Here is a 72,089-nt window from a genome sequence, read left to right on the forward strand (position 1 = left end):
ACTTGTTATAACTGATCATTCTGTGTTTGTATTGTGGCATCATTCTTGGTGAGGGTAGGATGCTGCAAACGGTCAGTGTCATACCGGCCTGGACTACATAATCGGAGAGCTCATCTATGTCTCTTTTTATGTAGTCTGGGGAGGTACATCTCAGGTCATTCACACCAGCATGGACTATGACTGCATCATATTTCTACTTGCTTTGGGGTGACCTGCATACTTGTGTTATGAGGCGTATTGTAGCAGCCTACAGGCAGCTTACTGTACCCTTTCCCTTGTTCAGTCTGGTGTGCGGGACAGCAGCGTGTCTCACTATGGAGTCACCTATTACAACTGTATCAGGCATGTTGTTTCTCCTTCTGGCCTGTGACTGTTTGGCACCCCTTTGTGTAATATGTGTTGCATGTGCTATGTTTGGAGGTTGTTTGATTGGGTGTCTGCTTTGGAGGCCTCTGTTGGTGTGGTGTGTTTGTAATTCAGGCCTCTGGGAATGTTTTTCTGTGTTTATGTCTTTGGTTTTCAGTTGTCATAGGTCTATGTGGGACTGGGTTTGTGGTGTGTGTGGTTACCTTCTCCTCCTGACTAGTTTTGGGAGTACTGAGTTGAGGGAGCTCAGCCTCCAGTTTGGATAAATGGTTGCATCTCTCACATATATTTGTATTTATTGGGGGGAGTTGAGGGTTGTCTGTGTACTTGGGGCAGGTGTAACATTGCCTCAAGATTCACAGATTCAACTTGTTGTAGCTGGCCTTAGTGGATTGTATGTGTGGACATATTTTATTGCCATACTACTGATCAGTGATTACTTCTTTTTTTATGTTTGCTCTATCATGTAGTAGCTTCCTCATTCTCTTGCATGGTTTGGTAATGGCTGGAGTCCACCATGCCAGATGCCTGCGTGTATGGCATTGTGTCTTGTTTTAATTTAGGATTGCATAATCCAAGCATTCCTGGCAGTGTTCATGGAATGCCTGTATAACAGGTTCTGAGGTGTGGCCCATATTTTGCACCTGCACAGGGCCTTTAATGGAGTCCACATCAGTTTGGAGGAGTGCAACTTTTGCTTTACACATGTTTTTCACTGTGGTTTTCTGGCCAGGGACTGTGGTCAGGATGTGTATATCCAGTGTGATTACTCTATGGTCTGGTCTTACCAGTGAGCAATACACTTCTCATCTTGCCATCCAGTACCCATGTTGCTGATTATCACATTCAGTATGCTTACCCCTCTTGTGGGAGTGGTACGTTGTTCCTGGGCATTTTGGTTTATGGATTCTATGAACTTTTGTCCTACAGTGTTGGAGCTAGTATAATGCTCCCAGTCTATGTCTGGGTATTTTCAGTCACCCAATATAATGTGGTTTGGAGGACTTGATATATTCATGTATTCCAACATAGGCCAGGTGCAGTTCCTGGTGTTGTGATGGTAGTCTGTAGCAGGCTATAAACTGGGAGGCAGTTTTAGCCACTGTTACTTGACCATGGCTAGTCCATGCTGCTTCTTGTTGTGGTACCAACATGGGAGTGTGGTTATCCTTGACAATTATTGCTAGTCACCCTCCTTTTGTAGCTTGTTCCATGTTTTGAGGCTGTACAGCACAGTATGAGGTGTAACCTGGTAGTGTTAGGGTGCTGTTGTGAGCCTTGACCCAGTTTTCTGTTACAGCACAGATATCAACATTCTCCATACTGGGTGAGTTTAGACTGCATGCATCTTGCTGTTTAGACTTCTGGCATTGGGTAGCATTACATCTAGGTTCTTATCCCTTCTGATACCTATGGAGGTAGGTGTGTGTTTTGAGCCTTACCTATTCAGGGCACACTGTGGGTAACAACAGCCTTTGCCAGTATCCATACGGCCTGCACTGATAGGTGCACACCAGTCCTAGCAGGTGGAGCATCATGTCATGCTCAGCATGTCATCCCAGGCTGGCACACATTGGATCACCTTTGACTAACTGCAATACTTCAGCCAATTATTGCAATTGATCATCTCATTGTCATATTGTGGCATGATGCTTGGTGAGGGTAGGATGTTAGTAACGGTCCTCAGGTGTGCATATAGTACATGGTGTTACATTACTTAACACATGGCATTCATGCCTCAGGTGGTGCTGCAGGGCTTCCTCTGTCGGATGCACATATTACACTCCCTGTACATGTTTGTGAGCAGGTCATGTCATTTTAGGCATCCCTGTTATTATTTGAGTGAGTCAGAGGGGGTATCATTCCCAGGGTTCCTACTGAGCCAGTGTATGTGCTATGCGTTGCCTCTTTGCCAAGGCCAGGGCATACTGGGCATGCCTCCTTCTGCCTACTGGGGCAGGCTCAGGTTGTTCCTCCTCCGAGTCACGCTCTGCCTGTGATGGACTTGGCAATGGTGGGGGGCTGTTTGGCCCAGCCCTATGCTGGTTCTGCTGCAGCTGTTTTCACAAGATCATATTATGTAGCATAGCACATACCATGACAATTTGTGTACATGTAGTTGGTGTGTACTGCAAGGCTCCACCAGATGTGTCCAGACACCGGAACCGTGACTTGAGCAGCCCAAACACACGCTCTATTACATTACGTGTTTGTGCGTGTGCCTCATTATGGCACTCCTGTTCAGGTGTGTGTGCGTTTCTGATGGGTGTCATCAGCCAAGGCTCCAGTGCATAACCTGCATCCCCCACTAGGTGTCCGTGTGGGATGTCCCCATTGGCAAATGTCTGGTACAGCTGCGTCAAATGCCAGATGTGGGAATCATGGTAGCTCCCAGGGCAGCCAGCACACACATTCATTATTATGCCCTGGGCATCACACACGACCTGGCAGTTGATAGAGGGGAATCCCTTGCGGTTAATGTAGGCCCTACCCCGCTCACCGGCTGGTGCTTTGATGCGTATGTGCGTGCAGTCTATTGCACCCACTACCTCAGGGTATTCTGCTATTTGCTGGAAGAGATGCATATTGCTGGCCAATACCTCACGGGCATTGGGGAAATATACATGATCACCGACATGTGCTGACATGGCATCCAGGAACTGGTGCAGTACCCTGGAGGCTGATGCCTGTGATATCCCCATCATATCACCAGTTGGTCTTTGGAAGGTACCTGTTGCTAGTATTCTTAGGCCAACACATACCTTGGTTTCCACTGGGATGGGTTCCCCTTTGTTGGTTCTGTGTGTGAGGCGTGGCCTGCACAGCTCAACTATTTGCTGCAGGAGGTCTCTGTCCACTCTATAGCGCTCTACTATCTCCAGCTCATGTAACCCGTGGTAGGTGACCCTGGGCCTGTACACTCTTCTCCGTCTCCTTACTGTGTGTGTGGGTTGTCTGGCACCATCTGCATTGTCACCACCCTCAGCAAGTCGCCTATGTCTCATTATGACAGCTATGGCAGCCCCTAACATTTCTGCTCTGAGTTCAGCTTTTTCAGTTTTCACTTCTAATAGCTTACTCCTGTCTTGCAGTGTCTCTTGAGAGAAACATCCTGCACTGCTGTTTGCAGAATTTTAAGTGCTGGGCTGGGCTACTATTCTGCCTGTGTAATTGCCTGCTTCTAATTGTTTTCACCTGCTAGCTCTAGCAGTATTCCCTGCTAGCTTCCTACGAATTCTGTTGCTTCCTTTTTCCTTTCTGTTTCCTCAGGGGGGAGCAGCGTACATACCAGCAGAAACACGCTCACAGTGGCTTACACGCGCACACACATGCTTACACGGTTCAGAATCTGCTTATTCGGGTTAAAACGCGCACATACCCGCGCAAACAGTGTTACAAGTCTGCCAACAGGCTCCCACATGCTCAGTCTGCCTTACACGCACGCATACTGTCCTACTCGTGCTTCATGGCGTGCACACGTGCGCTTGCACGCCCAGCAAGAAACTTTGGTGTAGGCAACAGTGTACACCTTCCATTTCTTGACTTTCCCATGCTTATGTTGTGGCACTCCTCTTTCCATGATATGTGTCTGACATCTGTCATGTAACACTGACCTTCAATGAACTGCATTTCTTTCTGCCATTACCCCCTATGATGTCACCTATCTCCTACTCTGTCCCCCCCCTTATGTAACTCTTACACTACTCAGAATGTGCTCATTTGCTATGTGACAGTGGAATTCAGTATCCTAACACTCATTTGCATCAGATTGCCTACTAATGCTTAGTTACATGTCTTAGACTCAGCTTCCCCCGTTAGCAACCACTAAACGGTGGCCATGTTGTTTTTGGTCTGCTGGTCCCTGCATTGTAAATCCATGTATTGCATAAAACCCACATTTGTGGGTTTATAACCTTCATTTTTATGTTTTATTCAGCGCAGCCCATTTGCGCGGGGCTGCGCTGCGTTTAAACACCGGCGATCGCCGAAAAAAAAATATTTATTTCTCAGATTTGCATCGGGGTACCTTGCCAATGGCCACATATTTGGCCATTGGCATGCTGCCTGACACATATGCACCCTTTATTTGGAGCTGATATGGCTCTATTGTGTTTTTTGCAGAAACATACTCAGTTGTCAACTGAGTACATTTCTGCAGCTAAAACGGCTCTTACACGGGCTGCTTTGGGCTTCCTGGATCACTAATCTACCTCATTTGCATGCTATTCAGCTGCAAGTGAGGTGATTAACATATCCACGCCCAATCCGTGTAAGAGACGTTTTAGCTGGTCTCTTACACGGACTTTAGGGCTGTTCCTGGATCGCGAAGGCAGCATGGAGTCTCACACTACTCTTAGACTCCGTGCAAGCCTTCGTGAATCCTGCCCTCTGTTTTTTCAGTTAGTTACCCACCCACCCTCCCTGGCTTTGTTTTGGTGTTAATGTTGGTGGCTTTGAAACTGCCCGCCCCTCTTGTAAATTTGTGTTTGGATACTCCTTCTGGGCCCATCTCATTTGCTCACTGAACTGAGTACAGTGAGATCATATTCTGATTTCAGGTACTCCTACTGTGTACAAAGGGAGCATCTGGGAAAGAAAAAAATGATTAAGCTTGTTTCCTACCTTTTCTGTAAGTGGTCTAGACTGTTTGTAGGCTTCTGAGCTCCCAAGCCTTCTGTGTTGGGGAGAAGCCTTCTAGCTTTATTTTGTTTCTTATAATTAGCCAGTTATCTAGTTTCAACACTCAGATCTGTTTCTTTGAACTCAGCACTTGTTCAGAACTTGTTGTAAGCACTAAATAAGCTGCAAATTACTACAGCACTCAATTTTCCTCACTTGTCTAGAGGAAAGCAGTTTTTAGTACTTAATAAATAAGCACTTATCCAGGCATGTCTAAGGGTCAGCTCCCGTGATTTCTCCTGTCTACCTGATGAATCTGGGCATCTTGGGGCAATGCAGCAATTCCCACATGTACACAGAAAACCCTCTCATCCTACCACCCAACACTACAACCTGTGAGAGATGCACTTATATGGCCAAACTGGAAGCAAAGCTCTCTGCACCCAAGACTGGATTAGATCATCAAGAGGAGAAGGTAAACACTTGCACTACACCACACTCATCACATAGTCCCTCAAAACCTACACCACCAAAACACACACATAGAAACAAAAAACACAAGCCTACATTCATGGAGGCTCACAATAAAAACCTGCCCAAGCATCAGGGACCTCCAAAGCAGAAACGCAAGCAAACTCTACCCCCCCCAACACAACCCAAATGACACATAGCCCACAAACTCAGTGTGCCACTCAACCACAGCCCATAAGGCATAACGTACCCAACACTCTAGTCATAGGTGACTCTATAGTCAGGCACACTGATGTTCCACTCACCAGGCTAAACAAGGAGAAAGATATGGTCAGCTGCCTGTCAGGTGCCAGGATCCGCCACATAACGCATGCACTCAGGTCACTCCACAACAAGTACAAATATGACACTGTCATTGTCCATGTTGGTGTGAATGACCTGAGATGTACCTCCCTGGACTACATGAAAAGAGATATGGAGGAGCTCTCCGATCTTGTGGCCCAGGCAGGTATGACCCTAGCCTTGAGTAGCATCCAGCCATCACCGAGAATGATACCACAGTACAAGGACAAAATTATTGACTTCAACAATCGGCTAAGCTTCTGGTGTCATTTTAAGGTGATCCAGTATTTGTCTGCCTAGGACGACATGATCGACAGACCACAATGCTTTGCCAGAGATGGCCTGCACCTGTCGCCCTTGGGTTTCCAGATACTGGCTAAGGCTCTTGCCACCCCTATAGTGCCGTTTTTAGGCAAGGTTCAAATGACAAACTCACCACCATAACAGGTACAAGCAAGCAAAATCTGAGGGTAATGCTACTCAATGCTAGAAGTCTAAACCTCAAAATGCACTCACTCAAGGCACTCCTTAAAATGGAGAACATCGACATCTGTGCAGTGACAGAGACCTGGTTCAAAGCTCCAGAGAGCACCCCTGCGTCACCAGGCTATAATTCATACCACACATTTGAGCCACCTAACCCAGAATGAAGCACTAAAGGTGGAGGCGTGTCCATATTTATTAAGGATATCCACACCTCCAGGCTAGTTGCACAGCATAATGCATCTGAGATTATTCAAGTGCAACTAACTGTGGGCAAGACCACAATCCATATTGTAGCTAGCTACAGACCCCCCACCATGCCCCAGGATTCCCACTCCTCATTTCTTGATACACTGGAAAGTGTTAGGGTACAACCCAACACCCTAATAATGGGTGATTTCAACTACCCCACCATTAACTGGGAAAACTACTCATGTACCAACTCTTTTGCTCAAGGGTTTCTGGAATTCATAAATTCCAACGCCTTGGATCAACTTATTCACACCCCCACCAGGGGCAGTAATATCCTAGATCTGGTCATTACCAACATGGGCAACCGGTGTTCCACACCAGAGATCAATTCCTCATTGGTCAGATCTGACTACAAGCTAATCACCCTAGACATCCACATCCCACCCCCACCCCCAATTAGGGAAACCACCATAAAAAACTTCTTGAAAGTCAACATCACACTTCTTAAGACAGAAGTAGAAAACTTTATGACACCTATGCAGATGGACAATAGAGGTACGACTGCTGAATCCTACACAAATGCACTTTATAAGCACTTACACGAGTGCATGGATCACGCTATCCCTAATAGAACCAAGATGCTAGTCTCCAAAAAAAAGGAAGCCAACCTGGTGGTCCTCTGCCATAAACAAACTCTACAACAGAAGAAAGAAACTGTTGCAAAAAAGAGTAAAATCCCATGACTGGAGGAACTCCCTGGTCAACCTCAGTAAGAAGCTGAGATCCCTCATAAAATCCTCTAAAGCTAGTTATGAAAACAAAACTGCCACTGACTCTAAAGACAACCACAAAGCATTCTATAGCTATGTCAAGAATTTCAATGGCAACAGTCCGATCTGCTCTGAGTTACAGCACAATGGCACTAAATATACAGAACCAACTGATATTGACAACATCCTGGCAGATAGGTTCAGTGCTAACTTTACCCCCCTCTCACCCCCTAGAGGGCCCATCTCTATACCGGAAGAATGCAAAGTTCCTGTAATCACAGCTGCACATGTAAAAAACACACTCTCCAAAGCCAAGAACAGAGCATCCATGGGACCTGACAATATCCCAGGCTGCTTTCTAAACAAACTACAGAATGAACTGGCACCCTACATAATTACCATGTTCAATCATAGCCTCACTTCAGGCTTTATGCCCACTGAATGGCACACCATGATGGTCATCCCACTCCACAAAGGGGGAGCCATGACAGCCCCCAGGAACTACCACCCCATTAGCCTGACGAGCCTGGTCTGCAAGGCCATGGAACGTATCATCATGGAACTCATAAACAAGACATTGGTAATCTCCAAACTCTGGACCCTACCCAGTTCTGGTTTGCAAAAGGCAGATCATGTCTCCTAAACCTGATTGACTTCTTTGAAGCAGTCACCAAAGCCATAGATGAGGGTAAGGTGGTTCACACAGCTTATCTAGATTTCACCAAGGTTTTCGATACCATCCCTCACTCTGGAGTTATAGATAAGCTCACTAAACTAGGTATAAATCCCTATGTCACAAGATGGGTTGCCAACTGGCAGATGGACAGAACCCACACTGTGAAAGTAGCAGACTCCAAATCTGACTTCAGACCAGTGACAAGTGGAGTACCACAGGGTTCAGTCCTGGGTCCTCTCCTGTTTGGTATCTACTTCTCTGAAGTACAGGCTAACACAGGAGGTCTTTGGTTAACAAAGTTTGCAGATGACTGCAAACTAGGAGCCATAATCAAAACTCCTAACGATGTGGACATGCTACAAAAGGGCCTCACTGAGACAGATGCCTGGTGTCAAAGCCATGACCTGAAGCTCAATGCCAAAAAGTGTATCGTCATCCCTTTTGGTAAAAACTCTGTACCCATGAACTACCCCATAAGTGGTAGTGTACTTAACGCCGAAAGTGTGATGAGACCTTGGGACACAGGTGGACAGTAGTCTCTCCTTTGATAATCACATCACCACAGTGGTCAGGAAATCCTTCTACATGGCTCAGCTCATTACAAAAGGTTTCTCATCCAGAAAAAAAAGAGGTCATTGTTCTCCTCTACTCATCACTCATTAGAGCAGTTATAGAGTACAATGCCCCTTTTGGTATGTACCTCACAAGACATCTACAACAACTGGAAATGCCACAGAAATACCTCACAAAGAGGATTACTGGCCTCAAACAGATGCCCTACGCAGACCGTCTCAAAAAACTCCAGCTTTACTCCTTTGCATATCGCCTACTCAGAGGTGATCTCTGCCTAACATACAAAGCTATGACAAACCCAGAGCTGTTGGACATGTTCCACTTAAAGAAATCCCAATCCCTCCAAGTTAATCTTGATGATTGGATAGGAAATAGGAAATTCACCCCAGGGATCACTTCTGTGGCTCTGCTCGACAGGGGCACAAGAAAATAATTTTCTTGGGTGGCGAAAGCCAGGGTACCTTTTTGGCTAGACTTATGTAGGCCCTAGGGCTAATAGCCTAGTACATACCTATGAACCTGTGAACCTATGAAAGAGATTGCACCTCTGATTTCAAAGGAGGGACCTGAACCTAAAATAGGGAGATGTGCCAGTGGTCCATCAATGGTTTTCTGAGCATTTCAACCCTGGCATTGCTTATAATTCTTTTAAAGTATTTCTGTCAACCACCTTGGCCTGCTAACCCCCTCAACCACCACCACCAGCATTCAGACCTCTCAGTTAAGTAGTTCTTAAAGGGGTATCCTGAATCTCAGGCTTCCAAGGCAGAGACCTGTGATGGAAAAGGTCATCTTTTTGGCTTTTGAGCCAGCTGTCTCTGCAGAGCTTCAAATTCCTGACTTAGAAGAAAGCATTTCTAGTGACAGTAACATAAGATGGAGATTTCTAGGACTAGAGCAGGATTTGATTTGTCAATCCAAAAGCATGTTGTCTTCCATTTTCTCCTCCTGCTAATTGGTACAACCAGCCACCTACAAGGAATGCTAACTTTGGCAGCCTTGCCTAATGTGGTGACTGCAGCAGTGAATCATATAATGACTATAACATAGTTGTGTAGTAAATTTACCATAACTGTAGATGTTCAAGCATGGGCACTGTTGCAGTCATGCTTCCTACACTCCATTCCCTCTAAATCTGAAGATCATGGAGCCCAGGTTAGGTTTACATCACTTCCCCCTTTTTTTGACCTATATCTTATTCATGATGCTTCTTGCTCTTCTCTCCATCCACTCTTTGCTCAGGTAATGCAGTGGTGGGAATTGTTCACCAAAGGCCATTGCCACTATCCTGGGTCTTTACTGCAGGCACCCTTTTCTTGATTGTGTTTTTCGTTCCCTTACACTCAGGTTATAAGAAGCAAATAAAGATGACCAGGCATATAAAACCTTTCATCTTAGAAATATGGAGACATCCGCTGTGAAGATGAATTCATCTTGGGTGAGGGGAAATGTACAAAGCTCTGAAATATGTCCAGACAATAGACCTCAGGCTGCAGCAGAGTTCCTTTAGGTGAAAGCTACACTGACCACATTTTGTACATGTACAATTAATGTAAGCTGACTACATGACAGTACTTCTTTCTTTACTGGTTAGTGCTGTTATCAATTCTTTCAGTTTTACTTGGTGATAATTTTCTCAATTCATGCAATATCTTCAGCAGTGGTTGTCTTGGTTGTAATTAATGCCATTAGACGTTCTTTACACTGATGTTCATCGTGTTACCCTGCTGCAGTCATCACACTTGGGTTATCCTGTCGTCAGACGGTCCCGCAGTAATCCGGAATTCCAAAGTCTTGGTCCGGCGTCGGTTGCTGTCACCTCTTCCCTGACGTCAGTGCACCAGGGGTATATATATATAATGCAACCGACACCATTTTCTTCAGTCTTTCTTGCCACGCGGTGCCCGAAGCAGAAGCAGTTCGCAAGTGCCGGTCAGCCGACTCCTGAGATTTTCGAATTCGAATTTCAGACCAAAGTCTTCTATAAAGCTAAGTACCCCGTTGGGGAAACTTTTCTTGCAATAGACCGATGTCAGAAAAAGTTAACAATTGTATTTCTTGTGGGAAGCAAATACCTCATAAGGATTTTCATTCTTATTGCATACCTTGCCTAGGCCCAGACCACGACGTCACTTCTTGTTGGTTTTGTGCTAGGTTTAATAAGCGTACTATTAAAAGACGCTTTGATTTCGCACTTCACTACTTGGGTAGGAAATTTAACTACACCATGCCGTCAGAGCAACCGACTACTGGCGTGCACAAAAAACGCAGGGATAAGGACAGACAGCCCAGGCCTAAGCCAGATTCCGAGGCCTCGGCTGATCCGGTCTCCGGTTCTCCGGTCCTCAGTGAGGCTCCGACGCAGCCCCTGACTACCGCAGATCTGGAACCCGAGACCGCTACGGAAATTTTGATGGAATGTACCAGGCCTATGCAGCCTTTTACTTCAGGCCCTTCCGACGACTTTGCTACAAAAGACGTCGGTGCTACAGAAACGCCATCAGTTTCTGAAGGCGTTTTCAGACCGAAGACTCTCACCATTAAAACATTTTCTAAGTCGAAGACTCCTTCTAAATCTAAAAGGACTGCACTTCAGTCTCCTGTTCAAGGCCCCATGCCTAAGAAACAGATGCTCAAAATGGCTGAAGATTTGATTTCTTTAATCAGGGGTTCCCAGCCCCCTCCTGACAAAAGGCCTAGACAAGAGGAAGATTATGCATCCTCTGAGCAAATGTCCATTTCTTCAGACTCCTCTGAGGACCAAGACTACTCCTTCTCTCCTTATGAAGATTCTGATGCTGAGGACTCTATTCCCTCAGCTTCTCCTCCTGAAGACTACTCCTTTGGGGAAACTTTACACACTATGAGGGAACATTTTCACTGGGAAGGTCAGGACTACTCTGATTCAAAGAAAAGGCTCAGAGAGTTTCTTTTACTCCCCCAACACAGACCACTTGCCACCCCACCAGTTTTGGACATTGTGGATGATGTCTATTTAGAATCCAGTTTCAACCCTGACACTCTACCTCCTGCTCCGGCTAAGCCTGACAGATACTACAGAGTGCCTGATTCCCACAAATTTCTTTACAAAAGCCCTGTAGCTGACCCAGAGACTATCTCCCAGGGTCCCAAGGGGGCTAAGGCTTCTATGGCTAAAAACCCAGTACCTGCTGAGAGGGATTCCAGAGCACTAGACAGGTGGGGGAAAAAGGTTTATACCTCAGCCATACTAGCTATGAGGGCACTGAATTGTCAATTTCACATGCTTAAGTATCAGCAATTTCTAATCTCTCAGTTAAAGCAAAGAATAACCACTCTCCCTCAACAATCTGAATTGAAAGAAGTACAGGATCTGTTGCACGCCACTGAGCAGGTGGGCAAACATACCTTACAATGTGGGTTTGATTCTTTGGAGGCCTCCCGCAGAGCAGCTGTCACTGGGTCTGTTATACATAGGCATGCTTGGTTAAAGGAACAAACTCTGCCTGATCATGTTAAAGCAAAACTACTAGATGCTCCCTTACAGCAGGATGTTCTTTTTGGAGTTAAAGCAGAAGAAGTTTTAAAGAAAATGGAAGATAAGGCAAAATCTATGCAGACAGTCAAAGATTTCCTACAAGTACAACCCCCTCGCTTCAGCAGAAACTGGCCAACAAAAAATTGGTCCTTTCCAGCCACGGACAGACCACAGAGGGGTAAATACAGATGCTCAAGGGGCAGAGGACAACCACAAGCCCAGTATAAACCTCGCCAATGGGGCACTACAACACAGAAGGGAGAAGAAGACAGGTCTCAATCCACCAGAAGGCAAACTCAATGACTTGCACCTCATCTGGCCAAGCAATACTCTCTTAGCAGCCCCCTTGGGGGGGGGGGAACTCGCACTTTTTGCAGACAACTGGCACATTGTCACAAAGGACAAATGGGTCCTAGACATAATTTTACGAGGATACAGATTCCACTTTCACACCTTGCCAATGAAAAGAGGAATGCCAAACCTGCCACAAAATCAATGGGCAGAGGCACAAAAACAAATTACAGCTCTCATGGACATGAGAGCCATTCAACTGGTACCTACTCGAGAGCAAGGCTAAGGATTTTACTCAAGACTCTTTCTAGTGCCCAGAAAGGACAATACCTGGAGACCAATTCTGGACCTTTCAGTTCTAAACACTTACTTACAAGTACCCAAATTCAAGATGCTAACACTACAGCAGCTACTTCCCATGTTGGGCAAGGAAGCATGGCTAGTAATGTTGGACCTCAAGGAGGCATACCTGCATGTCCCTATCAGACAAAGTTGCAGAAGATACCTCCATTTCATTGCAGGTTCAACCCATTACCAGTTCTCTGCACTGCCCTTTGGCTTATCTGCTGCGCCCAGAGTTTTCACAAAATGCCTGGCACCAGTAATTGCATACTGCAGACAAAGAGGAATTCAAATATATCCATACCTGGACGACTACCTCATCCAAGCAGAAAGCAAGGACATTTTCTTACATCATCTGGCCTTTGTAAAGCATCTACTAAACTGCCTGGGGTACACAGTAAACAAAAAGAAGTCAAAACTAGTACCCTCACAAAAAAATGACATTCCTGGGAGCCAGCTTGAATACAATGGCCCAGAAGGCTTATCTTACGCCAGACAAGCAACTACAACTGACTCAATATTTCAAGACAATGGCAACAAAGACCCAATTAACTGCAAGACAAATTCTGCAGGCTTTGGGCTTCATGGCATCTTGCATACTAATAATACCATTTGCAAAGCTGCATATGAGGAAATTACAGTGGTACCTAAAAAGCGTATGGTCTCAACACAGCCACAGCTTGGACACAATGATATCTCTCATTCCCTGCCTACAACAGGAATTTCTATGGTGGTCACAGGCATGTCACCTCAACAAGGGTCAGCCTTTCACCTTGCCTCCAGCCAGGCAAACTATCACAACAGATGCTTCAGACTATGCCTGGGGGGCACACATGGCAGGACACTGCATTCAAGGCCTATGGACTGCAGATCAACGAAATCTGCACATAAATCAAAAAGAGATGCTAGCTGTACAGAAAGCTCTGACAGCCTTCAAGGATCTATTACATCCAGGACAACTTGCAATGAAGACGGACAACACCATAGTAATGTGGTACATAAACAAACAAGGGGGTACACATTCCTACCCTCTATGCAGGCAAGCAATGATCTTATGGAACACAGTTCTGGCCTACCAAGTCCAGTTACAAGCTCAATTCCTGCCAGGACAGAAGAACACATTGGCAGACGACCTCAGCAGAAACATCAAAGATCCCCACGAGTGGAAACTAGATCCACAAATATTTGCAATGATAACTCAAAAATGGAGCCTTCCAGACATAGACCTGTTTGCCAGTCCTCAAAACTACCAACTGACAAAATTTTGTACATGGACATTCCACCATCAAGCTTCGAAAGTGGACGCTCTCTCTTTCAGTTGGAAAAACCTGACAGTATATGCCTTCCCTCCATTACCTCTCCTCACAAAGGTTCTTTTGAAAGTCAAAAAGGAGAGACCATGACTGATTCTCATAGCCCCAGACTGGCCACGCCAGCACTGGTATCAGCTATTGAAAAATATGGCCCACAGCCCACCATGGATATTGCCTCAAATACCCCATTTGCTCACACAACAAAACAATCAGATTATTCACAGCCAGCTCAAAACTTTAAATCTGGCTGCATGGCAAATCAACTAAACACCCAACCAGCTCCTCTTTCACAAGCAGTTCTGGATGTTATTCTGGAAGCCAAGCACCAGGAGGGCTTATTCGGACAAATGGAAAAGGTTTTGTGCTTGGAACCAAGCTAAAGGTCAAGACACAATTCAGCCTCACATACCTCACATTCTACAGTATTTAGCTGAGATGTTGCACAAAGGACTTTCCTTTTCCTCAATTAAAATCCATGCTTCAGCTATTTCAGCTCACTACAACACGGATCCACCTTTATTTTCACATCCTCTTCTAAGGCAGTTCCTCAGAGGGGCAAAAAAACATTAGACCACCCAGGAGAGCTCCTACATGGGACCTCAACTTTGTTCTGGAAAAACTAACGCTACCTCCCTTTGAACCAGCTTTCTCTGCAGATCTTCAGTTCCTATCATGGAAGACTGCCCTGCTCCTAGCAATAACTTCAGCTAGAAGAGTCTCAGAGCTACAGGCACTAATGGCAGCGGAACCTTTCCTCATTTTTCATCAAGACAGAGTTTCTCTATGAACTAATCCTTTCTTTATGCCTAAGGTGGTTTCCAGTGTAGCTTTAAATCAAACCATCCACTTACCCACCTTCTTCCCCAATCCACAGAACAAAGTTGAAAGACTCCTGCATTCCTTGGACATTCACAGACAGCTTCGTTACTACTTGGACAAAACTAAGGCTTTCAGAAAATCTGACCAGCTCTTTGTATCCTATGCTACAGCTTCTCAAGGGAAGGCTATATCAAAGCAAACCATTTCAAAATGGATAGGTCATTGCATACTTTTCTGCTATACCCATCATGGGAAACCAGTTCCTGCTACCATTAGATCCCACTCTACCAGGGCAACAGCTACCTCTACAGCCTTTCTCAGGGGGTTCCAACCAAGGAAATTTTAGAAGCTGCAACTTGGAGTTCAGTACACACCTTTACCAAACACTACCACTTACCTCTTTACTCTAAGTCCAGGGCGGGCTTCGCCACTGCAGTTCTGCAGGGCCTTATTGCCTCCACTAACCCTCTATGATACCTCCCACCTACCTTAGCTTTGGGATTCAACCCAAGTGTGATGACTGCAGCAGGGTAACACGATGAACATAGTACAGTTTTGTACCTACCATAAATGTAGATGTTCGAGTGTTTACCCTGCTGCAGTCCAGGTTACCCTCCCTCCATCCCCTCTGATATACTGGCTAAATCTCTTCTATGCCTTACTGATGTATTTGCTTATAGCTGAAGGGATTTTGTGTTTGTACAGTGGTTACTCCATTTGGTACTAATTCTGACCACCTTTTTGGGGGCACCTGACATCTGGGGCAAGAAAACTGAAGAAAATGGCGTTGGTTGCATTATATATATATATATATATATACCCCTGGCGCACTGACGTCAGGGAAGAGGCGACAGCAACTGACGCCGGACCAAGACTTTGGAATTCCGGCCGACTGCGGGACCGCCTGATGACAGGATAACCCAAGTGTGATGACTGCAGCAGGGTGAACACTCGAACATCTACATTTATGGTAGGTACAAAACTGTACTTTCTTATTTACTATGTTAGCAGTTCTTTGTACCATTCATGGTTTTGTCAGTTCTAATTAATGCCATTTGCATTTCCTTTCTAAGTTCTGTTTGTAGCTTCCTAATAAGTAGAGAGGATGAGGTCCTGAAAAAAAAAAAGAAAAGAAAAATGGTCACATGGTATATTCTGTAATTTACCCTACTTTATATATAAAATGTGTGTGTGTATAAACATATATGTGTGTATGTATATATATATATATATATATATATATATATATATATATATATATATATATATACAGAGAGAGAGAGAGAGGGGGAGAGATGGCTATCATTTTGTTTATTCCTCTTTTAGTGACTAGTCTTCCTGTATCCTTCTGTTTTGATTGGTATGCTTCCCTTCCCTCTTCATTCTGTGTTTCATTGCACTTCCTAAATGCTGTAAGGTTTTACCCTCTTTCAAAGCTACCTACTTTGAATATTAATGTAGCTTTAATGACTTTATATTTTCATAATGCTTTCATGCTGGACTTATTACTTTGGCAACAATTCAAATTCATTTTCATTGATGTCCTTACCTGTTGCATTAAGCCTTACCATAGTGATATCCTGCCAAGGGTAGCCATACTTCCAGTTTGTTTTCTGAAGCCAGTGCCCTTCCACGCACCATACATCAGACATATGTCCTACAGCTGAATCATAAGGTACATAAGTGAAGTACATGCCCAAAACTCATCGCACTTCTTTCTGAGCAGTCCAAACACAGTGTTTTGTTTTAGGTCTGTAGATAATACACCTAGGTGCAGATGACCAGGCCATGGGCAGATAAGTATCCCATTGAAGACTCTTCCTTTTTCTGTAACTGGGTTGTATTGTAGGTACATGTCATCCATCAAGGGGAAAATGTGATTGTGGGAGGCAAATTCCCCATAAGGATAGATGCAATGTGTCTTTTTTAATGTTTTGGTGTTGAACACAGTCATAAAGAGTGTCCAGGAAGGGTAAATATAATTGTCGGTGGCAGATTCTGCATAAGAACAGGCATGATAAGTGTTTTATTCGTTAAGGTCTTGAGCACAGTCATAAAGAGTGTTCTATTTGACAGGCCTTCCTTGTTAAAACCCTGCATAGCTGTCTTTGTTCTGTGTCAATGTATGTTGAAAATCAATGCTTTAAGCTTCTTGCTCAAGAAAAGATGGCTTTGGAATGTTCCTGCCTGGATGTCTAGTCTTCTTTAAAGAACAAGTGGAAGAAATTGAAACTTGAGACTCCTGCTGAACTTTTCCATTTTGTGTGATGAGAAGACCACAGACTGTCTAGTTCAGATACCCAAGTCTGATGTCATGACACTGTTTGAGGCTGATATGGAGCAGGCTTTTCACATATCTGCTAGGGGTGAACCAGCATCCATTGAGGATGAGAAGGGGGAACTTTGGCTGGTGATTCTTGAAGGGTCTGGAGAGATTCCACAGATTCTTCTAAAGGAAGAAGTCTCAGGTATTTGATAGCGATACATTAGGACTCAAGGTTTGCAAGGGTGAGCATCCCTATAAAAAGAATTAGAAAACCAGACATATTGCTTATTTTACTTAGGATCACCAGTAAGAATGGCAAGACTTTACCCAAGGTTCTTTTTAAAGCCCTGATGTCTTGCAAACCACTTCCGAAGGTGTCATTCCATTCTCCTATAGGTATTCCTTCTTCAACTCCTTTAAAAAGGATTAGGGAGCCATCTTTTTCTGATGTAGAAGATTTAGATTGTGGGGAGGAGTCTTTAGGTTATTCTTCCTAGATTCATTCAACTCTTGCAGTGGGTTCTAATGAAGAGGACTCTCTTCCCCTGTTTTCCCAATAGAGGAACTTTCCTTTGGGGATACTGTCCTTAAAATGATGTAACATTTTAACTGGGTAAGCTTTTTGATGTCTAAAGATCAGAATAGGTATTATGATTTTCTTCAGATGGATTTCCCTAGACTTGCTATAGTGCCTTCTGTTCTTGAAGCCCTATTAAACTCTTTTAGGTCTGCTCCTCAAGTCACTGAGTTTCAGCCTCCTGTTAAAAAAAAAAAGGTCCCAGAAGCTCAATTTCATTTCTTTCTAACAAGCTCACTAAATTTCTCACTTCTCCTAAAGTCTTGCCAACAGACAAAGATAGCAGAGCCATGGATAGGAAAGAAGGTGTTTACCTCTACTTCTTGGCTTCACAGTGTATGTTTTGGATTTTTCTTGGCTTTTAGTGCCATCAGCTAGCATGCGCAAATAACCAGATGTCTGCTTTCCATTCTTTCCAACTGAGGGAGGTCTTAGTGGATGTGCCTGACTCAGACAACAAGACTTCAGCTCTTTCTTTGCTCGTTTCTGTTTCCCAGGTAGCTAAATATTTGATCAAATGTAGCTATAATGTTGCTGATGCTTCTTTAATGGTGGTTGCATCACGGGGGACAAAGTCTTACTGCCTTTGCAGACTAATGCTCGTAGCATGAGACTTTGCCATTCACCACCACTTGGGTTTTCATGCAGTCTGTATTTCCTCAGAAAACAATGTAGTGGCAGACACTCTGAGCACATCCAGGACAGATCCTCCCATGTGGAGTTTGCATAGACAGGTTTTCCAGGACATTGTTTGTTTAGTGGGTTACTCCTCGGGTGGAATTGTTTGCCTCCCCTTAGAACAAACAACCCAGTAAGTTCTGCTCCAGAGTGCCAAGTTCCCTAGCTTGGAAACTGGATAACATGTCTTGCTATTGGAGAGGGCTGTTACTGTATATATTTCCCTTTCTTCCTCTGTTGCCAAAGGTCCTTCACAAGATTATATTGGACAGACTCAAAATATTGTTTATGATTCCCTTTTGGTCCAGACAGCATTGGTTTGCCCTTCTCTTTCACCTAGCCAGAGGCAGTCATCAAAAGTTACCCCACAGAACAAACTTTCTCACACAGGACAAGTGATCTCTCATTCACCTTTATCTTCTCACCCTACAACTGGCTCCCTGAAAGGGTTTTGGTATCTATCTGACACCATTTTTATGAGGATGTGCTTTTGTTCTTTAGATTTAGGAGGAGGCAAAAAAAAAAAACACTACTCGAAAATCTTATGTTGCTAAGGGGAAGAGATTTTCTTTTTGGTGTCATTACAATGAACGGTGCCCTCTTTCTGTAAGAATCCCGATTGTTCTTTCTTGTCTGTGTGAGTTGCATAGTTCTGGTCTAGCATATTATTCTGCTAAAGCTGTCTTTTAAAGCCAAAGCCAATCCTACATTTATGTCTAAGGTTGTCAGTGATATGTCTTTGAATCAGAATATCAATCCTCCCTCCCTCCTTCCTTCCTTCCCTCTTCACAAAATAAAAGTAAGAGGATTCTCCATTCTTTGAATTTGTATAGGGAGCTCAGAATCTACTTTGATAAGACTAAAGACAGAAAATCTGAACAATGTTTTGCTTCTTTTCAGGACAAGAAACTGAGTTTAGCAGTTTACAGTCAAACCATTTCTTAGGCCATTTCCTTTTGTTACTGTTTTCATGGGAAACAGCTTCCTAATTCTTTCAAGCTCATTCTACTAGGGCAGTGTCCTCATATGGAGCTTTATTTAAGGGTCTCAGTCCTAGATCCATTATGGAAGATGCTGCTTGGTCTTCTCTGCATACTTTTGCTAAGCATTGTAAGTTGGATGTGTTTTCAAGGGCCAGTGCAGGTTTTGCTTGGTCCATCCTCCATGTGTTTTGGAGAGCTTCTCATTTCCTTCTTCCACCTCCCATTCTTTACAGTAGCTTTAGTGCTCTCCCTGCAGTAAGGAATACTGTAACAGTTATTAAGGAAGGGCATAGCACAGCTGTGTAAAAACCTAGCCTAACAGTAGATGTCCTATATATGGCAAGTTATGCTAAGTTCTTACACAACTGTACTTTCCTTGGCTTGCATTTGTATCTTTTTGCTAGAGCTTTCTTGAGAAGTCTGCCCTTCTGAAATATAGATCCTTCAGTTTTTATTGATTTGAATTAAGTGCACATTGAACAATAGTAGCCACTGCTTTACTAGGTACACCACCTTCTTTATAGGACCAGAACAGGCCCTGATGTGTTCAGCTGTGTTGGTCCAGAGGAATAAAGGCTTGAGTACAAGTAAAAGCTTGTTTGTCTACTGGAGCTGGCATAGGGGAAGAGAGGAATAACCTGGCTTAGTCATCTCACCTCTTCCCTCCACTAGGGAAGGGTGTAGGAGTGCATTCTCATGCATGATGTTCTTCATGTTTCACTGTTGCAGTCATTACATTTGGGTAATCTGCTGGCAGGTTGCTCTCAGTTGGCCTGATTAACAAAGTCTTGGGTCCTGAGTCGGTTTCTGTCCCTTCTTCCATGACGTCAGGTCGTCAGGGGTATAAAATATGTAGTCAACACCATTACATCAGTCTTTCTTGCCGTGCGGTGCCCGAAGCAGAAGCAGTTCACAAGTGCCAGTTGGCCGACTCCTGAAATTTTCATTTTCGAGTTTCAGAACCAAAGTCTTCAACTAAAAGCTAAGTACCCCATTGGGGAAACTTTTTCTTGTTCCTTACCGATGTCAGTAAAAGTTAACAATTGCATTACTTGTGGGAAATAAATACCTCATAAGGATTTTCATTTGTACTGTATTCCTTGCCTAGGTCCTGACCACAACATGCCTTGCTGTTGGTTTTGTGCTAAATTTAATCAACGCACAGTTAAACATTGGTATATTTTTGCTTCTAAATATTTTGCTCAAAATTTAATTATCCAGAAATGTCGTCGGTTAGCAATCCGACTACCAGAATACCTAAAAAATGCAAAGAAAAAGACAGAGACAGACCGTCAAGGTCCAAAACCGGCGACGACATTTCTCCTAAGACAGTCACCAGTTCACCAGTACTCAGTGAGGCGCTTTTGCAGCCCCTAATACCCGCTACTTCTGATTCGCAGGCCTCTACTGGCACCCATTCGGAGTCCGGTATGCCGCGAGATACTTCAATTATGGAACCTGCAGATGTCTCTACCTTGGGTTCGGAGCCGCTGTGTAGGCACCGGCTTCTGAGGGTGTTTTCAGGCCTACAGATTTGCATATTAGACCGACGCCATCTTCAAAACTAAGGCCAAAATCTAAATCTATATCTAAAAAAAACGACGCCTGGGCCACATGTGCAGGCCCCTATGCCTAAAAAACAAATGATCAAAAATGGCTGAAGATTTAATTACTCTGATCAGGGGTAGCCAACCCCCTCCTTCTAAGAGGCCTAGGCAAGGCATTGATTTTGAATCTTCTGAACAGGATTCTGTTTCTTCTGACTCTTCTAATGAACAGGATTTGTCTATTCCTACTTATGAGGACTCTGATGCAGAGGATTCCATTCCTTCTGCCTCTCTCCCTGAGGATTTTCCTTTTGGGGAAACTTTACATGCCTTAAGGGAACATTTCCACTGGGAAAGTCAGGATTTCCCTGAATCTAAAAAGAGACTTAGGGATTTTCTTCTACTTCCTCAGCATAGGCCTTTGGCTATACCTCCTGTTCTAGACATTTTTGATGATGTTTTTTCAGAATCTAGTATGATTCCTGATTCTCTGCCTCCACTCCTTGTAAGCCAGACAGATACTACAGGGTTCCTGATTCCCACAAATTCCTTTTCAAAAACCCTATTACTGATCCTGAAACCATTTCTCAGGGTCCCAAGGGCATTAAGGCCTCTACTGCCAAAAATCCCACCCCTTCTGATAGAGATTCCAGGGCGCTGGATAGATGGGGTTAGAAGGTTTACACGTCCGCAACCTTGGCAATCAGGGCTTTAAACTGTCAATTTCATATGCTTAAATATCAACAGCATATCATGGGACTACTTAAACAGAAAATGATGTTAATTTCTGACTGTGTGGAAAATAAAGAATTGCAGGATTTATTGCATTCAGTTGAACAAGTTGGAAAACATACTTTGCAATGTGATTTTGATTCCTTGGAGGCCTCTTCCAGGGCTGCTGTAACTGGGTCTGTGTTAAGAAGGCATGCTTGGCTCAAGGAGCAAACTCTGCCTGACCATGTTAAAGAAAAATTGTTAGATGCCCCTTTACAACAGGACCATCTTTTTGGTAATAAGGCTGAAGAAATGTTAAAAAAGATGGAAGATAAAGCTAAATCTATGCAAACTGTGAAAGATTTCTTACAAATGCAACCTCTAAGATTTAGAAGGCACTAACCTACTAAGAACTGGTCCTTTCCAGTCCCCTCGAGAGCCGCTCAGGTCAAATCAAGACATTCCAAAGGCTCCAGGTTTCAGTCACAAGGAATTTTAGAACAAAACAATGGGGTGGCTCCACATCCAAAACTGGAAGCAACAAGGCACCTCCTTATGGTAAACAGTCTCAATGACTTCCCTCTACAGTCACCAAGCGCTTACCTCTTAGCCGCCCCTTTGGGGGGGGGGGGGACTAGCACTTCATGCACAAAACTGGCAACTTATTACCCAGGACAAATGGGTTTTAAATATAGTATCCCAGGGATACAGATTTCACTTCCACATGTTGCCAATCCCAAACGGATGGCCAGATCTGCCCCCAAATCAGTGGGCAGAGGCCCAGAAACAAGTTCTGTCCCTCATGAACATGGGGGCTATTCAACTAGTACCAGAAGAGGAAAAGGGACAAAGTTTCTACTCCAGACTTTTCCTGGTACCCAGAAAAGACAAATCATGGTGTCCAATTCTGGACTTATCCACTCTAAACACATTTCTGGACATTCCACAATTCAAGATGCTGACTCTTCAGGAGTTACTACCTATGTTAGGCAAAGATGCCTGGTTGGTAACTCTGGACTTAGAGGCTTACCTGCATATCCACGTTATGGAATCTTGCAGAAAATACCTCCGCTTCAAAGCAGGCTACTTGCATTACCAGTTCTCTGCACTGCCCTTTGGCTTATCTACTGTGCTCAGGGTCTTCACAAAGTGCCTGGCACCAGTAATTGCATTTCCCAGGCAAAGACATATTCAAATATATCCATACCTGGATGATTGTCTAATTCAGGCAGAAAACAAGGACATTCTTCTAAAGCATCTGGTGTTTGTAAAAAGGGTTCTAACTTGTCTGGGGTACACCATAAACAAAAAGAAATCACAACTGGTACCCTCTCAAAAAAATACATTCCTGGGTGCAAGCTTGAATACAACTGCCCAGATGACTTACCTTATGCCAGAAAAGCAAATTCAATTGATGACTTACTTCAAACAGGTGGCCACAAAAACCCTGCTATCTGCAAGACAAATTCTGCAAGCCTTGGGGTTCATAGCCTCCTGCATTCTTCTAATTCCATATGCAAGACTGCATATGAGGAAACTTCAGTGGTACTTAAAAAGTTTATGGAGTCGACATTGTCACAGCCTGGAAACAATGATTCCTATTATACCTTGCCTGCAACTACAGTTCCTATGGTGGGAAGAGGCCTGCCACCAAAACAGGGGACTGCCATTCACTCCACCCCCTGCTGCCCAAACCCTAACAACAGACGCATCAGACTATGCTTGGGGGGCTCATCTGGCAGGGAAGTGCATTCAGGGCAAATGGAGCCCAAATCAAATGCACCTACATATCAATCAGAAAGAGATGTTAGCTGTACAGAATGCTCTGACAGCCTTCAAGGACTACCTTCATCCAGGACAACTAATGATAAAGACAGACAACACCACAGTTATGTGGTACATACCAAGCAGGGGGGGGTACACATTTCTACCCCCTTTGCAGACTAGCCATGGCATTGTGGAACATGGCCTTGACCTGTCAGATACAACTACAAGCTCAATTCCTGCCAGGAAAGCAAAGTACTCTGGCAGACGAACTAAGCAGAAATCTTATGGACCCACACAAATGGAAACTGGAACCACAAGTTTTCAATATGTTGACACACAAATGGGGGAACCCAGACATAGATCTTTTTGCCTCACCCCAGAACTATCATTTGGATAAATTCTGCACAAGAATTAATCACAAAAAAAAGCTTGGAAAGTGGATGCTCTATCATTCAGCTGGAAAAACCTATCAGTCTATGCTTTTCCCCCTCTGCCTCTGCTCTCCAAAGTTCTACTAAAAGTCAAACAGGACAAACCAAAAATTATTCTGATTGCTCCAGACTGGCCTTGCCAACACTTGTACCCACTCCTGTGCAATGTGTCACACCATCCTCCATGGCACCTGCCTCAGACACCTTACCTATTGTCTCAGCAGAACTACCAAATTCTGCACACTCATCTCCAAACTTTGAGTCTTGCAGCATGGCTAATCAATTAATTTCACCTTTGGCATCGCTCAGCAAACCAGTGATGGATGTCATTTTGGAGGTTAGAAGGCCTAGTACTAGAAAATCTTATGCTGACAAATGGAAAAGATTCTGTGCCTGGAACCAATCACAAGGAATAAGCACAGCAATGTCCAATATTCTTCAGATTCTGCAATACTTAACTGAGATGCTTCACAAGGGCCTATCTTTTTCTTCCATAAAAATCCATGCCTCTGTCATTTCAGCTCATTACAACACAGAACCTCCCCTCTTCTCTCATCCTCTGCTGAAGCAGTATCTCAGAGGGGCCAAAAATTTAAGACCTCCCAGGAGAGCACCAACTCCTTTTGAGCCAGCTGCTACTGCAGACCTAAACTTTCTCTCCTGGAAAACAACTTTCCTTTTAACAGTCACTTCAGCTAGAAGGATTTCAGAATTACAGGCTCTTATGGCAGTGGAGCCTTTCTTTATTTTTCATCCGGACAGGGTGGCTATCAGGACCAATCCATCTTTCATGCCTAAGGTGGTATCCAGTGTGACTCTTAATCAGACCATTCATCTGCCTACTTTCTTCCCCAATCCACAGAACAAGGGTGAGCAAATTCTGCATTCATTTGCTGTTCACAGACAACTTAGATTCTACTTAAACAGGATGAAATCTCTAAGAAAATCTGAACAACTATTGGTGGCATTTGCTGCAGGGGCAGAGGGATAGGCTATTTCAAAGCAGACTGTTTCCAAATGGATAAGCCATTGTATTAGTTTCTGCTATATGCACCATGGTAAACCTATCCCCAAGGTGATCAGGTCTCATTCCACCAGGGCTGCATCTACATCTGCAGCCTTTCTCAGAGGGGTCCCTACCAGAGACATTCTAGAAGCTGCTACCTGGAGCTCAGTTCATACATTCACCAAACATTACCATTTACCTCTCTTCACTAAATCCAGAGCTGGCTTTGCCACTGCTGTCCTGCAGGGCCTTATAGCTGCTCTTAATGCTGTATAAATCCATCCTCCCAACCATAGCTTTGGGATTCTACCCAAATGTAATGACTGCAACAGTGAAACACGAAGAACATAGTACAGTTGTGTACACTTACCATAAATGTAGATGTTCGAGTGTATTCACTGTTGCAGTCCTGGTTAGCCACCCTACAGCCCCCTGTTTTTTCTCTTACTATACCTCTCTTTTCTTTTACTTTGCTCAAAACCCTTTTTGAGTGTATTTGCTTTTGTTTGGAGGTATATTTTTTGTGTTTTAAATTATATACTTATATATACATATATATTTTTTGCTCCCCATTTGGGGGGGGGGTGCACCTGACATCTGGGGCAAGAAAAACTGATGTAATGACGTTGGCTACATGTTTTATACCCCTGATGACCTGATGTCATGGAAGAAGGGACACCAACCGATGCAGGACCCAAGACTTTGTTAATCAGGCCAACTGAGGGCAACCTGCCAGCAGATTACCAAATGTAATGACTGCAACAGTGAATATACTCGAACATCTACATTTATGGTAAGTGTACACAACTGTACTTTACTGTTGTTGAATTCCAAGGGAATGCTGGAATTATACCCATGGGGGGTCAGAGATGTCTTGAGGGGTTGTATCTCTCACAAAACTGGATGAAATCCTCTTTTTAATATCCATTGCAAAAAAACCCTGGCCATTTTACTAAGCATGTGCATGGGGATAGAGTTACAAAAAACAAAATTGAACCATCCCTAATTTGTGTCTAAATTAAGACCCCTCTCACCCTGGAGTATTAGTTTTACTGGCCTTAGGTGAAATGGTGCCTTAATTGATGGGCTTCATGGCACCACCCACCCCCCCCCCCACACACACACACACAGACACTACTCTCTTCTAATGCAAATCGCTCAGTAAACCTATCTTCTGACTTCCTAACACTGGAGAAAAGTGAATTTGGCTGACAGTCTGGAGGCCTCAAGGTCTCCAGAAGCATCCTATGCCTATGGTGGCACAAAAAATAGTTAAGAAAACAATTTCAGTCTTACTCTTCAACTTAGATTTTTCTTGCATCCTTTCAACACACCCTAACTGACAAAGACTGCACTGTAATAACAATAGAGGAAATAATTCAACTAAGCCTGGAGTCTAGGCACCACTATGCCCTTAGAAGCCATGGACTTATAGATGCTATGGGGTGCATTTTTTCCCCTAAACTTCTAATTCAATGATAGTCTAAACAGTAAAAGTAACATATAAGTAAAGAGATAGTCTGAACAATAAAAGTAACATATAAGTAAAGAAATCCAGTTATCATTATTTGTGAGTTTTTGTATTTCAAAAAATAAATAAGCTATATCCAAGGCTTAGTGTTCAAAGCTGTCAAAACAGCAGTTCACAATAAAATGACTAGACACATGCCTCCAAGGATACAAAAAAAATCATATTTGGGAATAGTACCCACCTTCCTACATCTTTAAAAAAATCCTGTTTGGGATCAGTACCTGCCTCTCTTCACTCTCAAATAAAGTAAAATAAAACCATAGTCACATTTTGTATATTCTTTTGATGTTAGACTGGAATGAAAGTGAAGGCAGAGATACCCAAAGTCAGATATTTCAAGTTGCTATGGTCATATAATTGAACAGTATGCCTTCTAACCCCAAAAGACAGGCACAGTTGCTGTACCTATTCATTGTCATACTCTGATAAAAATGATAAAACAGAACACAACATATTTCAACCTGTTACAGTCACACATATGCAAGCAGCATGTCTCCTTACCTTCTTCATAAAGATAGCCACCTGTATGCATGTCTGATGTTTGATTTTGTGTAAAGTGAAAAAAAATGATCACAGTAACATTTCCATCTCATTATTCCTAGGAAATTCACTATTACAAAATATGGTGTTGTGACCTACTGTGCATACCTTGTACTTTGTGAGTAAAGCTAATGCAATAAAGATCACAGTCTCCCCAGCCCCAACACATGCCACAGTGATCTGTACACACCTCTGAGGCCTGAGAGGAAAATCTAGAAATAATGATGTCATCAGCAGTGCCCCACACAAGCTACAGTGAGCTTTTGTGCACACGTCTGAGCAAGGAGGGTTTTAGACTAGGTAGTATTCAAGGCAGAGTCCACTTAAAGGTTGAGTCAAAATCCATTTATACAGTTGAGGGTGTGTAGGCCAGAAGCTCTGGGGGGTTGGATCTTCTGTGATGTGTTTTTTAACTTATTTTCTAAAGTGTTTTTTTTTTTTTTTTTTTGAATATGCCCAGAAGTAAAAAAAAAAATCAATGGTTTCATTTTACATATGCACACAATATTAATTTGGCTTGTCTGGGGCAATGATTTTCCAGTACACATACTGACACTGTCCCTGACAAGCCAGGTATTTCACAAGATGAAAATTCACCTGCAACATGTCTTTGGGGTGGTAGAGGAAACCAGAGAATACAAATCAACTCACACAGTGACACTGATAGCGTGCACATTTCATATGGAAGCCACAGCCAAGACTTACCAGAGGGGAGAGTGGCCAAGATGGCTAACTGAGAGAAACAAGTGAAAAATTTGTGACTGAAAACTTTTCTCAGACAGAAAATTTAATAAAAAATAGAGTTTGTAGATACTTGTATCTTTTTATATTCACTAATAGTAAGAGAAAAGATTTAAAGCAGGGTTTTTTTCAAAAGCTGTAATCTGTCAGAATTTCATCTGATTGGTTAAGAGAGAAGAGACTTTGACATGAGCCACTCAAAAATGTATTCAGAACTCTTCTGTTAAAAAAGATATCCAGTCACTAATATCTAGCATGCAGGATATATTACTAAAATGTATAAACTGGAGACAAAACATAAAGCTTCAAAGAAGAATCCAGAAAGAAGATGGAACAGATATACTTATGAAACAACAAAGTGTATAAATCATCAGTATACAAGACACTTCATGTGACCATGAAGGGAGAATAAGTGAAGGTGTGTCTCAGACTGAATTCATCTTAAAACAAAATAACTGGCTTATAGATAAAGTTGATGGAACAATATCAGAATATACGTGTGATGATGTGAGGTATTGCCAGCTATGCCAGGAGAAGTAGGGCAGTGAATATGTAACATATGCCAGCATAGCTAGCTGGAACTATGTAAAGAATTATATGTCATGTCTATATGAAACTGATTTGTACAGATGCTTCTGTTGAAAAATGTATTTATAAAGCTGTTTGTGTTAAAAATGTACTGCCAGTGTGCTCCTTTGGTCAGAAAAAGAAATATACATGCATTATTGTAACTGTTTAAATGCATATGTTTTAACAAAGAATACTGGAAGAGCAGAGGCTAATCTCAAATTAAAAAAAAATAGTAAGAAATTAAATTACTAGGCCTAGGACATAAAGATGTTATCTCACAGTTTTGAATGATGCCAGAGATGCAATGTCTGTAAGAAGTATGGTTTATTAGCTGCTGTAGGAAGAGTGGAAGTGATTTATGGTTTTATGACTTCCAGGAGCTGCAGCACGTCTTAGCAATGCTCTGTGTGTGTATTATTGACACATAGGTGCTAAATCCTGGCAATTTCTAGCAATGGGGGTTGCATAAGAACCATGAGCCAGATGATCAGATATATGTGATGTCATTCTGGAATCTATCACTAAAATAATGTTTAATATTAGTTGAGATTGAATTCTCATGGCAGTGTGTTTTTGGAACCTGATAAAGAAGGAAGAACACACACCTACTCTATCTTGCCTTGCTCTAGTAAGTGACCAGACAGTAGTAACTCTTTAGATTTGTCAGGAAAATATAGTGAGATTAGTTAAGTATTGTTTTTCTGTAACTGTGTGAACCTGTCCACCTGTGTTACTTTTAATATTTCCTGTGATGAAACTCTAGTGTTTCTTGTAAATAGATATTTAGTATTTTGGCATTCTTTTATTACTTATTATTAAATATATTTAACCTTTTCATTGTGGCTGGTCCTTTGGAGAATATTTTAACCTTTGAGACTACTCATATCTATTTAGTGACTCTGTGGCCTTTCCTGAAAGTCTTACTGCATTCGTCAAACTACCATTCATATTAATATTAGTTTCACTCAGTATAATTGGATACCCTTGTAAAAGCCTTCGAGTAGCTAGCTTGGGAGTGTCTGGTGGCAGCAACTACCTTATAGTCTGGGCAGAAGGTGGCATAGCTAGTAAACCTGTGCCAGCCTTTCCCAGGTGTGTGTATGTATATGTATATATATATATATATATATATATATATATATATATATATATATATATATATATATATATATATGTCTGTGTGTGTATGTGCGTGTGTGTAGATCAAATCTCAGTGTGTGTGTGTGTCAGCTACTTGGATCTGGGACACAAAAACACTGGTTTCACAGAGAGAGTGGTGGAGGATGGTTTGGACACTCAGCTGAGGACTTAACTATGCAACTGTGCCAGTGGGGAGCCTTACTGAGGACCTGAGTAAAGACAGAAAGAGAAACCCAGACCCCTGGCTAAGTGGGTTCCCCATGTGCTCTTAAGAGAAATTGTGCTTGATGGAGAGAGCTGCATCTGGAAATCTGGGTGTATCCATTTTTGTTCCAAGTGAACACCCCTCTACAGTGTCATTGGTGAAGATTCAGGCTCCTTGATTACTGGCCCAGAGAGGGGACATCACATATTGGTGAGCAGTGGTGTGGATATTAACTGAACTTCTGTAGCCTCTAGGTAGTTGTTACTAGTGCTGTGCCCTCTCAGCAGCCATAAGGTAAACATTCAGAGTTTTATTTTACAACAGTTTTATTTATTTATTTTTTCTTAGTATAGTTTAGTCAGGGAAAGCAGGCAAAGATGTCAGCAGAGGATTATGGTAAGCTGACAAAGAACCAGTTGGCCAAGGTATATGAAGCCAAATGACTGGGCATGCCAACCTTACTAAAGAGGAAATGATTTCAGCCTTAGTTACAGCCTCAACACAGACAAGCAACCAGGAGGATAGCCAGTTTGGTGATGGGGATGTGCACCCCTCAGAAACAGGACAGTTCACGTTTTCCTCAGACGACTTAATAATCTGTATGGAGTTAAAGAGAATTGAACTGGAGGCCAAATGTTGGAAATTAGAATCATCAGAGAGACAGGAGCATTTGGAGGCCAAAGAAAATGATAAGTAGCATCAACATGAGAGGGAGATGCTGAATCTTTGACAGGGGCATAGAGGTAATGGGGAAGGGAATAACTGAACCCCAGAAGAAATCAAGGTCAGTAAATTTCTTCCATAATTTACAGAGGGGGATAACTTTGATAGTTTTATTCATATATTTGAAAGGGCATGTAAACAGTGTAATGCTGACCAAGTGCTCTGGGTACAGTTCCTGACCCCCTTACTCCAAATTGTCTGATATTGACTGTTTAAACTATGACAAAGTAAAGAAATGTTTACTTGAATGTTTTAAGTTAACACTTGAATCTTACAGAAAAAAAAGTTTTGTGATAATAGTCACAAGGCAGATGTGTGATTATATTGCTGAGTTAAGCACTTAATTTCATAGGTGGGTGAGTGGGTGTTAGGTCACCACATCTGAAGGCCTGGCAGACCATTTTGGTCAGGGAAGGATGGGCAGACCTTTTGGTGAGGGAACAAGCCCCTTAGCACTTTGCCTGAGGACATGAGATCCTGGTTGGCAGACCAAGAGTGTAACTCTGCAGTTGAGCTGGGGAAAAGGGGGGGTCTCTACTTAGCAAGCAGGGCATCACTGCACAGGCAGGGGATACCCAGTGCTGCATATGCACATAAGGGAAATCATGATGTGCAGCATAAACCACTCCAACAGAGCTCAACAGTAACAGTGGACGCCACTAGTTCAGGTACATGACCAGGATCAAAGGATTAAATGTTTAAATGTAACCAGTGGGGCCATGTATCATATAGATGTCCATGGAGATAAGGTGGGGAACAAAAGGTGGAGGAGCCAATAAGTGGGAATGACAGTATGCCAGTTGTAAGTTGTCTTGAGACAAGGGGGGGTACCAAACTATCACCAAAGTTTATATCCAATCCCAGTGGATGATAAACAGGCCACTCCTAAGAGAGACACAGCCTCTGACATAACCATTATGAAGCCTGCAGTGGTTAAAGAGGAACAATACTTGCTTGGGCAGTCCACTCCAGTCAGAGCTTTTCGAGGGACCCCATTCCAAATGCCTCTGGTCAAGGCTCACCTTGCCTGGGAGGGTAGAAAAGGCAGCAAGCAAGTAGATGTGTTTGAGGATATCCCTGTAGATGTCTTGATAGGGAATGATTCTGATAATACAGTATCTTGTGTGCATGCGGTTACACGCAGTCAGGTTTGGAGACAGACATGTGGGTCTGGCAACCTAGAGGAGACCTAGGCAGACCCTAGACCTAAAACCAGGGCTGGTGATGAGGTGGCTATTTCAGGGAGGGAGCTACCCTGAAGCAGTGAGTCTGAAGGTGAACCACAGCTGCTGGTAAGTACTGATGTTAACTTTGACAGAATGACTGCAAAGGCAGAGGTGAGTGGTAATACCCAGGCTGACAGTGAGGCACCTCTGTCAATGCATACCAGACTTCCTCTGGAAGGGGAGCTGGGAAAGGTCATAAAGGTAGAACTGAAACAGGCTCAGCTCTCAGACCCTATATGAAGAGGCTTGAGGGAGGTAGCTAGGATGGCATATGATACTCAATGAAAATGGAAGTCTGTATACTGGAACAAAGGGTTACTGCAGAGAGAGTGAATGCCTGAGGGAGGGCTAGAGGGTGAGATAATATAGCAATTGGTAGTGCGTAGAGTCTACTGTCTGGCATTTCTAGCCATAGCCCATGACATTCCTTTTGCTGGTTATTTGGGCATAAAAAGTGCCAAGAGATGTATTATGCAGAGCTTTTACTGGCCTGGGATTGGAAGGAATATAACAGGGTACTGCTGGACCTGTGAACAGTGTCAAAAAGTAGGCAAGGCAGGAGACAAGGTCAAAGCTTCTTTGTTGCCTTTGCCTGTGATTGAGGCACTGTTTCAGAGGGTAGCTATGGATACTGTGAGCCCCTGAGTACCCCATGTTCCACAAGGAAGAAGTATATCCTGGTCATAGTAGATTATGCCATTAGACACCCTGAGGCAGTGGCTCTGTCCTCCATTGAGGCAGAGAAGGTGGCAAATGGTTTGTTAGAGATTTCCAGCAGGGAAGTTTTCCTGAATGAAATACTGACTGGCAGAGGTGCCAATTTCATTTCAGACCTGCTGGCTTGTCTGTGGAAGTGCTGTGGGGGGTGAAGCACCTAAGGACCACCCCTACCATTCCAAGTCTAATGTTATTGTGGAGAGGTTAAATGCAACACTAAATACCTTGCTAAAGGCATTTGCAGACTAGTTTAAGAGAGAGTAGGAAAAATATTTGTCTCATCTCTTGTTTGCATACAGAGAGGTACCCCAGGAATCCACAGGTTTTTCACCCTTTGAGTTGCTGTATGGTCATAGGGTGAGGGGGCCTTTACATTTGATTCTTGATGAGTGAGAGGTTGAGTATAAATCCCACAAGGAGTCTGTTGTGGCATATATCCTGAACCTCAGGACAAGGCTTAGGAAGCTCATGGGCTTGGCCCAGGAGAACCTGGCAGGAGCCCAACAGCAGAAAAAGGTCTGTTATGACAAGATTGCTCAAGCCTGCAACTATGCTGTGGGATAACAGTTTATGGTTCTCATTCCTGTCAGACACAATAAGCTGCAGGCAGCTTGGCAGGAATTCTTCAAAGTGGTAAGAAAGTTCAGTGATGTTAACAACATGGTAGAACTGCTAGACAGGAGGCAGGGTCCCAAACTTTATTTAAAATATGTGGTAAATCATGGCAGTTTCTAGCAATGGTGGGTTTATGGGAACCATGAGTCAGATGACCAGATGTATGTGATGTCATTCTGGAATCAATCACTAAAATAATGTTTAATAGTAGTTAAGACTGAAGTCTCATGGCAGTCTGTTCTTGGAATCTGATAAAGAAGGAAGATGACTGACCTACTTCATCTTGCCTTCCTTTAGCAAGTGACCAGGGAGTAGTAATGCTTTATATTAGTCAGGAAAATATAGTGAGATTAATTAAGTATTGTGTTTTCTGAAACTGTGTGAAACTGTCCACCTATGTTATTTTTAATATTGCATGTGATTGAAACTGATGTTTCTTGCAAATAGATGTTAGTATTTTCATGTTCTATTATTATTAAATATATTTAAACTTTTCATTGTGGATGGTCCTTTAGAGAATATTTTAACCTTTGTGAGTACTCATATCTGTTAAGTGACTCTGTGGCCACTCATGAAAGCCTTACTGCATTGGTCAAACTACCATCCATATTAATATTAATTTCAATCAGTATAATTTGGTATCCTTGTAGCAGCCTTAGAGTAGCTGGCTTGGGAGTGTCTGGTGGCAGCAACTACCTTACAGTCTGGGCAGAAGGTGGCATAGCCAGTAAACTTGTGCTAGCCTTTCCCAGGTGTGTGTGTGTGTGTGTGTGTGTGTGTGTGTGTGTGTGTGTGTGTGTGTGTATGTATCAAATCAAATCTCAAAGAATGTGTGTGTCAGCTCCTTGGAGCAGGACACGAATCACTGGTTTCAGAGATAGTGGTGGAGGACTTGGCTTAGACACTAATAGTTGTTCAATTAATAGACATTCGTTATTATTGGCCCCTTTTGATCTAATGAAGTCCACTACCCATTCAGTCCCCAAATCGTGTGGGATGCAGGAATACAAATTTACTATATCAACTGTTAGAAAATTGATGGTGTCATCATATGTTATAGATTGCATATGTTGCAAGAACGCCCATGAATCTTTTAATATTTGATGTTCTGCCTTCACATATTCCTTTAAATAACTGTCTACTAGTTTAGCACATGGGTAAGGCATTGACTTCTTAATTTTAATTTGTGTTGTTGTTATTGCTACTATTGTCAGTTACGAGCATTTTTTGGATGGCAGGTACTTGATGCACACACTACAACAACAATAATAATAATAAAAAATGTTTAAATAGAGTTGCCATAAATGATAGGTTGGTTCAATACAATTTGTAATGAGCAACTTTTTTTAGTTTTAGTAAAAATATGTAAAGTACATGAAAGGTCCTATATAAAGATACCAACACAACAACTGTCTTTAGGGAATAAATTTAATCATGTATTTATTTATTTATTTATAAAATTATGTATTTACATACCTATTTATAAATTTATTGAAGGTAATACATTGGATTTAGTTAACACAATATATTTACGATTTATATTAATGGCTCATATAAATGTGTGTAAATGTTGCGATTGCATGGTTACATCTGGAAGTACTGGCACTTTAAAAAACAAATTGTATGCTATTAACGACAATTGTAAGCATGTGCATTAATTTTAAATACTGCAGTGAATGGAAGACCGTTGTCTGAGGAAGTTCTACTATTGTGTGGAACGAAAAACGCTGTTTAGCGTTTCACAGTATTTGGTCGTTCTTTCATTTTCTACTTTGTTGTCAAATAAGTGGATTTAATAAATAGTAAGCCTTTCCGAACTGCTTCAAAAGGCTCCGTTTTTAACAGCCGGTGTAACCAGCTTGTTGTATTTCTTGGTTCGTTTTAAGTGACTTGGTGTGAGATGTTTGTTTCTCATTAGAATAGCTTAGTAGAATTAAAAAGAATAAGAAATGCACAGAAGAGATTAGCAGCTGCTGTATGCTAAGAGTTGTCATTTTCAAGTGCAGTAAGTAAATACTAATGTCAGGATGTGAAATTCAGACCAGAACAACAGTACTCAGTTGGTAAGGACACACATCTATATAAGATAGGCATGAATTCTTTTGTATGTAGTGAATATTGCATTTAATACTAGAATTAAGAAGAGTAACCACCTTATGAATAATATGAAAATGCACAAGGAAAGAAACATCTTTTGTTTAATATTAATAAAAGAGTAATATTGATAAGTTAAGAAATATATACACATTTATTTTATTTTATTTTACATTTGTTGACTGGGCTGGTCCAACTGGATATATGTCAATTTTCAGCAGAGGCCAGGGGAGAAAAGCTCCAATTAACACAAATATTAGTTATTTTACATGACTGATTCTAAAATACAGGTACATCACACATTTTCAGCAATTATTTACATTTCTTTACATTGCTGGTTGAAGAATCTTTATACATGAAATGATTTGGGAAATAATACAGGAAGATGTTTGTAATGACATGAGGTTAATATATGAAAATACACTCTCTTTAAAGGTTAACAGAGGAGCACCTACTTGGTACAGAAAGAGTATCATGTACCCAGCGATAAGTGAGGAAGTTAGTCAGGGTTAGCACAAGGGCATAATCAATGTGTTTTGAGGTATAGTTTCAGTTTGTTTTTAAAAAGTGTTATTGAGGAAAGCAAGGTCAGGTCACTAGGGAGTGAGTTCCATGTTTTGCCAGCAGTGAAAGAGAACAAGTAGTCACCAGCCATATTGTTGGTTTTGTTCATTTGTGCAAGTAGTTTGAAGAGTGTAGGGTCTTAAGATTATTGTAGGGGGTGATGAGGTTAGTAAGTATTGGGGTATTAGTAGGTTGATACAGGATCTTGTGTGCAACTGTTATTTGGTTATATAGTAGTTGGTTTGGTAACTCTAGCCATCCTAGTTGTTCTAGATTATGACAGTGATGGGTTCTGAAAGCAGAGCCAGTGGCAAATCTGGCAATATTGTTATAGGAGATTGCTAGCTTGTTAAGGTTATTTTTACACAAGTTAGTAAATATAGAGGAGGCATAGAGGAGAGTAGAGATTAAATGGGTGTGGGCAATAGTAGTCCTAGCTAATGGAGTCAGGAAGGGTTTGATCCCATAAAGGGAGCCGAGTGTTTTGTTGACTGTTTTTATTGTACTATTAATATAAGCGTCAAAGTTAAGGTTGTTATCAATTAATACCCCTAGTAGTTTGGTAGGGGGATCAGGAGATATGATAGTACAGTTGTTAGATATAACAGTAAAGTTAAGTGGGGAGGCCCTATGAGTTGGAGTGAATAGTAAGCGTTTTGTTTTTTTGTGGTTCAAGATGAGGCAATGGTGTAGAAGCCATTTTTCTACTGTATTAAACACCTTTTGGGTTAGAGTCTGTAGATCGGATGGAGAAGTGGCTGAGAATATTAACATGGAATTGTCTGCATATTGGATACAGGTAGCTTGTGGAATTACTGAATGTAGGTCATTAACAAAAATAGAAAATAGGAGAAGACCTAATATAGAGCCTTGAGGGACACCAAGGGCAATGGGAAGGTGGGTGGATAAGTTATTATCCCATAGTACAGCCTGCTGTCTATTGTTTAAGTAGGATTGGAACCATTGTATAGCCAGTGTGTCTAGTGAAAGGGTTTTAAGTATGTTTATGAGTAGCTGATGGTTAACCATATCGAAGGCTTTAGAGAGATCAATAAACAGAGATGAGGAAATAATGTTATTATTACAATTTTTGTTAATGCAATCAGTGAAGGATAAGAGGGCAGAGGTGGTGCTGTGAAATGGCCTAAAACCATGTTGACAGTTAGCTAGTAGGTTGTTTTGGGTAAGGCAGTTTAGCAGTTGTTTATGTACATATTTTTCCATAATGTTTGCCAGGGGTGATAGTATAGCTATGGGCCTGTAGTTTGATAACTCATTGGAGTTACCACCTTTATGGAGGGGGATAATATGTGAAATTTTCCAGATAGATGGGATGGTTCCTTCAGTTATAGTTCTATTAATCAGGATGGATATGGGATAGGCTATGGGTTTTGCAGCTTTTTGAAAATATTCTGCTGGTGGTAGATCAGCTGAGGGGTTGGTTGGTTTAAGTTTCTGAATAAGGATACAGATAAGGGATGTAGGAATAGGTTGAAAGTGAAATGAGGAGAGTGAGCTGGATATAGCAGTAGTCAGGCTTGAACTGTCAGGAGGTAGTTGGTTGGCAAGAGTGTGGATGGTCTCTGTAAAGAAAGTGTTAACGGTACTGGCAATTTGTTTGGGATTATCATGGTTAGTGCCTAATGGGGTTGGTGTGACAGAACGACCAGGGTGTAAAAGTTTATTGATGCCTGCCCAAAACTTTTGAGGTTTGTTTTGATGGGTTTGTTGGAGTTGATAGTAAAAGTTTCTTTTATCTAACAGAGTGGCTTTTTTGTATAATTTCTTAACTGTCTACATTTTATATGATCTGCAGGGCTTTTTGTAGTACGCCATTTGGCCCAGACTTTATTTATAAGTAGGATTTTTTGTTTGGTTACTTTTCAGATCCATGGGGCAGGTTTAATCTTAGTTCTAATAGTATATGTTGATGCATTGCAGTCTAAAAATGGCTAAGAATTTAGTGTTAAAGTATTTTACTGCTTCCTCTGGTGGAAGATGTTTTAGGGCTGACCAATCACATGCCCTCAGTTCACTTTGGAAGATGTCAGGGTTGAAATTTTTGTTGCTCCTTACTATCTTATAGGTGGTTAGGTTAGGAATGTCAGTCTTATGCCTAATTGTAAAGATGAGAGAGTGGTCACTTACATCATCAGGGAGGGTCCCTACCTTGTATAATTGGTGATGACTTTTAATGAGAATCCAATCTAAGTTACTATCTTTGTTATTGGGTTTGTTGGTCCTTGTGGGGGAGGTAATGGTTTGAGTAAAAATATAGGTTAATATGGGTAGTAGGTTGTTCAGTAGTACAGTTCTTCCAACTGATATTAAAGTTGCCGAGAACTATGGTTTCTTGGGGATAGTTAGTGGACAGCCAGCTAAGGATGTCTTCAAGGGTGTTAGTATTATTACCTGGGGGAAGATAGACACAAATGATATAGGTTGCTTTACATTTATTGAGCTGAACCTTGGAAATGATGAACTCGGCATTACTGTCTAGAGGTGGTTTGGAGTCTACAGAGGTAACTTGGAGTCCAGATTTGTATAGGATACCTATCCCCCACCCTTCTTAGCTTTATGGTCTAGTCTTAGGATATTGTATCCCATTGGTATGACTTCATTGACTTGTGTCGTGGGTTTTAGCCATGTTTCAGTGAGGCATAGGATGTGAAATGAATGAACATCCAAGAGAGCATGTAGGTGGGCAACCTTATTATTTATCCTCCGAATGTTGAGATGGGCAATCAGGAGTGAGTTACAGGGTTTGGTGAGGGTTTGTGTGTTTGAGGAAGTTGGGGTAATGAGCTCTGGGGAATTGATAGAATTTTGGCCAGGATTTGGATGCATGTCTCCATCTATTAAGGAGTGATATTGTATTTTAAATGTAAGTTTTAGGAGTATACATGTTAGGTTCTGGTATTTTCTTGCTTTTGGGTTGTTATATCTGATGTGAGTCAGTCTGTGATATTTTGCTAGTAGGTATTTAGATGTGCAGGGTATGCTTATATGTTTTTGAGAGACTGGAAAAGTTGGTGTGGCGGTTTGCTTAGTGGTGTAGTGAAATCCTAGGTAGTTGAAGTTTTCATAGAAGGTAGATACATAAAATATAGTTAACAAAGGTAGGAGTGACAATAACAGTAGAAGCTTCAGGTGTGATATAGTAGATATTGATGGCATTGTGGAAGTATTTGGAGGTATGTAATTGTAGTTTACAACTGAGGACTTGGGTGTGTACTAGGTTTTAGCACTTTAAGGATTTGGGCTTTGTGATTGGTTGTAAGGAATGAGGATGTGGTTAGGGTGTATAAAAGTAAGAGTACTTGGGTGGGTGGGAATTGGGGGTAGGGTAGGGGGTGCAGAGTGAGCCTGCAGGGTGAACGGAGTGGGTAGAGCCAAGGGAAGGAAGAAGATCAATGAGAAGAGTCAGTGGAGTGCTGACTGCTGATGGTAAGGTTAGGTGGAGATAAATAAGGAGATGAGGAACTTAATAGTAGTGATAGTGGGGAGAGTAGTAGAATGATTAAGAGGGACTTTGGAAGGATAGAGTGGGACTGCAGCATGAACAAGAAAAAGAAAATTAGATACCTGTGAGCTATGGTCTAAGACAATGGGAAAAACATTAAAGGAAGGTAAAATTAGGAAAAGGGTGCCATCATAAAATAAGGTGGAATATCAGTGGACAAATAAGACAGAAATAATATATTTGAATAGCAAATTGCCTAGAAGACATATATTACATATGCATGCTTATGGCAGAAAATTAAACGTATAAGATCTTATATAATTTTTACAGAAGATTACATAAAAATATTAAAAAAGATCCTGAAAACTGAAATATGGTTACATTCTTTTTGCATATTGTACATCACTCGATTCACCAAAATTACCTGAAATAACTAATTTCATAAGCCAGAGCTAAAATGAGTGTTTTATTGCTGAGTCATTTCTTTCATTTTGAGAGAAAGTAGAGTAGATTTTTAATGTTTGAAATTGGAAGAGGAAAATGTGGTTTGAAATGAGCATTATGCAACTTTTACAAACAATATAGGTTTTGAATGTTTTTTTACTGTGTTGAGTAGCAAAATATTCCTTTTAAACTTAGCAATGTACATGTTTTATGCATTAATTTAATGAGTTAAAGGATTTTTAGATATTTTGATATTTATCAAATTAAGGGTATTATACAAATTTAAAACTTAGACACTTTGTACTTTTAAAATTAATTCAGAGCTTTTGTTAGAGTTATAACATTTGTATATAGCTATCAATATGATAAATGTGTATGTGCATTGATTTTCCTATAGTATAATAGTTTGGTAAGCTTAGATTGCTTGTCACCTTTTAGTTTAGAGACAACTTTATCTTTTCATATCCTGCTCTGTTGTACTTGTATATTTAAATATTTAGTTACAGTAATGTAACATGAGCAAATCATTTAGAAATATTTAATAGATAATTATATTACTATGACATAAATACATATGTATTATATTTGTCAGATTATTTACTATTTGTGATAAAAGAAGTGGATTATTTTATATGATCTGCAGGGCTTTTTGTAGTACGCCATTTGGCCCAGACTTTATTTATAAGTAGGATTTTTTGTTTGGTTACTTTTCAGATTCCTGGGGCAGGTTTAATCTTAATTCTAATAGTACGTGTTAGTGCATTGCAGTCTAAAAATGTCTAAGAATTTAGTGTTAAAGTATTTTACTGCTTCCTCTGGTGGAAGATGTTTTAGGGCTGACCAATTACATGCCCTCAGTTCTCTTTGGAAGATGTCAGGATTGAAATTTTTGTTGCTCCTTACTGTCTTATAGGTGGTTAGGTTAGGAATGTCAGTCTTATGCCTAATTGTAAAGATGAGAGAGTGGTCACTTACATCATCAGGGAGGGTCCCTACCTTGTATAATTGGTGATGACTTTTAATGAGAATCCAGTCTAAGGTACTATCTTTGTTATTGGGTTTGTTGGTCCTTGTGGGGGGGGGGGGTAATGGTTTGAGTAAAAATATAGGTTAATATGGGTAGTAGGTTGTTCAGTAGTACAGTTCTTCCAACTGATATTAAAGTTGCAGAGGACTATGGTTTCTTGGGGATAGTTAGTGGACAGCCAGCTAAGGATGTCTTCAAGGGTGTCAGTATTATTACCTGGGGGAAGATAGACACAAATGATATAGGTGGCTTTACATTTATTGAGCTGAACTTTGGAAATGATGAACTCGGCATTACTGTCTAGAGGTGGTTTGGAGTCTACAGAGGTAACTTGGAGCCCAGATTTGTATAGGATACCTACCCCCCACCCTTCTTAGCTTTATGGTCTAGTCTTAGGATATTGTATCCCAGTGGTATGACTTCATTGTCTTGTGTCGTGGGTTTTAGCCATGTTTCAGTGAGGCATAGGATGTCAAATGAATGAACATCCAAGAGAGCATGTAGGTGGGCAACCTTATTATTTATCCTCCGAATGTTGAGATGGGCAATCAGGAGTGAGTTACAGGGTTTGGTGAGGGTTTGTGTGTTTGAGGAAGTTGGGGTAATGAGCTCTGGGGAATTGATGGAATTTGGGCTAGGATTTGGATGCATGTCTCCATCTATTAAGGAGTGATATTGTATTTTAAATGTAAGTTTTAGGAGTATACATGTTAGGTTCTGGTATTTTCTTGCTTTTGGGTTGTCATATCTGATGTGAGTCAGTCTGTGATATTTTGCTAGTAGGTAGTTAGATGTGCAGGGTATGCTTATATGTTTTTGAGAGACTGGAAAAGTTGGTGTGGCGGTTTGCTTAGTGGTGTAGTGAAATCCTAGGTAGTTGAGGTTTTCATAGAAGGTAGATACATAAAATATAGTTAACAAAGGTAGGAGTAACAATAACAGTAGAAGCTTCAGGTGTGATATGGTAGATATTGATGGCATTGTGGAAGTATTTGGAGGTAGGTAATTGTAGTTTACAATTGAGAACTTGGGTGTGCACTAGGTTTTAGCACTTTAAGGATTTGGCCTTTGTGATTGGTTGTAAGGAATGAGGGTGCGGTTAGGGTGTATAAAAGTAAGAGTACTGGGGTGGGTGGGAATTGAGGGTAGGGTAGGGGGTGCAGAGTGAGCCCACAGGGTGAACGGAGTGGGTAGAGCCAAGGGAAGGAAGAAGATCAATGAGAAGAGTCAGTGGAGTGCTGACTGCTTATGGTAAGATTAGGTGGAGATAAATAAGGAGATGAGGAACTTAATAGTAGTGATAGTGGGGAGAGTAGTAGAATGATTAACAGGGACTTTGGAAGGAAAGAGTGGGACTGCAGCATGAACAAGAAAAAGAAAATTAGATACCTGTGAGCTATGGTCTAAGACAATGGGAAAGACATTAAAGGAAGATAAAATTAGGAAAAGGGTGCCATCATAAAATAAGGTGGAATATCAGTGGACAAATAAGACAGAAATAATATATTTGATTATACCATGACCCCCCATTAATATTCCAAAACGTGCACGCTGATTGGCCAGCGTGCACGTTGTAAATCGACATATACTAATGGAAAAAGGTCCGGTCACCCGGACTGTTTCCATTAGTATAAGTCTTTTTAAAAACACTGTCTCGCTATGTTAAAGGAGTTTAACATAGCGACACAGGTTTAAAAAAAGCAATGGAGATCTCCGTTGCTTTTTTAAAGCTGTCTCACTATGTTAAACTCCGTTAACATAGCGACATAGTGTGTAAAAAGCAACGGAGATCTTGCTTTCTCCGTTGCTTTTGGCCACAGCTCTGATGTGCTGCGTAGGCATGCGCAGTACATCAGAACTGCCGCGGATACCAGGCAGCTGCGGAAGGGCAGCAAACAGGCATTATACAATGCCATTATTTAAGAAAAGTAATTATTTCTTTTCTTAAATAATGTCATAGTATAATAGCAATAACCCACTTCTGGGTGTGGGTAATGCGGGATTTACCCATGGTTGTCTTTGTTTGGTCCCTCAGGACCAAACCACGCCAACGGTGGGTAAATCCCACATTACCCACACCCAGGCGTGGGTTATTGCTATAATAGCAAATTGCTTAGAAGACATATATTACATATGCATGCTTATGGCAGAAAAGTAAACGTATAAGATCTTATATAATTTTTACAGAAGATTACATAAAAATATTAAAAAAATATCCTGAAAACTGAAATATGGTTACATTCTTTTTGCATATTGTACATCACTCGATTCAGCAAAATTACCTGAAATAACTAATTTCATAAGCCAGAGCTAAAATGAGTGTTTTATTGCTGAGTCATTTCTTTCATTTTGAAAGAAAGTAGAGTAGATTTTTAATGTTTGAAAATTGGACGAGGAAAATGTGGTTTGAAATGAGCATTATGCAACTTTTACAAACAATATAGGTTTTGAATGTTTTTTTTTTTACTGTGTTGAGTAGCAAAATATTCCATTTAAACTTAGTAACGTACATGTTTTATGCATTAATTTAATGAGTTAAAGGATTTTTAGATATTTTGATAGTTATCAAATTAGGGGTATTATACAAATTTAAAACTTAGACACTTTGTACTTTTAAAATTAATTCAGAGCTTTTGTTAGAGTTATAACATTTGTATATAGCTATCAATATGATAAATGTGTATGTGCATTGATTTTCCTATAGTATAATAGTTTGGTAAGCTTAGATTGCTTGTCACCTTTTAGTTTAGAGACAACTTTATCTTTTCATATCCTGCTCTGTTGTACTTGTATATTTAAATATTTAGTTACAGTAATGTAACATGAGCAAATCATTTAGAAATATTTAATAGACAATTATATTACTATGACATAAATACATATGTATTATATTTGTCAGATTATTTACTATTTGTGATAAAAGAAGTGGATTATTAAACTTTTAAGTAGTAATGGGACAAATCGTTTTAAATGGCAAATAGACAACTAAGTTAGCAGTCTCTTAATTTTTAAACTTATGTATAATATTATATGAGTTATTTGCAAGCCATAGTAGCTTTTGACTAGTTTTTCATGAAACTGTATTCAACAGATAAATTAGGAACTTCAGTATCCATGGTAGTTTGTGTTCTATTCATAATATATATAGTTGCAGTTGTTGATTTGTTTCTGTTTTTGTTACTTACAAGTTTTAGTGGTTTAGTTTGTAGAAAAGAAGAATTCAAAAGATGCAGAAAGTTAATTTAGTGTTGGAGGAATACATTAGAGTTTGATATACAACTACATTAACATGGTGGATAGCTGTATCATATTATCTCTTGGTAAAAGAATTCTCAAATAGACAGTATGGATAGTCTTAATCTATTGTCTGTTAATATAAACTGATTAAATAATAGCAACAAAAGGAAATCATTCATGAAATATTTAAAATTATATAGAGGGGACATCACATTCTTGTGAGAGATTCACTGGATAGATAAATGTATTTAATAGCTAAATAACTTAGGTTACTAAGTTTTATCACTGCTTTTTATAAAAAGAGAAGAGGAGAAAATCTGCTGTAATGCCTAGGATCATGGAATGTGTTAAAGATCCCAAAGGAATGTATACATTTGTAGTAATTAAATATAATAGTAAACTCTATACACTAGCTATTTTTATTGGATCCCTGGAATATATGCAAAACTGGCTAAAGATCACAAACTTTTTACAAAATCTTTGGAAGAGTAGTTTAATTTCAGTTGGATATTTTAACTACATATCTAGTATAGAAGATGCAAGGGAACAGAAAAATTATAACATTCTAGCATCAGCTAAAGCAGTAAGCAAATAGATTAGTAATAATAGCCCAGTTGATTTAATAGTAAAAGCAGAAGATAAGTCATTGTTTTTCACCCACTACTCTTATGCACACAGGACACAAACTAGAATTGACACAATTTATTCTTCCACAGATTTACTTAATAAAGTTAATTATTTTAAAAAATATTCTTTGTCCTTTATCTGCTCATAATGTACATATCATAGATCTAAGAAAATTTCAGATTATTTACAGAACTCCAGTATATATGATGAAACTAAAATAATTTAAGAGTTATCTTAAGGAATAAATCTTTGAATATTGATCAGGTTAGTAAAGTCATACAAAGGGATTCTTTAAAAATTCATATTAAAAATAGAATGGGAAGATGCTCTGGTAATAAAATGAAAGAGTGGAATAAAGAGTTATCAAAAATACAAAATGATATACCTAAAGTGAGGCTTGAGCAACAAACAAATAAATTAGATAATGCCAAAGTCATTAAAAAGAAGTGACAAAGTATCAATCAATTTTAGCACCTAAAGTGGAGATAGCTCTAGAAAAATTAAAATTGCAATTATACAATAACTCCAAAAAATCTTCACAGATTAGCTAATAAAAGTAAAATGTTAAGCAAAAGGTCAAATCAGTAATATCCAGAATCCTAACACTAATAAGTTTACTTTAGATATAGAGGAAATGGTGTAATATTTTAAAAATAAATCCACAAGGATCTTAATAAAGATAAAAATAATGATCATGATGATTGCAAAATTGATATTTAAAGAAAGATGCAATTAATAAACTTAATGATCAGTACATTTCTGTTGAATAAGACTATTGCCCTAATAGAATTTAAAGGAGTTTTAAGGTAAAAATAGCACAGCCTCAGTGTTAGATAGCGTAAGTATGGAATTATATAGTTTGCTTCTATTAAATACTTTATTGTGCAAAGTCTTCAGAGTGATAAAATAATTCCTGTCTTATGAAAATTTTATGCAGTATACTTAAACAAGGAATGGATGAAAAGTTAGTTTCCGCATATATAATTATTTCATTATTAAAGTAGATTATAAAACGTTTGCTTCCATCTTCACTATAAGTTTAAGAGATATAGTAGATAACTTAATTAACGAAGATCAAACAGAATTTATAGTCAATAAATTAACTTATGCCACTATTAAAAGGGTAGCAACAGTCTTAGATTTAGCAAAATGAATGAACAAAACTGTTTTCTAAGTAGTTTAGATATTGAGAGACCTTTTAATTTTGTATATTGGAATTACTTATTTAAAACTTTAGAAGCATTTGCATTCCCAGAACAATTTATTGGAATAATAAAAAAAAAATAGTATAGAGATTCCAAAGTATGTGTTAAACTTCATTCTTTATTCTCTCATGGATTCACTTTAAATAAAGGTACAAATCAAATATGCCACTCTACTATTTGCATTAGTTAGCAAACCCTTAGCTAATAATATAAGAAGCAATGATAAAAGTGATGTTTTTTCCTAATTAAAAAGGATTGTCAATCAAAAATGCTGCTTTTTGCAGACAATGTTTTGCTGACTATAGGAGATTTAAACTATTCAATTGAAGAAATAGATGAAGAAACTGGAACGTTTCAATAAGTATTGCTGATGAAATTTAATTACAAAACTGAAACTTTAATATTAAATCAATTACTAGATGGTAAGTTTAAATATAAATATATCATTGGGAAGAAAAATAATTAAAATATTTCAGAATCAGAAATTATCAAGATGTGAGTAAGATTATTGATCATAATTTTGAAAAAAAATCATTTAAATATTACTCATTATTAAAAATAAAATTTGTGTTTTTTTAACATTATCTGGATAGATGCTTGCTTATTAAAATGATTACATTACCTAAGATTTTATAAATATGTATTGCATGAAATAGCTTTAATACCTGACAAAAAACTTTTAAAGAAAACGGAAAAATATTAACTTAATTCTTATGGTACCTTAAAAATCCAATACTTGCTTATAGATATCATGTTAGACTGTGGGTATATGGTGGTATTAGCTTCCCTGACATAGAATCTTATTCCATTACTGCAATTTTTAACTCTGTTACACTCTGGTTAGACCCAAGTTATACTAGTCAATGGAAAACCATCCAGGAGCAGATTATACTCAATTCTTATAAGTTTATTAAGTATAATAAATTAGAAGTATGTAACATTCCTTTCATTTGGCTAATGAAACATACCTTAGAAGGAAATTCATTTCAATCTTTAGACTCTGCATATATGAAATCAGTCCTAAAAACAGTTACAAAATATGTTTTTAAAACCCCATTAATATTACAATGGAAATTTTTGTGCTTCCAATCACACACACTTCTAGAGTTGTGGAAACTCAGAACAATGTTAAAATTAATTTACTAAAAAGGAACGAGTAAGTATTATGGTCTGATTGCTTTGCAAAAGGTAAATCTAAATCACCAAAATGTTTAACGAAAAATTTTAAGTTGGATGAATATGTTAATCAACTAATGTTATCTACCAGTACGAAATTATATGAATTTTTAGATAACATGGGTGAAAAGGAACAAAACACTATTCCCCCATTATATGAGTATATGAGTACTATCATCAAACGTAAACTGACCTACAAAGGAAGTTGGTCCAGGTTATATAAGATAAATATAAATAATAAAAACTTTGATGCAAAATTCTGCAGCTTTTTAGATAGTAGTAAATTGAGTGACTCAACTGATAAGAATAAAGCTGTGTTGCCTAAGTCAGCTAGTCAAACATCTTAAAGTTTATACTGGAAAGTTTGTATGTGGAAATATATACATAAAATGTTTGTTACCTCTCATAAAATGTTTAAGTTTAGCTAAATTACTTCTTCAGTTTGCTGGAGATGCAGTAAAGATTTAAAAGCTGATTGGGCATGCAGATTTATGCATTGTGAAAAATTAAATGTTTATTATGAAGAGATTATAGTTATAGTCTGATAATTGTTCTTTAGATCAGCAATGCTAATGAATGTTCCTCTTCCTTTATCTGTCAAAGCCAAACAACAAAACTTGTTTTGGAGTATCCTGGATTTAGCTAGAAAAATTATTACAACAAATTGGAAATCAAACTCAGTTCCTACATTCAACAAATGTTTAAATTTAATGGCAAATCAATGTAAAACTGAAAAAGAAGTGATTAGAATAAGGTCTGTAAGTCATACTAACATTTTTTTAGTTGTTGGGATAGCCTTGAAATGTTGCCATTGAAATACCAAGATTCTTTATTTGTTAATTGTATTAGATTACTTTAATGATTCAAAGTATGTCTAGCATTGTGTAACAGTATGTGATGTTGATTTTCTTCCTTTTTGTGTATATATTGCATATATGTTAAATCAATAGAGAATTCTTTAAAAAGTACTCCCAACTAATAGCTTAGCAGTGTAAAATGGCAGTGCTACTCATTACACATCTGTGTCACTGAGTAGTTGCTTTCACACACATTCTGGTCTTGCTAGACAACCAAAGATAGCCACTTACCATATGCAGTGCTGATGTTTGTAATGGAGAGTGAAATAAACCATGGCCAACTTGTTACTTTTAAATGTATTGGAACCCCTCATCACCCCCCCCCCCCACACACACACACAAAAGTCACAGCCAAACTATTTTTACACTAATTTTAGCAAATCCGGTACATAGTGTGATACCATTTCTGCCATGTCAGATCAGTGACTCTTTAACAAATAACAATAGTTAAGCAACAGCAATATAAATTCATTCCTTCCCACGGTTATCTGTTACAGACACTTTACTGACTGTGATTACATGTACTTCAAAGCCATGCCAGATCCTTGACTATTGTTTGACAGTGATCAAACTGCAGCAGGGCTACGTCATCCACAGTCAGCCTTCATAGCCATCAATTACTATAACTATCAATTATATCCACTTTACTGACTAAACAAATCAGATATCTGATATGGTAAAAATAAATAAATAAATACTAGTCTAAGCAATTCAAATTTGTTTTACACAAATTAATCTCAATGTAGCAAGCTATCTCACTTCACACAAATCCTGAAAATCTAGTATTGTGACTGTTTAAACTGAACAAAGTGGATCAGTTGCTTTCATCCAGACAAAACGCTCACACCCCAACCCAGCAGAGATTGATACGTCTGACTACACTTCAGACATCTGATTGTAAAAAAAATGTAGTGGCTGTATAATGTATTTCAACTGTGGTCCACACAAATAATAGCCACACATTAAAGTATTCCATGCTGCTTTACACAAATCACATTAATAGACCTGCAAACCCACAATAATTAAACAGTAGACTATTTTCTTCCACAGAGAGCCCAAGCAATTATAGCTACTAATAAATAAATTAAATGTCACACATTCAATATCTATAATCTACTTAGTGTAATAACTATAGTTAGAAAGTTGCTAGAATAACAGGTTTTGTATTAGAACACTTTTTCTGAAGGATAAGAAGTCTGAAACTCAAATGTATGTCATCATTTACTGACAGCAACAAGGAACAAAGAACTGACCAAAAATATGAGGTGAAATCAGTGACAGTAGGGAGCATAGCTCTCAACAGTTTTGCTCAAGAAGCAGGAACAAAACCAGCAATAATGGGGGACAAAGGCCCAAAAAATCATGGACTGTTTTTTAAATATTATTCTATCACTTAAAAAGTTAACAGAACAACAAGATTTGCATCAACACAATTTCTGAAAAAAGTAAACTCTAATGCCAGGTATTATTGGTTGACTTAATTCTTAGTGATTTACTGAAGAATCAAAAAGTTTATAAGGAAGAGCAAAAAAATGAGGCCAAATCAGGAGCAGTTGAGATATATGAATATCTGCTTGCCTACCTGGGAAACACATAAGAAAACCTGTTTGATACATCATACAGCAAACTTTAACAGACCCTCTATATAGCAGTTTCTCAATGTACACCACTATTGTTGTGGCCATTACCCTCCATGATTTTAGACTTTCCAGCCTTCCTGCTTGGATCCACACACCATGATCTAGAAAATGAATGACAGCACTTTGAGACTCTGCAATTCATTCCATAAATTGTTGGTGCGACCAAGCAGGTACTGAAAATTAAGAAGAATGCAGCACTTTGCTTGTAGGGTGCTGAAGGTGTTGCTTGGGACAGCCAGTAATTTATCTTATGAGGGAAAAAAGCCCAATCAGAGCAGCACCCCTTGTTGAGAGTCACAGCAGGTGACCTATGCCTAAGGCTGGCCATGCATATTGAGAAAAAGTGAGCCAATTGGCCAAGAAAATGATGGACCTCAGGCAGTAAGGAGAAAAAAATGCACCTTGCTTCAAAGTGTGGCCATTGTTGAGGTGTTTCTTGTTTTACATTTGGAGTGCTAAAGACACTCATCAACAAGACCTCCCATTTTCTGACAGTCTAAAGTTGCAATTTATCATTTTCATTTCTAGTCATCCTTAAGAGGTGAGATTCTGTTTACACTTTTTATTATATTTTTCTATCATTTGTTCTCTTCAGTGTGAAATATAGTATTTATCCTGTCTTCCATGTCCACATTGCTTGTAAGTTTTGTTTCTTTAATCCTTTCCCTTCCATAGAGAACCATGCCTTCTCCTATTTCGCTCAACATTTCTCTCTCTCCTTTGAACTGTGTACCCTGGTATATTTGTTACAGTCTTCTGGGCAAAATCTTTGTGTTACATTCACAACTTCATCGTATTGCTCTTTCTTCTTTGCCAGTAACTCCAACACATTGACTTTGAGCACTGTTACAAATTATGTTGCTTTTTTCTATTGATGAAACCCTTTTTATTGCCACCATTGCCTGATTTTGTCCATTTACCAAACTTTCTCCTGTACTTTTACATTCTTGGAGTTTACTTCTCTACATGCCTTAACATTCTGGGGGCAGAAAATCAAGATTTCTGAGTATGTTTTCATATCACCCTTTCGCTAGTTCAAATGCTTTTTAATGAAATCCTTAAAACTTTCTCCTAGTATTCTGCTTCATATTGCATGGGTATAGAACTAAAATTTCTGGAAACAAAGTGATATAACACTGGTGATATAGTGGTGAGCATAGCTGCCATCTAAGCAGTTGGTATGGGTTTGATTCTCAGCCAATGCATGAAACCTGTACATTTAGCTTGTCAGTTAGTGCAGTGGGCTAAGCTGGGATTTTATATAAGTGCATGGCATCTAGGTCCAGGGACGTCATTGTAGCGCTATACTCATCTCTTATCACACCCATCATTGAGTATAATGCCCCCTTCAGTATGTACCTAATCAGACACATGCAGCAAGTGGAACATCTGCAAAGGTTCCTTACAAAGGGAATGCAGAGCATAAACACAATATTCAACGTGGATTGCCTTAAAGCCCTATCTCTCTACTTCGTCTCCTACAGACTACTGAAAGGTGATCTACGCCTGGCATACAAGGCATCCCTGGACATTGCTCTGATGAACCTTTTACACATCCACAAAACAAACAGCATCAGAACTACCAGACCTAAATTTTGCTTGCAACATACATAGGTCACATTGGAGAGGCAGATATGTATCTCAGAGAATTCTCTTTCTCTGGAACACGCTCCCCATCCATGTAGTCCCTCCTTAACCCTATTTAAGCGTATCTTGGACCATTAAATGGGGACAGCAAAATTCGTCCCTGGTCTAGCACCCATGTCTCTGATGGACAGAGGCATTCAGTGTGACCTTCATTTGACTGACAACTCATTTGACTGAAACTCATTTGACTGACAACTATTACTTGCAGTGCACTGTAAGGCAAATAACAAGGATATGTCCTCTTCCCCAATGTAGTGCGACCCTAGAGTTAGTATACATAGTTGGGTGTGGAGTGATGTGAATGTTCGTTTAAGTGAATGTTTGGTGTTTTCGTCTTGGTCTAGTGAGAATTGGGTAAGTGGTATTTCAGTAATTAGAAGCAGACCCATATATATAAATATATATATATATATATATATATATATATATATATATATATATATATATATACATATATATATATTGTGTGTGTACATGTGTGTGTATGTATATGTGTATGTATATATATATATATATATATATATATATATATATATATATGTCTATTGTGTGTGTACATGTGTGTGTATGTATATGTATAAATATATATATATATATATATATATATATATATATATATATATATATATATGTATATATATATATATATATATAGCTGTACCCAGCCACGCATTGCTGTGGCTCAGTCTGGTTAAATGGAAAAGAAAGAAAAGAGAAAGTGCACGTTTCTAATATGTTTAATTTCACAATGCTTGTGGGTATACAATATTTTTTGTTGTTCCATTGTCTGTGCAGATACAGAGATTGTCTGGTTTGCCGACTCTAGAACACGCAACATATAATTGTCCATGTGAGAAGCAATCCGTGTGTAGATCTAAACCACACATATCTAAAGATTGGCCCTGAGCTTTGTTGATGGTGATTGCAAACGCCAATCGAATTGGAAATTGCAATCTCTTAAATTGAAATGGCATATCCGTTGGAATCATAGGAATGCGAGGAATGAGGGCATCTTCACCTTTGAAAGGTCCTGTCAAGACTGTTGCCTCTATGACGTTGCTCATTAATTTTTTTACTGCAAGCCGCGTGCCGTTGCAAAGCTTTGGCTGGTTGATATTTCGCAACATGATAATTGGCACACCGATTTTCAATTGCAGTACGTACGGTGGCATCCCTGGCAGATCGAGTGAATTCAAAGATTCTGTTGGATAATTAACCGCTTCATCTGCTTCCACAACAGTGTCGATGGACTTGTATGCGGCTGCCTCGCTTTGAATGTTAGACTGAATAATATTGTTAAGTTCATAGACGTCTTTTTTCTTGGCCGCAAGAATAGCTCGTTCAGTCAGCCAATCGTGATTCTTATAATTGGTTTGAATATTGGGAAATACTTTTTCAACCAATTCTTCTTTTGACGTTACTAAATTGCAGAAATTATGAGGCAATGAAATTCGTCCTGAGGTCAGATCAACCGGCACCTTTCCGTTCCCAATTTCCAGCAATTGATGTGAGAATATCTCAGCTAATCGATCGTTTTGCAGCTGGACATGCATATTTGTAGTTAATTTTAACGTCTTTACATGTCGCCACAAAGTAGAGTATTTCAGGCAAGCATTTATTTCGTCTTCTGGTGTCGATCGAGGAGAACAAAGCAGATCTGAAGCTGCAGAACGCGATCGCAGTGCTCTCAACTGTGCATCCTCAAGTCTGGCTGCACGTCACTCTGCTGCTTCCTCAGCACGTATTTGAGCCATTCTTTGTCTGTTTTGCTTGTTTGCTGATGCCCATTCTTCCTTGGTTTGATTTGCAATTACTCGTTACACTGCTTCCACTCCGTGAGTACGACGACCTAAGTTTGATTTTCTGCGAGGCATTATTTGGATGAACTAAAGCAGATCGATTGCACTGAAAAAGAAGTAAGAAAGTTATAACAAAAACATATAAAATTGCATATTTGTATACAAATATATAGAATCCATAGTAGGTATATAAAAACATGCATGTATTCAAATGCAATGTAATAGTAGGTATATAAAAACACGTGCGTATTCGAATGCAACATTTTGTGAAAATTTCAAAGCAATTGATGAGGAACATTCGGAGATTTAAGATTTTGAACAAATGAACATTTACATTTTTATTTATATATAAATATATATACTTCATTTGAATGACAACTCATTTGACTGAAATTCATTTGACTGACAAGTAATGCATGTCCTCTTCCCCAATGTAGTGTGACCCTGGTGTCAGTATATATAGTTGGGGGGCGAAGCCCCCCACCTAGTTTGGTTTCAAAGGACAATATAACACAAAAAGTACAGAAGTTAAACCAAACTAGGTGGGGGCTTTGCCCCCCACACCACCCCTAACTATATATACTAACTCCAGGGTCACACTACATAATGGGTCTGCTTCTAATTACTAAAATACCACTTACTCAAATCTCATTAGACCAAGATGAAAACACCGAACATTCACTTAAACGAACATTCACATCACCAGAATTTTACACTGGGAATGGAGGCAGTTGGCCAACATTCAACAACAAAGACACCGAAGTGTGTCAAACCCACCCAGGTACAGGAGGCTTCACCCCCCCCATAGCCCCCATAAATATATACACTAACTCAGAGATTGCACTATAGTGGGGGTAAGGGCAAATTTCCCCATGCTGGTCAACTGCATCTTTTCCCTGTTTAAAATTCTGATGATGTGAACATTCGTTTAAGTGAACATTCGGTGTTGTCATCTCGATCTAGTAAGATTTGGGTAAGTGGTATTTCAATAATTAGAAGTAGACCCATATATATTTTCAGAGATAATACTATTCTATATATAGCCTCACTAACTTTGCATCATGCATTCTGTACAGACAGCACGCAGTGAATTCTCTTTTCCACATTCTGGAAGTGTCAGAATTACTGCAACAACTTTCCTGTTTCTCAGCCCACAGTGTATGCAGAATCCAGCTAGTCCTTTACACATGTCAGAATCAACTAACACTCAACATATTGGTTAGTCCAAGCACTAGGACACAAAAGTATAAAATATAACTTGAATATTAAACTGACACCCATATTCAGTCATTTTCTTACAGGTTCATAGGTACTTAATAGGCCATTGATCTGTGATGATCTTAAGTGCAGCTTTACATTCCCGTGGTAGTTTTCAGCCCGTATATTTTGCGTACAAATAACCAAGAGATAGGCCAAACAAGGATATTTTGGGACATTTATATATTTCCCCTGTCCATGAAGAACAGGGCTGCTAAACCAGGGATGAATTTGCAGTTACCCATGCATTTGCCCAAATTGCATTTAAATAGAGTAAGTAAGCACTTTGCTTTATGTGGTCTTGGAGATAGTTCCATAGATGCAGTATTCTCTGTGATAAAAACCTATCTCTCCATTTTGTTCCATTGGTTTGCAAGAGAGATTGGTACCCCTTGAGTAAGTGTTTATACCACTGGACTTGCAAATGTTTAATAAGTTTAACATAATTAGATCTGTTGAAGCTCTATATGTAAATTAGAAATTGACTCTCAGTACTCTGAATGATACTGAGAAGTGGTAAAAGGCTTTGAGATTGTTGGCATACTTTTTATGATTTAGACTCTTGATTTTTTTAGTATGAGAATATTATGGTCATTACAGTTGTGATGAGTGAAGAGGTACATACTAAAAAGGGGAATTATACTTCATGATTAGCCTAAAAAGTGCCAAGAGCAGTGAAACAATTTTATTCCGGGATCTGGGTGCAATAGTTTTATATATAAGTAATGCAGTGAAAAAGGACTTCTTTACAAATAGTGGATACATAGTTATCAGGGGACAGTTTATTGTTGATGTAAGTTCCCAGATCCCTAACTATGGGATCAGCTTCTAGGATGTGGTAGCAATATGTTAGTTATAAGGAAAGTCATGTTTTAAAAGGGTATGATTGTAAACTTCTTGGCATTTAGTTTTAGCCCTTGGATTTGACACCAGCTTTTTGAGACAGGACTTCTTGAAGGATCTTGGTGTTCTTTAGGGAGTTTATGATGGCACCAGCTGCAAACCCTTTATATTATGGCATCACAGAAGTTGCTGAGTGGTACAGGATGCACAAGGAAACACTAGAGGAACTATGCAACCTTGTCTGCCCCCATCTCAAGCCCCAGGGAAATCATGGATAACCCATCCCAGTGGAAACAAAGGCATGTGTAGTATGTATCCTAGCTGATGGTATTTTGCAGAGATCCACAGGAGATATGTTAGGGGTGTCACAGGCATCATCATCTAGATTATTACAACAGTTTGTAAATGCAATACTACAACATGCAAGTTATCACATCTGTTTCCCGTGGACCCCACAGGAGAGAGCAAGAACCACATAGGAATGTTATGCAATAGCACACTTCTCCGACATGTTATGGGCCATAGAATGCACACACATAGTAATAAAAGTCCCACCTGGTGAACAGGGAAGGAGATACATGAACATAAAAGGATGCCACTCTATAAAGTGTCAGGTTGTCAGTAATGCCCAAGGGATCATGTACAATGTCTTTGTTGGTAACCCAGGCCGTTTTCACAACTCACATATGGCACACCTTTGATTAGGGGAGAGTTTCCACAAGAGTATATAATGGAGGATGCAGGTTGTGCATTGGAGCCCTGGCTTATGACACTCATGAGAAACCCACACAACCTGGCTAAAAAAGGATACAATGAAGCCCTTGCTAAAACTGGGAATATTATAGATTGTGTATTTTGTGCATTTTCATTTGTTCATATTAAGATACCATTGTCTGGACACATCAGGAGGTGCACTGCAGTACAACCCAAGCACCTCTGCCCAAATACTTACAGTCTGTGTCATGTTATACTATATAATTCTCAGAAAACAGCTACAACAAGGGCAGAAAGTTACAGATGAGAAGTCTGAGGGAGAACCACTCCAGATGGTGCTGGCAGACAGAGACATGCACAGTATGCCTTGGCTTCTGACTAAGAGGCAAAGGATAGTGCACAAACTCACCACCTAGTCCTAGGTGAAAACCTAAGATCCCACATACATGCAATAGGAAAACTGCTGTCTGTCAAACTCTACAACATTTACTTAACCATGCAATGGCTGTATTCTGATAGCATCATCAAGGACATCCCCCAAGGACACAATTTGTAGCTGCAGTAATGACAAGATAAGTGCGGAACCTGCAATGAAAAAAGGCTACATAGAGTACACTCATATAGAAATATATATATGCCCTTAAACAGAGCAGTTGTTTGAGGTGTACAGTTATGTCAGTAATATCTCATATGTGTGATGTTTGCAATATACTGTTATGTGTTCTACCCAATAATGTACATCATGCATTTTACTTGACCATCATCTAAATACCATGGAACGGGTCAGTTATGCCCTCATTTGCACAATGATATCAAGAAGCAAGACTGAAGAACCTGCTGCTTCCTCTGCTTTACTTACAATACTAACTGAAGTACAGTGAGGTTCAACAGTTATATAAGCAGTCATTCACAAATGGGAAGGAAATCAAAAACTTTTCTTCTGCAGTACATATTGATAAATGCAAGCTTGTGAGTAAACAAGCCTTCCACTGAGTGCATCAGACATATATGCAACCCTAAGTCACAAAGGCATGTGCAAAGCGCAAGGCACAGTCATCATCATTTGCACAGGGTGGTTGTGGTAGGAGGGGGGGGCAGCAGGAAGGCAAGGCTGACACCAAAGAAATTAGTGTGTGCGAGTAAGAAACACATGCATCTATCAAAGTATACTGTGGTCAGGGCCAGTAACAACAGATGTATATAGTACTCAACAATACTGTTTAGATAGCTTAATTGTGTGAGGTGGTATGGCCAAGTGACTTTTTTCAGTGAGTGTGTGTGTGTGCGTGTCTCTCTGCATGAACGCAATCAAGCACTGTGCTAGTACTGTGTCCTGGCATCTTGGACAGGTGTGAGTTGTTCATGGTAGAGTTGTCATTTCAGAGTCATTCCCCCTAACCATAAGAACTACCTCCACCTACCTCTGCCAGGAGCTGCACTGCTACTTTCACAGTCTTGTTAGAATTTAGGGTTCTACCTGAATGCGAATGATGACTGCTGGACAAGCTTTCCTCTTGACTACATCCAGGACCATGACCCCATAGCCTACCATGTCTGGGTGTAAATATGGCAATCACAGACAGAGCACTGGAGGTAGTACTACTGTGGGAGTAGGATCTAGCATGGCTACATCTGATAACACCAAAACATTTAGTGGCTCTCCAACCACATGGATACCCACCTTCCCCCAGCAGATGTTTCATCACAGACACTGCCTGATCCAGTGTGTCATTCATCCTGTCTAAGGAGTTGCCCACATAGCTCAGGGGATCACTCATGTCAGAATGCATGACATTTAGTACACACACTGTCTCTTTTGAGGCCCTGGGAAATATGTCTGTGCCTCCAATATAGCCTTACACTTATGTCTGGCAACACCTAATGACACACTGAAAATCAGGAGGAGGGTGGACAGCAGGCCTCCTGTGAGCACCTCTACCAACCCTCCTGTGTGGCACCTCACCTTCACAATGGCTACATGGAGAATCAACCAGCTCTGTAACTGGAGTAACTACACTGCCCTGATCAACTGTGTCACCCTCAACCTGTCCTGTTTCAGAGGTATCCATAAAATGAGTATGTGTAGGCATACTGACCGTTTCCAAAATATAGTCAGAGGATGTGGGATCCACAACTTCAGTGTCAGACAGACCTTCTGCACTCCTCAGACTGTGTCTTTTCATCAGCATCATCATCAGAGGCTACAGATACTCTAACATTAGGTAGTATGTGCTAGGAGAGGAATTCCACAGTGTTACTGTTAGGATCACCTATGATTGCAAGCAGTAAAGACAACAAAGAGAAACGGAATGAAATTGATCAAAACATTTTGTGATACAAAATGTATGTTAAAGTCTAATAAATGCTAAAGCAATACAAATATTACTGTCAGTTAGACCTAAGTCTAACTTATATACACTAATAAATATCAGATGTGTGCTTTCTATGGCAGGTGGACTTGTAGCCTGCAATTCAGATGTCCGTGTATGTAAGGAAAGGAAAGGAAAGAAGGCTGACAAGTATCACAGTGTCAATGAAACAAGAAACAGAGAGCAATCCCCTTTACCTTTGCAGATTAAGAATGATCTCATACAAAAATCTACTGACCATTTGAATCCCCCAAACACTCTCCTCTATCACTCTGTTACTGCATTGTCTCACTCACATTTATTGCTGTCTCTAGCTATATCAGAGATAGATATATGCATATAAAGATATATACAGTCATACTTGCAATTATTTACCTGGAAATTCTGCTCCAGACACTCTGGGTCTGTCATCCACATGAGCACTAGCAGCAAGGATTATGTGTGAACCCATTGCCAAGCTATCTTGATTTCTGTTTCAATTAGCAGGACCACCTCCCATAGCCACCTTTTCCCAAGTAACTGCAACCACTCTACGGTGGGCAGAGGTTATCATATCAATTGTCCGTGTCATATCTGGGAGAACCTTCTCCCATGCATTCCAGTCGCAGTGATGTCATTAACCAACTGTGGTGACATCCTGTCACAGGCAAATTGCTCAACTCTACCTCTATCTAAAATAAAAGCTCCTTGGAGATGTAAGGCCTTGATAATGACCTAATTTTCTGCATCAATGAATGGTGGCTTGTGGGGTACAGATTTGTTCTTGAGTGCCATATCCTTGTAGGAGATGAAACAGAAAACAAAAAAATGTAATTCCTAATACCCAGACTGTGAACTAAATTATGTATAAATGTATGCATCCATCATGTACACAAGTTAATAGGTAATGCTCCCTATAACTACACACAAGTTAAGACATACTCCCCAAAAAACATATTAATAAAATAACAAGAAATATAACAGTTCTGTAATGCAGACAATAGTTGTGTAACTGTGAAATACGTTGCATTATTAACAATACTAATTCAAAATGTGCACGTCAAAATGGAGAAAATCGTTATATTGCCATCTCCACTGGTGTGGAGGACAGTAAAAGATAAAGAAAAAGCAAACAGACACAGAATAGTTTATATTGGGTATTGCAATTCATTCTTAATGTTACACTAAAAGGTAAGAAATTGCAATATACCCTGACAAAAAAGCAGTTTAAAAAGTAGATAACTTACCAAAAGTGTGTGCATTTTGCAGTACCGAGCTCTCTGAATCTAAGCAGTTTCCCCACTACAATACAAGTTCATTAGCTAAAATTATTACCTTTATATAGTGCAGAGTCAGCCCTCTGAGCACTGCAAGTATGCAAATTAGTTGTTAAATCATAAGCATTTCTTAATACCACAATCTGTACTAAATGTAATGAAGGTAAATTTGGTGTAAGGAACTTGATGATTGCATGCACATGCCCTAGAACTGCAAGGATGAAAATTGAGAAGTGGTGCCTGCTAATGTCTTGCAAGTGTCTATGATCAGTCTGACTGCAAGAACAATCAGTGTTTCACAGTCTACCCTCTTTGATATACACTTACTGAGAGTATGTCAGGGAGAAGAGATTTACCAAAAAGTCTGAAAGTACATTGACTGAGTTAGGAGAGCAACTTTCCTAGTATTCAAAAGCTGTTTTATTGACAACAGTTACTGCCTCTTATTAAGAAATGCTGTGCATGTTTAAGGGAGTACATTACGTACTGCTATAGACACCATAAGCAGTAAAACTCAGTCATCATTGCTAAGAAAGTATAGATAAGGGAATGAAGCACCATGCAGAAAGAGGAATACACCTGCATTGTCTGCAGTCTTTATTTAATATTGTGTAAGTACATGGGTATCGTAACTGCTGCTAATATCCTACTCATCCAGACATTTACTGGCAAATGAGAAAGGACAACTTTTCAAATTTATTTCTGTTGTACTTTCAATGTGACTTAATACAATGTCAAGTTTTGAGTACATCTAAACACTTTTACTCCTTGCTAATGCATGTCATTGTCTGGGCAAATATGGGAAATTGTTTTAACTGATTTTTCTTAGTACCATGGTTTGATGGTTCAAATCAGTACGTGTTCCTTTTGCAAGATAACAACACTGCGGAAACATCAGAACTGTACATTTAAAGTACTTGTTTCATTTTTTTCCTCAATTGCTTGCACACAATTTGGCATTGCACTCCATTCACTGGCAGTGGTCAGTAGCAATGAACAGCAGTTCACTTCCTAAGGAAATCACTGACAAATTTAATTTAGAATACCATCAACAGTGCAATTGAGGCAGGCGTTGGTGTACTTTCCTCAGCACTCTGGACAGTACTGAGTGAAGAAATTCAAGCTGTCACATACCCATCTCTGTGACATAATGTATAAATTATTTGAGCTTAGAGAAACAGTACAGGTGATGCAGGGTTCAAAACTTGTTCACAGATCATTTTACCGAGGGTGGTAATAATAAATATTGATGCTCATTTTGGTGCATAATGATGTCAATATTAGTTGTGTTTGCTTTGTGAAAGATGATAGCATTTCTGCTGTTCCCTGTCCCCATTTCCATTCCCATGGGTTTACCTAAAGTCATGATATTGTGATACATACATTACGGTAGTTATGTGGCAAGGAGATGGGAGAAGACTGGATGTGTCAGTGTAATGCAGTAGAAGCTCTGCTCATTGCTAGATATACACATTGATTAATTTCAAGTTCATTTAAATTGTTATACAAAATAATGTTTGTAAATGTTTTACTAAGTATTGCCTTCTGCATTTGTGCACTACCTGGCTGCATGCAATCAACTTTCATGACTTGAGGGAAAAAAAGTGAAACATTTAATTTGGCTTGCCTTCAGTAGTGCAAATAAGGGTGGCATCAGTGTGGGGGCATCAGCACCCTGGATAATAATGATGACACAGAATGCACATGACAGATGTCCAGCTCTGTGGCACATGGTGTAAATCAGGTGAATTGAGAGCAATAAGACACATGATGCAGTGTTCAAATCCTTCTTACAGAACATATGTCAGTTATTTTCAATATATTTTTTTTCAGTTTGTGATCTCCATTTCTTGCTGCTCAGCAGTGCACAAGCAGGGTTCACTGCCAAATAGAAAAAGTGAAGAATTCAGTTTAGGCTGCTTTGTGTAGCACAAAAATGTCTGGCAATGGTTCACAGATGTTAACAGTTTGGATAATTCCTAGTGACGATATTCCACATCCCAGATAAGTATCCCTGTGGAACAATATGTAATTGATATGAACTGAGAGAAATAAAACAGGTTTGCAGGGTTCAAATACAGTTAATTAATTTTACAGAAGGTGGTGTGAATACACATTTATTTTTATCACTGTGTTCTTGTGTGCAACTCAGCTGTTCTCAGTATTGGTAGAAGCATGTGAGATGTTGCCTGCCCACTTTCACATTATTTGTCATTAAATATAAGTCTGACAATGTGTTCCACAAAGTACATTTATAATGTTGCAAGGAGGTGTAAGAAGAATGAAAGTGTCACTGTAATGCTGTTCTTGCTCTGGTCATTTCTAGATGGATCTCTGTCATAAGATCCAAGATTCAAAAGACTTAAAATCAAAATATCTAAAACACAAAATATCAAAAATATTTTTAGTGCAGGGGCAAGTCCCCTGTACCCCTCATGTGAGGGACTGCATCCACCATACCCCCTGCTAATTATATATACCAACTCCAAGATTGCACAACACTGGAGAAACTGCAAATTCCATTTTCAATATTTTGAGTAGGTATTTTGATTTTTCAGTCTTTTGTGCTTTTTATTATCTGAAGAGGATCCTTCTACATTAACCCATTAATTGTATTCACTATACTGTTAGCTTTTTTCTCTCGCATATATTTTTTCTAATGCCATTTGCATTTGTGCTCTGCTTGGTATCATGCATTCTCCATTCACTGCCTAATCATAACATCATCTCCTTTAAGCTGTTCCCGTTAGGGGTTGCCACAGCGGATCATCTGTTTCCATTTCTTCCTGTCCTCTGCATCATGCTCTTTCACACCAACCACGTGCATGTCCTCTCTCACCACATCCATAAACCTTATCTTAGGCCTTCCTCTTTTCCTCTTACCTGGCAGCTCCATCCTTAGCATCCTTTTCCCAATATACCCAGCATCCCTCGTTAGCACATGTCCAAACCAACGCAATCCCGCCTCACTTGCTTTGTCTCCAAACTGTCCAACCTGAGCTGACCCTCTAATATATTGATTCCTAATCCTGTCCATCCTAGTCACACCCAGTGCAAATCTTAACATCTTTAACTCTGCCACATCCAGCTCTGACTCCTGCCTTTTTGTTAATGCCACAGTCTCCAACCCATATAACATAGCTGGTCTCACTACCCTCTTGTAGACCTTCCCTTTCACTCTTTCTGGTACCCGTCTGTCACAAATCACTCCTGACACTCTTCTCCACTCATTCCACCCTGCCTGTACTCGCTTCTTCACCTCTCTTCCACACTCACCATTACTCTGAACTGTTGATCCAAAGTACTTAAACTCGTTCACCTTTACCAACTCTACTCCCTGCATCCTCACCGTTCCTCTACCCTCCCTCTCATTTACACACATATATTCTGTTTTAGCCCTGCTGACCTTCATTCCTCTCCTCTCTGAAGCATATCTCCATCTCTCCAGGGTCTCCTCAACCTGGTCCCTACTCTCACTACATATCATAATGTCATCTGCAAACATCATAGTCCACAGGGCCTCCTGTCTTATCTCATCTGTCAACCTGTCCATCACCACTGCAAATAAGAAAGGGCTCAGAGCTGATCCTTGATGTAATCCCACTTCCACCTTAAACGTATCTGTCACTCCCACTGCAGTCCTCATCAATGTCACACTACCCTCGTACATATCCTGTACCACTCTTACATACTTCTCTGCCACTCCCGACTTCCTCATACAATACCACAACTCCTCTCTAGGCACCCTGTCATATGCTTTCTCTAAGTCCACAAAGACACAATGCAACTCATTCTGACCTTCTCTGTATTTCTCCAGCACTCTCAGAGTAAACATTGCATCTGTAGTGCTCTTTCCTGGCATGAAACCATACTGCTGATCACTAATCATCACCTCCCTTCTTAACCTAGCTTCCACTACTCTTTCCCATAACTTCAAGCTGTGACTGATCAATTTTATCCCTCTGTAGTTACTGCAGCTCTGCACATTACCCTTATTCTTAAAGATAGGTACCACAACACTTTTTTCCATTCTCTGACTTTCCAAAATTTCATTAAACAATCTGGTTAAAAATTCCACTGCCATTTCTCCTAAGTACCTCCATGCTTCCACTGGTATGTCATTTGGGCCAACAGCCTTTCCATTCTTCATCATCTTCATAGCTGTCCTTACTTCCTCCTTGCTAATCTGTTTCACTTCCTGATTCACTATCCCCACATCATCCATACTTTTCTCTCTCTCATTCTCTTCATTCATCAGCCCTTCAAAGTACTCTTTCCAACTATTCAACACACTCTCCTCACTTGTAAGTACGTTTCCCTCACTATCCTTTATCACCCTTACCTGCTGCACATCTTTCCTAGTTCTGTCCCTCTGACTAGCCAATTGGTACAGGTCCTTTTCTCCCTCTTTAGTGACAAATCTCTCGTACAACTCTCCATATGCCTTATCCTTAACCTTCGCCACCTCTCTCTTTGCCATGCACTTCATCTCCTTATACTCATGTCTACTATCCTCATCTCTTTGACAATCCCACTTCTTCTTCGCCAGCCTCTTCCTCTGTATACTCTCCTGTACTTCCTCATTCCACCACCAGGTCTCCTTGTCCTCTTCCCTCTGTCCAGATGTCACACCAAGCACCTTTCTAGCAGTCTCCCTTACTAGCTCTGCTGTAGTTACCCAGCTATTCAGTAACTCTTCACTGCCTCCCAGTGCCTGTCTTAACTCTTCCCTGAACTCCACCTCACAATTACCCTTTTTTAGCTTCCACCATTTAGTCCTTGGCACTGCTTTCACACTCCTCCTCCTCTTCTTGATCACCAGCATCATCCTACAGACCACCATTCTATGCTGCTTAACTACACTTTCCCCTGTCACCACTTTACAGTCTCCAGTCTCCTTCAGACTGGCCCTCCTACATAGGATATAATCCACCTGTGTGCATCTTCTTCCACTCTTGTATGTCACCCCATGCTCCTCCCTCTTCTTCAGATACGTATTCACCACAGCCATGTCCATCTTTTTCACAAAATCCACAATCATCTGACCTTCTGCATTCCTTTGCTTAACACCATACCTACCCATCACTTCCTCATTCCCCTCTGTTCCCTTCACCAACATGCCCATTGGAATCTGCTCCAATCACCACTGTCTCACACTTGGGTACACTCACCACCACTTCATCCAACTTACTCCAAAATTTTTCTTTCTCATCCATTGCACACCCAACTTGTGGACCATATGCACTAACAGCATTCATCATTACATCAATTTCAAGCTTCATAAACATCACTCTATCAGACACTCTCTTCACCTCCAAAACATTCTTGGCATACTGTTCCTTTAGGATAATCCCTACCCCATTTCTCCTGTCATCCACACCATGATAGAACAATTTGAACCCACCTCCTATACACCTGGCCTTACTTCCCTTCCATCTGGTCTCTTGCACGCATAATATATCAACCTTCCTTCTCTTCATCATATCAGCTAGCTCTCTCCCTATACCAGTCATACTGCCAACATTCAAAGTTCCTACACTCACTACTATACTCCTAACCTTCCACCTCTCTTCCTGCCTTTGGGCATGCCTTCCCCCTTCTCTTCTCCTTCGGCCAACAATAGGCCCAATTTCTGCCAGCACCCTGTTGGCTAACAGAACTGGTGGCGGTCATTGTTAACCTGGCCCTTGACTGATCCGGTATGGAAATATGAAACGTTCTCCGCATAAGTCATTTGGCAGAGGTTTTATGCCGGATGCCCTTCCTGATGCAACCCTCCCCATTTATCCAGGCTTGGGACCGGCACAAAGAAATGCAATGGCTTGTGCATCCCCAGTGGCTAATGAAAAAGTGAAAAAAATGAGTTTAGCTTGCCTTCTTTAGTATAAACATGCCAGGCAATGGTGTGCAGATATCAGGCATCTGGATTGTATTTAGTGATTAAATTCCACATCTCAGATAACTATCCCTGCGACACAATGTGTAATTAAAATGAATTGCAAGAAATAAGACAGGTGATTCATAGTTTGAATACAGTTAATTATTATTTTTAAGTACAACGGTATGAATACATATTTACACACATTTATTTTTATCACTGTGTTTTGTAAAACCCAAGGTAAGTGCAGTGACTTAAAGAACAGAGGTGATTAATGGTTTGAATCCAGCTTAAAGGTACTTCTACAAAATATGTCAGACTCCCATTTCTCCCAAAATTAAGATTAGGAATGTAAAACTAAAGAGAAATTAAATAATAAACATTTATTACAAGCAATATATTAGTAATGCTTGTATAACTAAACTTTTCTGTTTATCATAGATCATTGTTTCACATATAACTTTAAGTTAATGTGGGTACAGATTCTTAAACATGACGATGATGTTCAATTTAAATGCACTTGCATATGTATGATGGACACAATCATTTCATTATCGTCATCATGACTCATCACATATCCTGTGTGTTCATGACAGTGTTGTGTGAAGTACGTATGTAACATACCACAACCTGTATTACTCAGGTCATTCAACTCAAACCATCTGAAATTCATTTACAAACAGAAGCACTACATTTTGCATAGGAATGCAGTCACATACAAGCAGACGTCTCTAAAGTATGTCTCCATTCATTATGAAATTATTGCATCTCTAATTACCGTACTTAAAAGATAGTTATCCTGTGATAATGAGAACTAATAAGCTAGGCTTCAGTGTTTACATTTTTTACCCCATGTGTTCAATTTCCAACTGGTACAACACAATTTAAACAGTGTGTAAGTCCCAACATCAAAATATGTCATATTTCATCCTATTTATTCTTCCAAATACCAAGGATCACAAGCCAAGCCATTATGCATTTCAATGTTGAACACTAAGAAATGTGTCAATAAGATGAGCATCAGACATGGCAAATCTCACTGCCATGTTTCACACCTTTAGTACTATTTCATATAAGTAGTGCCAATGTGTCTGCCAAGGAGTCCATATGCTTTCAATTGTGCAAATGCAGTTGTTAAGGCTGTGCATTTTTGTGTACAACTTGTTGCAAGATCTGAATTGGACTTGAAGTCATGAAATTGTGTGTACAGTAGTACATTTATGTTGTGAAGAAGTGGATAGCTATGGTGCTTTCCCACCACCCTCCTAAAAATTCCTGTCTTCTTTCCCGTTTGTTTTACCCTCTGTCTGCCAACCACATTTTCAAAGCTGTCCTATCCACCCCTTTTTTATGTGGGGAAACTCAAGTAATTGTCTAAAAGTGACAGACAGATATGTCATTTGAAATTATGACAGTATTAATTGTCTGTGCAGTGTGAACAATGAAAGTGTTTCTGCTATTCCCTGTACCCATTCTCCATTCCCATGCCATTAAAGTCTTGATATTGTGAGACATGCATGATAGTACTGATGTGACAAGGAGATGTCAGAAGGCTAAATATGTCAGTGCAATGCAGTAGTAGCTCTGCTTATTTCTAGAAATACACTGTGCATACCTCTCAATACTGTTATTCTTGCAACTTTTTTATAAGAGCAATATTTAAAATATGTCTCTATTTTGGGGTCTTTGTCCCCCCATTATTTTAGGCTTGTCCATATTTCTTGCAGTAAGGTTGATAGATATGACACTGTGATTCATTTCATGTTCGTTTAAATTGTTATCCTAAAGAATTTTTGTGAATAGTTCTGACAAACTAAAATAAAATGATAATGTGAAACATATTTATTGCAAGCACTGTCTCAGTAATGCTTGCATAAGTACACATTTCTATTCAGCATAAATCATTAATGCTTCACATATAACCACAAAGTAATTTCTGTGTCCAGTTTCTTAAACAAGACAAAGATGATATTTTCAAATTCACTTGCATATGTGTGATGGACACAATACATGACTCGTCACATATCCGATGTGTTTAGGACAGTTATGTTTTCTGACGTATGTATGTAGCATGCCCACTCTGTATTACTCAGCTTAACCAACTGTATCCATCTGAAATATATTTACAAACAAATGCTGACTTTTACACAGGCATGCATTTCCAGGACTAACTAAAATAACACACATACAGGCCCTTCTGAAGTCTATCTCCATTCATTCTGAAATTAGTTTATCTCTAATTTCTATCTTTAAAGGGTAGGAATGTCAGCTAATAAGCAAAGTTTCAATTCTTGCATAGTTTATCCCATGGGTTCAATTTGCAGCTGGTACAACAATATTTTAACATTATGTAAGCCGCAACATCACAATATGACACAATCCATCATCTTTCTCCTTCCATTAAATATTCCATTGTTGAATACTCAAACCTGTGTCAATAGGTTGAGCATCACACATGGGAAAACTCAATGCCAGGTTTGCATTTCATACCTTTAATTCTATGTGATGTAAGCAGTGTTGATGTGTCTGCCAATGAATCAATCTGTTTTCAATTGTGCAAATGCAGTTGACAAGGCTGTGCATGTATGTGCACAGCCGTTTACATGTGAGATCCAAACTGGGCACCAATTCAGATATATCTTGTTAGTCTGACTTTTGCAGACATGGCTGGTGAGGGTGAGAATGATGATAAATTTAGAGCACAAAGATAGGGTGTTTAGGAGTCTTGGATATTTGTGGCACTCCTCATGAAGTGATAGAGATGTAAGCTGCTGCAGTGGGATTACAGTGGGTCTCGGTATAAGGCTGAGGGTTGGAATAGCTTAGCCAAGGCTGTCTCTAGTGCAACTGGCAGAGATGTATGGGGTATGGGGACAAGGTTTAGGTCCCTAGAGCATGTAGTTCAGAGGGATTGGGATTTCTTTAAGTGGAGCATGTCCAACAGCTCTGGGTTTGACATAGCTTTGTATGTTAGGTAGAGATTGCCTCTGAGTAGGCTATATGCGATGGAGTAAAGCTGGAGTTTTTTGAGATGGTCTGCACAGGGCATCTGTTTGAGGCTGGTAATCCTCTTTGTGAGGTATTTCTGCGGCCTTTCCAGTTGTTGTAGATGTCTTGCAAGGTACATACCAAAAGGGGCACTGTTCTCTATAATGGGTCTAATGAGTGATGAGTAGAGGGGAGCAATTACCTCTTTTTTCCTGGATGAGAAAACTTTTGTGATGATGTGTGCCACATTGAAGGATTTCCTGACTACTGTGGCGATGTGATTATTAAAGGAGAGACTACTGTCCACCTGTGTCCAAGGTCTCTTATCACACTTTTGGTTTTAAGAAGACTACTGCCTATGTGGTAGTTCATGGGTACAGAGTTTTTACCAAAAGGGATGGCAATGCACTTTTTGGTAGTGAGCTTGAGGCCATGGCTTTGACACCAGGCATCTGTCTCAGTGAGGCCCTTTTGTAGGATGTCCACATCGTTAAGAGTTTTGATTATGGCTCCTAGTTTGCAGTCATCTGAGAACTTCATTAGCCAAATACCTTCTGTGTCAGCCTGTACTTCAGAGAAGTAGATACCAAACAGGAGAGGACCCAGGACTGAACCCTGTGATAATCCACTTGTCACTGGTCTGAAGTCGGATTTTTAGTCTGCTACTTTCACAGTGTGGGTTCTGTCAGTGAGCCAGTTGGCAACCCATCTTGTGACATAGGGATTTATACCTAGTTTAGTGAGTTTATCTATAATTCCAGAGTGGGGAATGGTGTCAAAAGCCTTGGCGAGATCTAGATAGGCTGTGTGAACCACCTTACCTTCATCTACAGCTTTGGTGACTGCTTCAAAGAAATCTGTCAGGTTTAGGAGACATGATTTGCCTTTTACAAACCCAAACTGGGTGGGGTCCAGAGTTTGGAGATTACCAATGTCTTTGTTTATAAGTTCCATGATGCATGGCCTTGCAGAACAAGCTCGTCAGGCTAATGGGGCGGTAGTTCCCAGGGTCCGTGGTGGATCCCCCTTTGTGGAAGGAGATAACCGTCGCTGTGCATGATTCAGTGGGCACAAAGCCTGAGGTGAGGCTATGATTGAACATGGTACTTATGTGGGGTGCCAGTCTGTTCTTTAGTTAGTGTAGAATGCAGCCTGATATGTTGTCGGGTCCCATGGATGCTGTGTTCTTGGCTTTGGAGAGTGCAGTTTTTACCTGTGCAGCCGTGATTACAGGAACTTTGCATTCTTCTGGTATAGAGATGGGCCCTTTATGGGGTGGGAGGGGGATAAAGTTAGCACTGAACCTATCTGCCAAGATGGCAATAGTAGTTGGTTCTGTATATTTTGTAACTCAGAGCAGATCTGAGTATTGCCATTGAGATTCTTGACATAGCTATATAATGCTTTGTGGTTGTATTTAGAAACAGTGGTGATTTTGTTTTCACAACTAGCTTTGGAGGATTTTATGAGGGATCTCAGCTTCTTACTGAGGCTGAGCAGGGAGTTCCTCCAATCATGGGATTTTACTCTTTTATGCAGCAGTTTCTTTCTTCTGTTGTAGAGTTTGTTTATAGCAGGGGACCACCAGATTAGCTTCCTTTTTTGGAGGATGGCATCTTGGTTCTGATAGGGATAGAATGATCCATGCACTTGTGTAAGTGCTTATAAAATGCATTTGTGTAGGATTCAGCAGTCATACCTCTATTGTCCATCTGGATGGGTGTCGTGAAGTTTGCCACTTCTGTCTTAAGAAGTGTGAAGTTGGCTTTGGAGAAATTTTTTACAGTGGTTTTCCTAATGGGGGGTGGGGGCGGGATGTGAATGTCTAGGGTGATTAGCTTGTGGTCGGATCTGACCAACGAGGAATTGACCTCTGGTGTGGACCACTGGTCACCCATGATGCTAATGACCAGGTCTAGGATATTGCTGCCCCTGGTGGGGGTGTGGATAAGTTGATCCTAGCCATTGGAATTTATGAATTGCAGAAAACATTGAGCAAAAGAGTTGGTACATGAGTAGTTTTCCCAGTGAATGGTGGAGTAGTTGAAATCACCCATAATTAGGGTGTTGGGTTGTACCCTAATATTTTCCAGTGTATCAAGAAATGAGGAGTGGGTATCCCGGGGCATTATGCAAGCTACAATTTGTATTGCGGTCTTGCCCAGAGTTAGCTGCACTTGGATAACCATGGATGCATTATGCTGAGCAACTAGCCTGGATGTGTGGATAGCCTTAATGAATATGGACACGCCTCCACCTTTAGTGTTTCAGTCCAGATTAGGTGGCCAAAAGGTGTGGTATGAATTATAGCCTGGTAATGCAGGGCTGCTCTCTGGAGCCTTGAACCAGGTCTCTGTCACTGCACAAATGTTGATGTTCTCCATTTTAAGGAGTGCCTCGTGTGAGTGCATTTTGAGGTTTAGACCTCTAGCATTGAGTAGCATCACCCTCAGATTTTGCTTGTTTGTACCTGTTACGGTGGTGAATTTGTCATTTGTACCTTGCCTAAAAAAGGCACTTTAGTGGTATACACTATAGATCACAGTACGTGATGCCCGCAATTCACCTCATGTCTGCTAGTACTATCCGTTCAGGACATTATGCGTGATAACATCAGCAGGCCTTGTGGTCAGCCACATCACATGCTACAAATAAAATACTGCAAAACCGTATCTATTATTAAGTTATCAAGGTAATCACATTTATGCCACCTGGATATACACATGCACCAAGTAACCTAGAGTGAGATTGGAACCCCTACCTATCTAGTGTTACACACTACAGATCACAGTCTTTATCACATGCACCATGGCTTAAGTCTGATATTGCACTGTCAGCTGGTAGTCTTAAGGTGGATGACATCATCAGGTCTTGTAGAAGAGGGCAGTTTGGAGGTCAGCAGCAAGTTACCGGGCCAAAAAGGGCATAGCCATTGCAGAGGGGGATAGCCCATGAGGGCATGTAAGTTGTCCAGCAGGGGGATACACACACACACACACACACACACACACACACACACACACACACACACACACACACACACTAGCCTTTAGTGAGAATAGAGCCCCTGACTGTCAAGTCTTGAGCACTACAGATCATAGTACTTACTGCACAGGCCACAGGTTGAGTCTGTTGTATCTGTGATTGCAGGCACAGTACTTGTGTGCTACACAAACTAGGCTTGTGTTCAATAGTATCTGTGGTCTGTAGAGTGCTATAACTTCATACTGTTTTCTGCATCTAGTATCCAAGTAGAGGGATAACTATTATTATCCTAGTTATGTGTGTACAGTTACCAGTATGGCCATGTGTGGCTGCATGCAGTTAGATTGGCAAACCTGTGGGCAAGAACAATGTGCCCTGTCCATGTGTGTGTTGACAACATTATACATTACACCACCTGCTCACTTGCGTCTCTCTACATGGTGACATCCAGCAGGCTGAGAAGTCTGTAGGTAAGTGGATTATGTACTGTTGCACCCTTAGTTTGGTTCCTTTGAGCAACAGTATGGATGTATGATAGTGCAGATCTACTTACCATTATTAGGGTAAGTAGGATAATACAGACATCCACACACATATTTATGTAATTAACAGGGATGTATATATAAATATAGCTGTGTGTGTATGATATGTATATGTGTCATGTAGATATATGGGGAGAATCTATGTATCATTGTGATATATATATATATATATATATATATATATATATATATATATAGATAGCTATAGATAGTTATATATATATATATATATATATATATATATATATATATATATATCGGTATATATCAATTTGACACTACATAGTGATTGATATACTATGTATGTGAGACAGAGATAGTGACAGATGGATATGTATATGTATATTTATATGTCTGCATGTATAGACATATCTATACATAACAGGTCATTCTGACGGGGCAACCGAATTGCACTCATTTTAACTGTGTTTGGGCATGCCTAATGTGATTGTCAGTACTTATAAAGTGACTCCAGGCCACACCTACCTGTGCTCCAGTCCAGGATTTTGTGTGTTACAGATCATACCTGTCAACTGTCCAGAGGTTTGCAGAGTGTCCAGAGTTTTGGATCATAATTTTGGTCTGTTCCTCATAACATTTGTGGTTTTCTGGCAAGTCACTTTGATGACCTGAGGACTGAAGTCACTAAATGATGACATACATTTGAGTTTCTGACTTGAAATTCTTCAGAGTGATGTCTGTTGAAATAAACCCTGTTATTCTAT

Source organism: Protopterus annectens, chromosome 10.part0 (assembly GCF_019279795.1).
Source record: "Protopterus annectens isolate FY-2018-M chromosome 10.part0, PAN1.0, whole genome shotgun sequence".
Classification (NCBI taxonomy): Eukaryota; Metazoa; Chordata; order Ceratodontiformes; family Protopteridae; genus Protopterus; species Protopterus annectens.